Consider the following 72,089-nt stretch of genomic DNA (forward strand, 5'->3'; position numbering starts at 1 on the left):
TGCTGTAAGTCTCTTTGCTTCATTTTATTAGGAAGTAGGCTTATTGCTTCAGGCATCACTCTTTCTGGAATCTGGATAAGAAGAAGAATCTAACCTGGGAAAGGTACTTCTCATGATTAATTACAGGAGACAAGAGGCCATAAAAACAAACAAACGAACAAACAAACAAAAAACCTTTGCTTGAATGCGGTTAGTGTAGTGATTGGTAGAGCCCCAAATTAATGGTATGAAGATATATACTTTATCTATAGTGAAGTCATGTCAAGGGAGGGAATGGAAGAAAGGCCTGTGACCTTGGTAAGCAGAACGTTTTTCCACAACAAATGAAGAACCCAATTTTATGGACCATAATTTGGAAAACAATGATAGTATAAAAATATAATTCTCAGCTTTGGCAACATATTAAAACTACATCAGGTATTTTTGAAATATATGAATTCCTAGGCTCAACATAGAGAAAAGACAAAAACAAAACAATCTTTAGGGTAGGATCCAGGTATAGTACTCAAAATTTTCTTTATTTGAACCATGCGTGTATAAAAAAAGGTTGTGAACTATTGCTGTAGAGAAATAAAATATGTCCGAATATTTTTCCATAGTCATTATTTGAACATTTCTAACTAGACTTTAATATTTATTTTTAGATCCTTCAACTTAAGTCTAGTTTTTTCAACCATACTGAATTTTAGTTTTCTAGTTACAGAATCAGTAGTTATTTTTTTGTTGTTTTATTTTCTTAAAATAATTTTTAAATTTATTTTTTAATTTTTTTGTGTTGACATGGTTTCAAGTGTACAATTCAATATAGTACCATGTATGCACTATATCATGCCCCATGCAAAGTAGTTATTTTTGAAGTTTAGGTGGCTTTAGTCTAGTCTTGTGATCTTAACAAGATTCCAAATTTTATTTTCCATGTTAGTTTATAAAGAGCAGATTACAAATATTTTTGTATAATGATTACTGCCTTATATTAATTTATTAATTAACTATTATGTTTTCCTGGAGAAATATAAAACACAATATGGTCTCAGTGTTCTATATTTTTTATTTATTTTTTAAATATTTTTATTTTTATTTTTTATTTATTAATTTTAGAGAGGAGAGAGAAAGGGAGAGAGAGAGACAGAAAGAGAGAGGAGAGAGAGACAGAGAGAGAAGGTGAGGAGGAGCTGGAAGCATCAACTCCCATATGTGCCTTGACCAGGCAAGTCCAGGGTTTCAAACTGGCAACCTCAGTATTTCCAGGTCGACGCTTTATCCACTGCGTCACCACAGGTCAGGTGTTTTCTATATTTTTAAAATAAAAATGCATAGCTAATGAATTGCAACATTATTTTCGAAATGTCACAGGATATTAAATCTTTCTGGCCTCAAGTTTTTTGTCACCCTACAGGACAGTGAATTTAAAACTTTTTTATTTCATAGTACACATAAACTAATTACTAAAATTCTGCAATATACCAAAAGATATATTTTTTGCTGACCTGCCAAAAATAAACAGGTATAATTTGAACCATTTACATTGGAGAGCTATTGTGTTAACAGTGGACGATTTTTTTTTATTTGACAATCTAGGAGAAAAAAGGTCAGTGCCCTAATGATATAGTCAGGTATTGCATGTTTTAAAATTTTTTGTGGCACACAGGTTGAAAATAGCTGCTATAAGAGACTTATTTTTTGCCATAAAATGAACTGCTATTTGGCTTTAATTTCTATTTCTTGCTTTTTAAATTAGTTTTCAAATACTTTGAATGTAAAACACTATTTAATAACTATATTTAATGAGTTACAACTATTCCACTTATATTTTTATTTTATTCATGTTTATGATTTGAAATTTTTGAATACTAATATGTAACATAGCAATTCAGAGTATGGAATAAGAAAGAAATGAAGAAGTCTAAATCATATAAAAGCATATTAGCAATAAAAAGGCAGGAATCAATACAAGAGCAAAACCTAGTACATAAAACAGGATAAAGTAATCAATAGCAGCGGATTATAGTATTCAATTGCTGATGATTATAGCAAAATCCACTTGAGTTATACAGTGACACTAAAAAAGTTCAACAAATATTCATTGCAGAATTGCTTTAAACAAAAAATAAAGGAAATTCCAAACAATAATGATAAAGATTATAAAAAGATTTTGGATAAAAAAAAAAATAACACCAAAGCCATAAAACTTTTTGAAGCATTTTAGAGAATAATTCTTGGAAATTGTTTTCAGGTCAACAACAACAAAAAGGTATCTGGGCCCTAAAACACATATTCACAGGGCTAAATTAGATATTATCATTACTAATTAGGTATTACTTATTTTATAAGGAATTAGTTTGGACTGTGTCAGTTGTTTATTTCTACGTTAAAATGTTATGACAAAATTTATGGATTAAAAGAACAATAATTGTTTTACTCTTGTTTCTCATGGTCATGGGGGCTGATTGATCTGAATTGGGTGGTTCTCACTCAGAGAATTGCTTGTGGGTCTATTCAGATGGAGGCTGGGTCTGAAAGGACCTCAAAGGACTCAACTCCTCTTCTTCTCTATATGATTTGGGCTTCCTCACATCATGGTGGCAGACTTCTGGGAAATACCATCTCAACAAGACCAGGCAGAAGGTACATTATATATCATTTAGCTTTGGAAGTCACATGATATCACTTCCATTATAGTCCAGATATTCAAGAGGAGGTCATGTGTAGCCTATATTTCAAGGAGAATTATCAATGTTACACTGTAAGATCACCTAGAATAGAAGATTTGTTTGCTGTCATCTTAGAAGAACATTTTGCTGCATGGATCTTACAATTTCCTTTTAAATTTTACCTTTTTTTGCACACTGAAATATCTAGCACAGACAAAGCTTCAGGAAAGAGCTCATGGAGAAGTAAGTGAATCACTGAATGGTTAAGATTCATTTATGAATGCTTTTGTCAAATTCTGAGGCCACACAGAAAACAATTCTTCTACATGTTAGACTATGCTTAAAAATTTTGAAAATAGCTTTCTATCTCTCTTATATTTTCACTTTAAAGCTGTGTGGTGCTTTTAAATATTTTTTTTTTTTTTTTTTTTTTTTTTTTTTTTTTTTTTTTTTTTTTTTTTTTTTTTTTCATTTTTCTGAAGCTGGAAACAGGGAGAGACAGTCAGACAGACTCCCGCATGCGCCCGACCGGGATCCACCCGGCACGCCCACCAGGGGCGACGCTCTGCCCACCAGGGGGCGATGCTCTGCCCATCCTGGGCGTCGCCATGTTGCGACCAGAGCCACTCTAGCGCCTGAGGCAGAGGCCACAGAGCCATCCCCAGCGCCCGGGCCATCTTTGCTCCAATGGAGCCTTGGCTGCGGGAGGGGAAGAGAGAGACAGAGAGGAAAGCGCGGCGGAGGGGTGGAGAAGCAAATGGGCGCTTCTCCTGTGTGCCCTGGCCGGGAATCGAACCCGGGTCCTCCGCACGCTAGGCCGACGCTCTACCGCTGAGCCAACCGGCCAGGGCTAAATATTTTTAATACGACAAGTTTCTAATTCTCTTGTCATCTTTGACACATTTTTCTGGAAGTTTTCAGTTTTCAAATGACCTTTTGAAAGTGTGTGCTCCCAGTAGAACATAATACTTTAGGCAATGTCTCAGTAGCTGAGGATATAAGAGGACAGAACTTCCCTTGTTAGCATTCTATATTTTTATTAATGCATAAAAGTTAATTTGATGTTCTGAGGAAACATTTTACAAAATATCAAATGTATATTTCCATTTTTAATTGTATAATTTTTAACCAAAGTGAAAATCAGAGGCTCTTATTTTGTCACATGAAAAGTATAAAAAATTTTAGGGTCTTTAAAACTGACAGGAACCAAGATAACAAAAAGTTCTTCTAAATAGGTTACAATTCTAAAATCAATCTAGATCATTGACACAAGATAAGATTATACTGTTTTCACATCCAATATCAAAAGAAGCTTCCAAATAATTCATAAGATTTAATGCTATATGGATGGCATCTTTGAAATAACCAATTAAACTTTTTACCTAAAAATGGTAAATTTCTTAAAAAACAAATGAAAATAATAAAACTGGTAGCATTAGTAAAATTGTTAGAAATTAGTTCAGTTTGTAATAATTATTTGGCTCATAAGGTTGGGTCAGGTTTCTCTTTTCTCAGAGCCCTTTCCATCCATATTTAGATTCTAAACTATAATTTCTAAAAATTTGTTAAAAGTATCAGTACAGTAGTCAGACTTTTAAGATTTAAATCATAGGTTAATGTTGGGCAGATAAAATATATTATTCTCACTTTGTTAAAGATGGTGCTGCCCACATGGAAACCCGTTGCCCAGGTGATGGTATTAGTTGCCCTTCTTGCTTGGGATGGGCGTGATTATATTAATGTTTGTTGGGGGCAGGCTGTGGGCAGGCAGGATCCTTGTAGCCTAAGGCTTCGTTTTAAGACTAAGCCTTTCCCACCATTTTTGATGTGGGGTGGTGCACTCTCATGAGGAATCCCATTATGCCTCAGATAAGTGACTGTATCAGAGACTTTTTTATTTGTATATTGGATTAAAGGTTTTGGTTTCTACACTATAAAGTGGGGCAGACCAGGAACTTTCTCTCTCTTGGTTTCTGAGAGTAGCATTAGAGGACAGAGCAGAGAGGAGAGCAGAGAAGGCCACGTGGAGGAGGACAGGAGAAGCAGCCAAGATGGTGGAGTGCTGAGGGAGAAGCCAGTTTGTGCAGAGAGAAGGAGATGGAGAACAGTGGTGAATAAGTCTGGTGAGCTAGAAACTTTTGATTCTAGGAAACTCGGATAAATCAGTAGCTTTGTGAGCACTGAATGAGTGGGTTTTGGAGCCCAGTGTGTGTTTTTACTTGCCTGCCAGGTGCAAGCTAGGATTAAAGATTATGGCCCATCAGTTCTTGGCTCCATTGCTTCATTACTGTCTGTCCGAATCTAATGCGAACCTGTATGTGAATGGCCACGATGGCGGTTCCTGGCTTTACAGTTAACCACTTTTTACCTTACTAATATTGAGGCAAATTACTTAGCATCTTTCAGGCTTAGGTTCTTCATTTGTAGAATAAGGACATTAATAGAATCAAAACAGAAATAGATATAAAGTACTGAAAGCACAGTGCATATGACTCAGCAAAGCAAGTGTTCGGTAAAAGTGGATTAATAATAATCATGTTCATTATAAGAAATAAAACATTTTAGATTTATTAGAAATATTGAAACATAATCTTTCCTTCAATGTTGTCTTTATTGGCTAAAAAAAGAATAAATTCAGCAATAAAATACTGGATTTCTGTAGCTCTAGTGAAAAGCATCTGCAACACTATTCCACCCTTATCACAACCACTGCTAGTGAGCCTTAAATCCCTGATTTCTCTAATAAACCATCACTATTTTAGCTCCTGTCCACACACTACCACCATGAGTGTCACCTGAAATTAGTAGGGGTAAAGCCAGTAGCCGTGGCCACCATCACAGCTGCTTGGCCCGTGCAGGTTCACATTGGATTTGGACCGATGGTAATGAAACAAGGGAGCCAAATCTGTTGGGCCATTAGCTTTAATCCTAGCTTGCACCCAGTGGGCAAGAAATACACACAATGGGAAAACACTTCCCTTTCCATTCATGGCTCCCAAAGCCACTGACTTATCTGAGTATTCCTAGAATCAAAGGTTTCTACCTCACCAGCCTTATTCATCTCTGTTCCCCCTCTCCTTTTCTCTGCACAAACTCTACACAAACTGCTTCTTCTTCAGTACTCAGCCATTTTGGCTGCTTCTCCTCTCCTCCACACGGCCTTCTCTGCTCTCCTCCATCATGGGCTCCTCTGCACCATTTTATAGTGCAAAAATCAAAACCTTTAATCCAATATAATACAAACAAGAAAGTCTCTGATACAAAGCCCCTTATCTGAGGCATAAATGGGATTCCTCATAAGAGTGCACCACCCCACATCATGCAACAGTCAAGAGTGTGGGAAAAAGCTTAGTTTTTAAAAGATCTTAGTATTAAAAAGGTGGTAAAGGCTTAGTCTTAAAACTAAACCTTAGGCTATAATGACCCTGCCTGCTTAAAGCCTGTCCCCCACACCCAATGCAAACTATAAGCGAGCAAACATATATATCATATTTACAAATATTTGACCAACAATAGGAAATTCAGAACTCTACCCCTCTTAGATCTACTAATTCAGAATCTCTATTTTAATAATACCCCTAGTTTATTCATATGCTTATCAAAATAAAAGAAAGTATAATACATTTATTCAGTTATTGTACCCCTCAGTGAAAATCTCATCAAAAGATCAGGAAGTACAAAATAAGACCTTTGGAGTCCACTAGTAAATCTACATGTGGTGCTGGTTTGCAGTCAAAAGCAAGTGGTATGCTCTGGGATTTAAAGTTTCTCATCTATTTTATTTGTACATGTTTGGATATTACATAAAAGAATACAAGAGGAATTAATGGGCAAGTGTTTGGAGCTAGAAGCTGAATACATCAATTGACTTCTAGCTCCAGATATGAGAAAAAGACTTGAATTGCAACCAGTTAGATGGTAAGTAGAAGAAAAGAACATTAAATAGTACTTTTAGTAATTTAAAAATGTTTGAATACTTTTGTCACAACAAATGAACCATTTTTTAAAAATTAATAACTGGAAGAGAGCCTGGAACACAGGAGACACTAAACAAATATATACTGAAATCAAGTAAAAAGTGAAAATAGAGAATGTTACAAAAACAGCCCTTCCAGAATTTAAGAAGTTTTATTTGGTAGCAAAAACAGACATTTATAACATGTGCCGTTAGTGCGTGCAGGAATAGGAGTTTCCGCAGGGCATATGAAAATTCTTATGGGTACCTCACATAACTTGTGTTCATATGGGTGTGAGAGATCTTTGTAAATGACAGCATTTCACCTGAGTTTGAAAGGCACAATTGTGGCATCAGGGGATAGAAATGAAGGTAATGACATTCCAGGAAAGGCAATGTGGACTTTCCTGTAAGTCATGTATGATCACTGAGCAGCCTTGATGTATTAAGAGAGGTCTTTGGAGAAATATTAGAATCCACAGCACAGAGGATCTTGTGTAACATCCTGAAGGGCTTTTATATAAAAAGAGGGGAGTGGGAGTAGTTTTAGAGGAAGCTTTTATGTATAATAATGTTAAAATCAGATTATATATATATGACAATATAATACTTAATGATATTCTGAACTGGTAATGTATTAAGCATGAAATGTGTGTTTGTGTGGTTGACCCTTGAACAATGGAAGTTAGAGAGACAGACACATTGTGCAGAGGAAAATTGGCATATAACTTTAGACTCCCCCAAACAACTACAGGTTTCCCTTGGTATCCATGGGAGGATTCGTTTCAAATCCCTAGGAATATCAGATTTTATGGATGCTCAAACCTCTTATATAAAATGAGATATATTAATGCATTTAGTTTGCCCTCCACATCTGCAGACTCCCAATTGCAGACTGAAAGCACTGTTTTTAATCCGTGGTTGGTTGAATCTATGAAATCCCTTGGGTTATGAGGGCTGACTGTGTGTATTTATTGAAAAAAATCATGTGTAAGTGGGGCCCACTCCATTTCAAACCTGTGTTGTTCAAGGGTCAACTGTAGTCTCATTTCATCTCAAAAAAACAAAATCCTATGCATTATGAGCTGCAATTATTCTCATTTCAGAGATGAAAATATATGAGCTTAGAAAAGTTAATTTTTGCAAAATTAAGCGCAATAGAAACTTTCATATGGTAAGGTGGTGTAGTTTCTGTTAAAAATAAAAGGTTTTATCATAGTCAAAACATTGGACAGTTTTGACTATACATTTGAATCATTTTTTTAATGTCCTTTTATGAATGAAAGCTGATAGCCAATGGAAATAAATTTCCTTGTGTTTTTCACTGTGGCCTACCTTCGGTGGCTAGGGAACATAACTGGCGCCTGGGGCACGACACTTTATTGGCGCTCCCCCCCACCTTCTACTAAGCTCTTCTTGTTTGTCTTGGAGACCATTTGGCGCCCTGAGCATGACAGACTCCCTTACCACCCCCCTTCACTAGGCTACTGCTTACCTTCAGCTCTCAGGAGAAGGAAGAGGCAACCACTCTGGGGGATAAATAAATGACCTCAAGGGGTCTAGCCACAGTGGAAAGGAAAAGGACCTTATTAATGCAGAGTCAACACAATCAAGGTGGGAAAAAGAATATGGGCTGATTCACCTGAATATTTGGTCCTCAGGATAAAAATATGATAGAGCACTGCAGATCTAACACAGTCTTCATATTATCTGTCTTTTGGGTCACACTTGTCTATCATTAACTTGTGTTCTCAATTCATCATCCCTCTGTGTTGTCTTTCATTAATTTGTGTTCTCAGTTCATCATCTTTCTGTGAATTTCACCCACTTTTCTGTTACTCTTGATTTATTCTCTTTCTTATGTTTCTTTATCTTTCATATTTTATTCTTCTACTTGAAGGGCATACTATCAAATAACTTATTTAAAATTGCTCCTTGGGAGAAAAATTTACTGAGCTCTTAAATGTCTGTAAATATTCTTGTTCTACTCCTATACCTAATAATCTGAGTATGAAAATTTTTCTTGAAAATCACTTTCCATCCTAGTATGTTAGATATTGCTCCTTGCCTCCTAGGGGTTTCCAGGATCACTACTGAGAAATCTCAAGTCATTCTGATCAAGTCTATGTGACCTTTAATCTTTTTTCTCCAGAAGCTTCTTAAAGCTTATCATTGTGTGTAGCACTCTGACATTCAACAATCACATGTGTTTGTAACAGAGTTTGTCAGTTTATTTTCATCAATTGTAGTAATGAGTTTGTGATAACTTTTAATCTGACAATGCAAATCTTTTCGTTTGAAAAAAATTATGATTTTCTCCATTCTGTTTTCTATGTATTCTTTTTTTGGAATTGCTAAACATTGTAGATAAGATCTTCTCATCTGATCCTCTAAAATAATGAATTTTAATCTCATATTTCTCATCTCTTTTTGCTCAATTTTATTTAACATTTAAATTATATTAATGCTTTAATTGGTTTTTATTCTATTACCATGTTTTAAATCCACAGTTCATTTTAACTTTTAAAATATTCCTTATATTATGACATCAGCATTTCATTATTATAAAAATTCTAAGTCATTAAAAACCACTTTTAATCTTTGCATAATTTCTATTTCTACCAACTGACTTCTTCTCCGTATATTTTGTTCTCTTTCTGCTGCATTAGAGTTTTTCCTTAGATGTCTGATCATTTATGATGGTTAGCTTATATTTAAAAGTAGAAATATTTTTTAAAAACTGACATAAAATTCAGAACACTTAGTGAAAGATGAGAAACACAGAATTCACTATAGGCTGATCTATGTGGGATGGTTAGTGGGTAATTTCTTGTTCCAGCATATTTAGGTTTTTCTCCTTGACTGATCTATTTTTGAATAGAAATTTATTCCCTACTCCTGTTCAGAGAGTAAGTATAGCTTCCAGTTTTCTGAAAGAACAGAGAGGTAGAAGTGCCGTTTCAGCATTCAGCATACATTTTTCTTCCACCTTATAATGGGACCTTACACATTCAGTTATTCCAGGAATCTTTAAAAATCAAAATAATTTTTACTCTTTCAAATAGCATTGAGTAAGGTAATATAGTTAGACTTCTAAATGTTTTCACAGTATTTTCCCATCACTTTCTCCATGTTGGTTAGCAGTATCCCTTTACTGTCAGTGAGGTTAGGACGTACTGCATCCTTCGCTAGAACTAGACTTCCCAATACTAAATCCACACTATAAATGGTGATAGATAATAGGTTCTCATAAGGTTGACATTTAATAGAAAAATTGTGTTTGGTTAACTGAAATATATTTATAAGCATGCATATGTATTTAAGTTTGTAACAATATCACAGTAATGATACATATTTTTTTATATTTTACTTTGAGCAATCATAAATCTGAACATATAGAGAGAAAATGAATATTCAAAAGACTATCTATTTGTAAAGCTATGGAAGCAGTAATATCAATTTAGAGACATGCTGATTTTCTTGTGAATTAATGTAATCAGTCATATAAAATACATTAAAACAAAAGAACATAAATAATATTGACTAAGGTGCAAAAAATATATGTTTGTTAATATCAATGCCTTCTCAGTTGTCAATGTGGATAATCATGAGGTGACTTCTGTATGTTTTCATTTAAAGTGCAAACATAATAGTCAATATTGCAACAATTGTGTAAATTATAGAACATTTGTGTTTTATAGAGTTTTAAATTTATAAAGCGGAATATCAATAAAATTGTATAAAGGAAAAAATTTGAGGACATACAGAAAATACTGTTTTACAGAGTTTTAAGTGACACAGAATGCTGCTAAACAGAAGATACAGAGAGTAGTCATTAGAGGTGGCAGAAAATGTCCTCGTATAAGCAATAGTTGTAACATGGTGCAAAGAGGCAGATGAATAGGGATTGAAAGGAAATGAGATTGCAGTTCTCTCTCTAAGTTTCAGAGAGATAGGCATTTTAAACTGGATCATGAAATGGATTGGAAACTAAAGAGAATCTGAGATAAATGAGAAAGCAAGCCTGAGATTTAATGCAATACAAATTTGTACAAAAAGCTAAGGCACAATTTAGAAAATGGGAAGATGAGATCTGTTCATATTACTTCAGAGCAAACAAAATGTGAATACAAAAGTGTCAAAGTTGAGGGGAAAAGCATACCTTTTAGAGTACTGGAAAAGTGTGCTCACAAATGTGTTTATAGATGTAAAATGAGTAGAGCTGAGCTGAGTTTTCTAAATGAAAATGATGAGGAAAAGATGATGGATGATCAAAAGAATATAGATGAGAGAAACCTCATCTTGAAAATATTCCAGATCAGGAAGAAATTTTGATTTTGAAGTATCTAAACAGTGTATGAAATTATTTTAATGAGCTTTTTGGGTCAGCCTAAACTTTACAGGGAATATAGAATCAATTAGACATGATTTATCACAATCCATTTATACTTTCAGAAAAATAAACTTTCTAGACACATTATGACTGATCATCATAGCTACTGTGAAAAAACAATAACAAGAAAGCCATAAAACTTTTCTACTCTCTACAAAGTTAGTCAGAGATTTATTGGATTTAATTTTCAGAAACCCAGATTCAATTGTGTGAGTATAAAATGTTAGTTCATGTATTGATCTACGTAAGTGATTTGTAAAGAGGTGGAATTAGAGCATAACAAATATCCACCCAGTCATTAAGAAGATGTTAGAGATCTGTATTCGCCTTGCTCTCTTTCAGGCCCCCAGCTTGCTCTTATTTTGTGGTGTCTATTTTCTGAAAGGTTATTTCCATATAGTGGTGGTATACATTTGTCTTCAGAATTAAATATCATATTATGGTTCATTAACAAGTGAAATATATTCAAAGAAACCCAAAACACTAACTTTAAAGAATATATGTACCTCTATGTTCACTGCAGCATTATTTACGATAGCCAAGATTTGGAAGCAGCCCAAGTACCCATCAGTAGATGAGTGAATAAAAAAAAGCTGTGATACACTGACAAATAGAATACTGCTCAGCTGTAAACAAAAGGAAATCTTACTTTTTGTGATGATACGGATGTTCTTGAAGAGTATTATTCTTAGTGAAATAAACCAGTCAGAGAGTGACAAATATCACATGAATTTATTTGTATGCGGTATCTAATGAACACAATAAACTAACAAGCAAAATAGAAACAAACTAATAGATACAGAGAGCACGCTGACAGCTGTCCAAGGCGAGGGATTTTGGGGGCTGAGCGAAAATGGTGAAGGGATTAAGCAAAGATAAAACTCATAAACACAGAGAACAAGATGGGGGTACAAGGGGGAAAGGTATATGGGGGAGATAGAAAAGGGGAGATGTGTGATGGAAGGAAATGACTTTGAGAGGTGAACAGACAAATACAGTATACAGATGATGTTTTATAGAATAGTACTCTTGAAATCTATATAATTTTATTAACCAGTGTCCGCCCTACACACTCAACCATTTTTTAAATGGATACTGAAAATAAAATTTTAAAAAAGTGACAAATTCTAGCATAAGAATTATTTAATCAAGATGGGATAATTTCTTATCCTATTTTCTTTAGCTCAGCCAGTTCTTTCCAATATTACTAAGCTGGAGAGGTGGGAGCAATTAGGAATAAAGAACTCTCCACAAGTGGGAGAAACTGCTACCCATTAGCAGTGCAAAGACTACATGTGGGTAATATTTAATAAACATCAGCAATGAGTCAGATATTCTGTTATAAGCCCATCAGTGATAAAACTGGGTGTTCTTTCTATTTCTGGTGTTTAATTTTGACATAGCTCATCTCCCACTTGTTCCTGACTTCAAAATTTAGAATTGGCTTTCATTCAAAAAAGTAATTCAATCATTGTTAATTTTTACTTCTTAACTCTTGAGTTAAACATTCACCTTTATTTCTATTCCCATCAACCTCATACCTAATTTGCTTCAATAATATTATTGCTGATAATTTTCTGGCTTCAAGATAATTTTTCATATACTGCTTTATAACAGTTACCTTCCTATCTACTGCATTCAGAATTCCTATGGCAACATTCTTTTCCCCTACAACATTAAATCTGAATACCTCTGGTTCTAAGATTTATACATAATTTGATATCAGTTTACTTCTCAAAATTTATTTTACAAATACACAGGATTTTTTGATTTGGTCAAAAGAAGGGAGCAGAAACTAATGTTTGTGAAATACCAACTACACACTGGTCACCTGAGACATTAAAGATCATTAGGAAGAGACTTTAAAAATAGTATTAGTACATGGTATAGTCACTTCAGTGAGAAGTTATTGGTGTAGTTGATATGGTGATAGGTTTTAGAGAAATGGGGAAAGCTATTCTGAAAAGGGAAATCAGATGGCAAATGCTAGCACAATAATTCATTTGTTCTGACTTTGGCAGTATGGAAGAATGAGATGGAGACATATGAGGAATACAGAAACATTTACCGCTGTTAAGCCTGTGGATCTTCACAGCTATAGACTGACACAATATTCACAAGCCTATATCCTGAGTCTGAGCTAGTGCTGAATATGAGGTAGGTCTAGAAGAAAACGTTTGGTCAATTCCAAGGTCAGTGCTTTCAATTAGGTTTAGAGAAGTTATTCAATGATCAAAATAAAAGCAACTACATCTCAAAGAGCTAGTAGATTTAATGAAAATGATAATCAGGTTTGTCATACTTTAAAAAAGAAAAATATCTCAGTCAGATTTGAAACATATATATCTGTGATGTACAGTATTTCTGTACACATTACTACCCAGTACTTGGCACAAGTTATTTAATATTTTTTAAGTTTATTTCTAATAAAATTTTGTAACAAGTGTGTGCATGTGTGTGTTGTATATGTGTGTTTCTGTGTGTGAGTTTGAAAGAAAATAAAAACAGGGACACAGAGGAGGGAAGTCATAATAATTTTCAAGAAGTCTGTTCTCCACAAAAATGTTTTGTGGATTGATTGAGGATAAAAATGGTATGTATCATAAATCTAAGAAAACATAATCAATGTCAGGGATGATGAAAACATTAACAAACTGAGAGAACAAAAGTCAAGAACCTGGGCCCAGATGTGAATAAGAAAAAGACAGATCATTTCTCCTGGATAATTAATAAATCTAGATAGACATGAGGTTTCCACCATAAGTGGTTTGGGATTTTAATCAGTTTCATTCGAATATGAGAGGACAAGCACCTTGTCCAGATAACATAACAGTTCTGTGTGGGTGCAGCCACTGCCTGCTGCCATTCTCATGGTAGGAGCAGCCACTAGCCATTGTAAAATGTGTTCCAGCACAATTCATTTTATATCGTGAGGAAACACCCTTTCTCGTCTTATTACCCTAAGATAAGAAGAGCACCAGTCCTGAAAGCTAGACCTCCAAATGAATTTCAGATTCTGTCATTTGAAGCAGCTAGGGACATTTAAAAGCGAACAGAAAGCAAGTAGACAAAACCAGATCAATTAAACCAGCATTTCTTAAGAAGAAGAACTAGTTTGTATTTTTCTATAAAGTTTTCTAGGTAATATGAATGTTAACTAAGGTTGAGAAACATTTTTTTAGATGGCATTGTGGACATTAACATATTCGAATAAAACCTTGTGCCTACAGTTTTCATAGTTTTCTCCTTTTTGGAGATAGATTGAAGGCACCTTAAGAGCAGAGGCTAGCATTTGGTTATTTATTAATTTATTATTTATTTATTTATGTCCGTTATGGCCTCAGTGCCCAGCACATTGTCTGGTGTATATTAGATTCTCAGAAATATTTATTTTATAAATATTCATGGTTGAATACAAGATAAGATATTTCCATGTTTTGCTATTTTGCCCCACTAGCATTAGCTTTAACATCTACTGGCAGGCTCCGTTTTCTCTTTGTCCCTGACTGGTTACTTATTATACACAGTCTGGCTAAGTTTCTATAGTAACATTAATAAGACAAATCTCCAGAGTTTCTCTTGTGAAGTTGCTGTTCAAAGCAATCTGTACCAGGTGTATTAGTTTCCCAGGGCTGCCATAACAAAGTATAGGAAGCTGGATGTTTAAAATAACAGAAATTTATGCTCTCTGTAGTCTGGAGGCTAAAAACCTGAAATCAAGGTATTAACTATACTTACTGTGAAGGTTCTAGTAAAGAAACTTTTCTTGCCTCTTCCAGGTTCTGGGGTGTTTTGTTGTTTTTTTGTTTGTTTTGTATTTTTCCGAAGTTAGAAGCGAGGAGGCAGTCAGACCGACTCCCGCATGCGACCAACCAGGATCTACCTGGCATGCACTCCAGGGGGCGATGCTCTGCCCCTCTGGGGCGCTGCTCTGTTGCAATTGGAGCCATTCTAACAACTGAGGCGGAGGCCATGGAGCCATCCTCAGTGCCTAGACCAACTTTGCTGCAGTGGAGCCTTGGCTGTGAGAGGGAAAGAGAGAGATAGAGAGAAAGTAGAGAAGGAAGGGTGGAGAAGCAGATGGGGGCCTCTCCTGTGTGCCCTGACTGAAAATCCACCCTGGGACTTCCACACCCCGGGCCGATGCTCTACTGCTGAGCCAACCTGCCAGGGCCTCTTTCAGGTTCTGTTGACCCCAGGCACTCCTTAATTTGTTATAGTACAATTCCAAATTCTACCTCCATTTTTATATAGCCATCTTTTCTCTTGGTATCTCTATGTTCTCTCTTTTTCATAAGAATACCAGTCATTGAATTTAGGGCTCCTCTTAAAATTATGATGATTTAATTTCAAGATTCTTAACTGACTTTATTTCTCAAAAAATGATCACAGTCTGAGGTTCTTTATGGACATAACTTTTTTGAGGGAAGAGATATACTATTCAACTCAGAACACTAGACTAGTTAAAAACTAATTAGAAATTTTGTTAAAGGGTTAATTTGGGTTAGTTGTACAACAGATATCCAGTAGGACAGTTTTGCAAAACAATGAAGAATTTTTCACTTGAAGTTATAATTCAATATACTGCATTTCAAGAGCCAATAAAAAAATTAAAGAGCAGACCAAATAGCCGTTGTCTTATTATTTTAGAAACTCTTTGTCTTGCTTCCAGAAGCAAATTAGAATTGTTTGTTAAAAATTATCACTAACCATCATTTATATAGATATAAATGTTGTTTCTGTATATAAGAACTTCATTAAGCAGATTCTATATTCATCTTTAATGACTTATAATACAACTTTAGTTGTAAAAAATTAATTTTACTATGGCAAGGAAATAATATTCTTGCATAAGAAAGTGTTTTAAAACAGATCTGGCACTCAGCATTCAGGAATTTTCAGATTAGTTTACTATATTTGTTGTGCTTGTAAAAGTACTATATGCTTTAACATTAAATGTTCTAGACCATGGTGAGATTTCTTCTTCAAGTGGAAAGTAAAACCATAAATAATATTATTCGAAGATTCACTGAGAATTAGTAATATCTGGGAATATAAGAAATTTATGCCAGACCAGGTGGTGGGAAAGTGGTAAACCATCAGACTGGGACATGGAGGACCCAGCTTAGAAACCCTGAGATTGCCAGCTTTAGCTTGTGCTCATCTGGTTTGAGCAAGGCTCAACAGCTTGAGCCCAAGGTTGCTGTCTTTAGCAAGGGGTCACTTGGTCTGCTGTAGCCCCCAGTCAAGGCACATAAAGAAAGCAATCAAAGAACAACTAAGGTGCTGCAATGAAGAACTGATGCTTCTCATCTCTCTCCCTTCCTGTCTATCTGTTCCTATCTATCCCTCTTTCTGTCTCTGACATAAAAAAAAAAAAAACTTATGCTTTGTGATTAATAGTACATAATTTATATCATAATACAAAATTTAGGACTTCTATGCTCATAAAATTTTTGTTCACTTATTTAATTTATTCTATAGTATTTGCAAGCAAAAACCATGAAGATGTTGACTCTGAAATATGTGTACTTCTTTATAATTGATCTTATAAAAATATTAGTAAAATAAAATTACTTTGATCATGTGTAAATATGGTGATTTGGTTATAAAATATGTAAACAGTTTTTGCATATATCTATTACCAATACTGAATTATGTATAATAATAGTAGTAAAGAATTAGTATTATAATGGGTTTATAAAAAACAATAGTATATTAAAATCAAACATATTTTATTATTTTATTATTCTTTATTTTTTATTTAATTCATAGGAGTACAGGTTTCAAGTTTGTAACTCAATAAAACATCATCTCCTCCCTGCACATCTGCCCTTTGCCCCAAGCAAAGCATCTTTCATTTTTAATTCCCCACCCCCCTTGCCCACCTCCATTTTTCTTTCCCTCTGGCTATTACCACAGTATTGTCTGTGTCTATGTGCTATGTATGCATGTTTTTTGTTTTTGTTTTTCCGCTTATTTCTTAGTCCCTTTTCCTTTTATCATCCAGTCCCCCAAGCTCCCTGTCCCAGTAGAGCCTGCGCCAATCAGGCTTCCCTGATTTGACTTCCCTGTGCAGTGGGACACTCCTGCTTATTAGCAGGGCTGGCAGCCTCTTCAAGACTACTGTTGAGGTGGCTATGAGGATGCTACTGTTAAGTGCCACCAGAGGAAAAACATGACCGACACACAAATTAGTTGCAATAATCACACAGGCAATTTATTACTCACAAATCCTTTTGGTGTGCCTGGGTACAGCTTAAGGGGACCCCGTCGGCGTGCTCCTCTCGGCTGTCTTTAGTCAAAGCTCAGAGTGGTGTGGAGACAGTCCACATCAATGCTGGAGTCTGCGCTATTACTGCAGCACAGGGCCCCTCAGCTTTAGTACCTTTTCACCTTTTCTGGCCAATGCCTTCTAACAGGTGTCAATTTACAGGATTATCACCTCAAACCACCTTTTGGGAGTTCCTCCCAGGGAATCCCCTCTATGTCAATCTACTGAAATATTTACATCAAACTACTTTTTAAGATGTTCTTATTTACATTAATTTACAAAGTTAATGTAAATAACACCAAGCCACTTCTTATCTATGTATAACTTCACACACATACTAACTGGGGTCTGCTTAAAAGTCAGAGTCTGTTTATCACATTACAGAGTTATGGCACTAAGCCACTATATTAATTCTTATCTAAATGGCATAACTTTATTTAATTTTAATAATTATTTTTAATATTTATTACTTTTATATATCTTCTATATTTTTATATTTCCATATATTTAATTATTATAACCTTATATTACTACAACACTCCTTCCACTCTGACAGCTCCATGAATCCATGTCCCTTTGTCTCTTCTGTTCGTCAAATTAATTTGTTCATTACATTCTACATATAAGTGAGATCATATGGTATTTGTCTTTGACTGCCTTATTTCACTTAGCATAATAATCTCCAGGTCCATCCATGCTATTGCAAAAAGTTAGCATAATATCAAGCATATTTAAAAAAAATTTTTTTTCTGAAGTTGGAAATGGGGAGGCAGTCAGACTCCTGCATGCACCCGACCGGGATCCACCTGGCATGCCCACCAGGAGGCGATGCTTTGCCCATCTGCAGTGTTGCTCTGTTGCAACCAGAGCCATTCTAGTGCCTGAGGCAGAGGCCATAGAGCCATCCTCAGCGCCCAGGCCAACCTTGCTCCAATGGAGCCATGGCTGTGGGAGGGGAAGAGAGAGACAGAGGAAGGAGAGGGAGAGGGGTGGAGAAGTAGATTGGTGCTTCTTCTGTGTGCCCTGTCTGGGAATCGAACTTGGGACTCCTGCACGCCAGGCCGACACTCTACCACTGAGCCAACTGGCCAGGGCCTCAAGCATATTTTAAATAGTTATATTTCTTATATGTGATATCATAATATAACATCTGTGTTCAAACTTCAACTTAAGTATATTACATCTATAGAGATATGTATTATAAAATTTAATATTAGGTTAATTAAATAAATTAAAATAGTAACTGAAATATAGATGACTTTAGGCTAAGTTTATTTCTTGCTATTTACTCTAACAAAAAAAATTATATAAATTATGGGTTATAAAGCGAAGGCAATATGCTTTAACATCTGCCTAAGAGCATTTGATTAGGAAGAACAAGGACTTTTGTTTCCAACTCTTACAGCCTACAGCTTGCTATAAATTCATAGACAACATTCCTTTAGGGAAACAAATAAAATTAAATGGTGACTTAGTGGGAAATTAAACACAGTATGAGAATTGTGTAGATTGCAATTTATAAGATAAAGTGGGACATATTTAACTTCTCCTGAATTCTAAAATAATCATTGACTCTTCTATAATATCTTTATTAATGACTAGATGGAAGAAATAAGTAGCACATGACACATGAGAATGCTATCATTTTTTAAAAATGTTTTAAAGACTTTATTCATTTTAAATAAGAGAGAGAGGAATCAGAGAGAGAAAAGAGAGAGGAACAAGAATAACAACTTCCATATGTGCCTTGATCAGGCAAGCCCAGATTTTGAACTGGTGACATCAATATTCCAGGTTGATGCTTTATCTACTGCACCACCACAGGTCAGGCAATGCTACCATTAAAAACAAGAAATACTAGGGATTCAGAGAATTTTATCAGAAAAAAAGAGGCACAAGTAAAGTTGAAAATTTAACTTGTAATTAAATATATAGAGTGAAAAAAACAAGATGTTTGTTCATTGACAGTTTTGAGTCAACATAAAAATTAAGCCTATAGTTAAATTTATTTAACATAATACAAGATACAATAATTGAATAAAGACAGTTTCTTTGTTCCTTCCTTTTTTAGCCAAACTTATTTTCTTATTACACAGGTTTATTTACTATTTTATTTTGTTTTTACTTCACCTGTGTACAAACAAATTTCAGTGTACCTTTAAGATATAACTTTTATTGTAGTTTCTTCTGTTTTTCTTAACTAAGCTAAATAATACAGTTGTCTTCCTTTTATATCCCCAATTTTAGATCTGTTCTTACAAAAATAATTCCCTGGTGAGATTATGAAGTAATGTAATAGAAAATAATATTCATTATTCTACTGAAAAAGTGCAGCAGAGTTTATATAAGTATATGCCACATAATAGGTAATCATCTAAAGCAGAGGTTCTCAACCTGTGGGTTGTGACCCCGGTGGAGTCGCCTAAAGCCATCAGAAAATACATAATACATATCAGGTATTTACATTCTGAATCATAACTGTAGTAAAATTACAGTTATGAAGTAGCCACCAAAATTATTTTTTGGTTTGAGGTCACTGCAACATGAGGAACTGTATTGCGGGGTCACGGCATTAGAAAGGTTGAGAACCACTGATCTAAAGTATATTATGTATTATTTAAAATTTGCACATAGTAAAGCTCTATCTATAGCTTCTATAGAATACCTATGTTCATTTCCCTTTTTATTCTTAAGGTCTGAAAGCCTAAAATATTAGAGTTCAGCTGACATTGCAGCCACTTTCATTCTGTAAGACTTTGCTATTTCTTAGCATGAACAAGTGTTAGAGAATGAGATCTTTGTATTAGTAGAAAACTATTGTTGGTGGAGAGAGGTTTTGGTGGGAACTTGGGCTCAAGCGTTCAAGGCTATTGCTAATCAGAGGTTTTATAGAGAAGGCACCTAACATCTAAGCCAAGTTCTACAATCAGACAGAGCTCTCTTGATATTGTGAGCAAATTATAGAATCAGGTATCAATCAGGGGAGGGCTCTCCTGGATGTTAGACTTGAAGTATGAAATCCCTGAGTTGTCAAGTACAAATCAACTGTTCATACCTTTCTTGGGTCTTCAATCCATGCTTACTGAGCATTGTCTCTATTGGGTTAAGATGATCAGACTACTCTTTACCTAAAAAAGACACTTAATTATGTTTCATGGAAGATAACATCACCTGGAGATTTTCTAAACCAAAGAATTATTAAAACAATATTACTAAGCACAGAAATGAAAAAAAAGTATGATTCACATATGAAAAATAGCTGACAAGGACTGTAAAGTAGCTTTGATAAATATATTAAGGGAAATAATAGAAAAAGCAGGAAATTTCACTAGAACACCGATGTCTATGAAAAAGAATCAATTAAAAATAAACAAGTAAGCTAACAAAAGAATACAATGGTACCTTGAGATACGAATTTAATTCGTTCTGTATCCAAGCTCGTAAGTCAGTCAACTCGTATATCAAATTGCTGATACTGGACCCGTGCGCCAACACGCCAACTAGCAGCAGCTTCCTGAATCATGACTCATATCTCAGAATTTCGCTCAGATCTCAAACAAAAATATGGACTGAGTCGCAGCTCGTATCTTAAAAAAATTCATATGTTGCTCTGTTCATATCTCATGGTACCACTGTAGACCAAAACCTTGAACAGGCATTTCATTAGATGGTTTTAAAATGATCAATAAAATATGAAAACCTGTCAAGTTCATTCTCATCAGGAAAATGCAAATCAAAACCTCAAGATATGCTACCACTACATACCCATCATTAATTAATACAAAGAAAAAGTCAGGAAATAGCAAGTATTGCTAACTTATGTATAAATTTGTGCATTCACTTTAAAGAACTATTTGGCAGTATCTTATAAAGCAGAAAATATGGATTCTCTTAGTCCCAGAAATTCCACTCTTTGTTATTATGTGTACAAGGTATTCAAAATAGCTTTCTTCATAATATTCAAAATTTGAAACAACACAAAATGGCCTACTTACTGTGGAATTATTATAGTGTATAATAAGAATATACTATCAAGCAATGAGAATAAGTAAAGTCTACACAAATCTACATGGGAGAATCTCTCAAAACTAATGTTAGCCAAGCAATCGAGATAATATAGAGTGTATACTTTAGATTCCATTCACATTAGGTTTAAATAAAGGGAAAATTGGCCAGGCCTAAGGTGGCACAGTGGATAAAAACATTGACCTGGATTGCTGAGGTCGCTGGTTCAAAACCCTGGGCTTACCTGGTCAAGACACATATGGAAGTTGATGCTTCCTGTTCCTCACCCCTTCTCTCTTTCTTTCTCTCTCCTCTCTCTCTAAAAATAAATAAATAAAATCTAAAAAAGATTTTGAAAAAATGGAAAATTGATCTAAAGTGTTTGAGTTTAGGATGGGACTTTTATGATTATAATAGAACATAAAGAATAATTTTGTGATGTTCATAATTTCTAATTATAACTTGAATATTAATTATGCAGTTGTAATAACTTTATGAAAATTTATTGAACAGTATACATAATGTACACCCATTTTCTTTGTTATATTTGAATAAAAGGTTTACTTTAACAATAACATAATAATTTTATTTTAAAGTCACATAAAATTGTAATAAACACAAGAAAATTTATATTACCCAAGTAATGTTGACATGTAAGGTAATCATACTCAGAATTTATCTGCATTTATTGCTACTGATGAAGCTAACACTATGTAATTTATTGTCTTTATGTTTTGGAATTGCTTTTGGATTACTTTGTACAATTTATTTTTGAAAATCAAAATTATTACAGTATTTGCATCTTTTTCACCAATATTCAATGCATTATAAATGAAGAGAAGTAGGCAATGGTGAGAAATTCTACATTAAATTACTATAACCAGTAATAAAAGAAAAAATATTCTAGAAAAATAGAAATTTAAAAATTGTTTAAAACACTGAGGTAGTGACAATGAAAGTTTGTTTTCCAGATAGCATTGTGATAGTTATGAATCTAAAACAAAAGCAACTCTGGTTATTTTGATAGCATTCCCAAGGAAAAGTGAGAATGGAATATGTGATTTTACTCAATGGGTTTGTCTAAGAACCTTGTTATGACAATCCAGTTGATGAAAATAAAATTTAATCAACAATACACTTTCTTCATAATAACTGGTACACTCAGATACAACCACACAGGTATTATAAATATGAATAAGTGAATATACCAGTTTTTAGCCAAACATAAGTACAAAATGCACAGGGAATAGGCTTAGTAATTATTGGTCTTATCTATTGAAAGTTATATTTGAAGAAGAGCATTGTTAAAAAAAAATTACCAGGCAAATTTGAAGATCTAATTTGCTTTATTGAGGCATTCTTAAGTGAGGCAGCATCCCATTTAGTAACTAGATGGAAGCTCAGAGGGGCTGTACAGAATGCAAGGTTTTTATAGGAAGAAAGGTGGGCAAGGGAGTTATTAACAAAAGAAAAGAAGAGATTTTTAGACCAGGGCATTTCTTTTAGGATGAAATGAACTTCAGCGTTTTTATCATGCAAATTGTCTCTTCTTACTGTGGGGTATGGAAAGGGTCCACCCATGAGAGATTACTTTATTTCTGTTGACTAGAGAATTTCATACTGGTTGATTAAAATTATATTTCTGGGAAAGCCTGAAATAGCAGTTTGGTAAGGTATTAAATATAGGTTTGTTATTAGGGACTTTAACACAAGTTATGCCATTTTGAACCATGGTTTTGTCTTTAACAGCACATAGAAAGTGACTGTGAAAGCATATGTCTTCTGTAGCATACTGAAGGATAGAACTCGGATATCTTTTTAAAGTTATGCATTCAAAATTTAAGAGAAAATATAAAGCTCTAAAACATCTGACGGTTTGGTCTACCTTGGAATTTCCATCACATGTATCATTTATTGTTTTAACTTCCTATTTATTTAACTTCGAGAAGAGACCTGAATTTTGCTAGAAGGCAGTTTCCGTGCCCATTTTGTTACCAGCAGTATTGGTTCTCAGTTCTAAAATCCGGCAAAGAAAGAATTCAGTGTCAAGAACTCTAGTGCAAGAGGAAGTTTAATTAGCAAGCAACATGAAAGTACACTTGAAATGAAGATTTGAGTGGGCTGCTTAGAAAGAGCTGCCTTGGCCTTCTAGAAAGAAAGTCACAGAGGCAGAAGTGAGCCAACTGGGTTGCATGGACTCAGAAAACAAGCAAGAGCGGGGCTCTTGCAGACAGGTTCAGGGGGTTAGCCCAACATGAGTTGCCACTGCCCACTGCTTTCCTGGTTGCAAGTCGTGGTGACCCTTAGATCTTAGGAGAAAGTAAGCAAAGAAACACACCTGATGAAAGAAGGTATGGGCATGCTTTAGAGAGAGAACATGCATTGGGTCCTTTGTCTTAAGTGTTTTTAATCTGTTTTATACAGGTGAAGATTTTAAAGGAGGTCTGGATCAGGGATCTCAATAGAATATTTACCAGCTTTCCAGGTGTGTCCTTTAATATGCTGATGCATCAAACTGAGACTATAGGTCATTCTCTTTTCATTTCACCTTCAAAGAATGCTACCAAGAGGGACAGAACTGAGGTGGATTTGCCCAGCACAGTCTGGAATGTGTAAGATAAGATGTGATTTATCTTTTGGTTCTAAATTGCTTGGCCAGTTTGTTCAGCTTTCTGTTTCCCTATTCCATATGCCAAGGAATTTTCTTAGCTTCTTACTATCCTGCCTCAATTTTATCATCATCCGTCAGGTTCTTTTAGAATTATACTCTTAGATATTAAGTTAGGCTGCAATAGATATACATTTCTTCTATTGTCCAGTGATTAGGAATCTGATGTTTTCCAGCAGAAAACTTCTTTTATATGCAGGTGTATGTGTTTCTTTTCTCTTTGCTTTTGGTAAAGCTTCTGTTCTGGGACCAATACTCCATTTGCATTGCCTCCTTGTATGAATCCCCTCATGGCTGAGTCTGATCTATATTTTGGTGTTGTTGACCAAGGTATATAAAAAGAAAAGTTTGCAGCTGTAATTCTGCTTTTCCTCCTAACTCTGCCAATCAAATATTTTTGATCCACAGTAGCAAATAGAATTTTGTGCTGTGTGTTTATACTTGGTCTCTTATATCCAACACTCATATCAACAACATTAGTGCGGGCACTAAGATAAGTTGTTCACTGTGTATACTCCCTGAAGCTGCTGTGATTTTCTCAAGAAAGGAAAACCATAGCTGGGTGACTCTTGTGTGCTTTCCTTCAATCTAGTAGGACTAGTGTTTTGTCATGTTATTGGTTATGCTGGCATCCTTCCCTGATTTTCCACCTAAAAAAGGTTCCATTTGTTATATTCAGTGGATTTAGGATCAGGGTACATTATTTAAGTATCTTGAGAACAATAAATTTAAAAGTTAAGTATTCAGTAGTATAATCCAAAATTAAATTGGATAAAATCACAGACTTTGAAACAGAGGTTCTTATTTTTTAAGTTCTGGGTCTGTCATTTACTAATTATGTAAAATTGTACAACATATGTTAGACTCTGGGCTTTGGTTTCTTTACTTATGAAGAAGAATTAAAATGAAATATCCATTTATTAGGTTTGTTGTGGAAATTAAATAATTTGATTAAAACTGTTAGGGCCCTACCCAGGTGACTTTCTGGATAGATTGTCATCTTAACACATGGAGGTCCACAGGTTCAATCCCCAGTCAGGGTACATAAGAGAAGCAACCAAGAAAAGCAAAACTAAATGAAACTAAGTGGAGCAACAAGTTGATGCTTCTCTCTCTCATTTTTTTTTCTCCTTCTCTCCTTTCTCTTGCCTCTCTACTTTTCTCTCTCTCTCTCTCTCTCTCTCTCTCTCTCTAATCAATGAAAAAAACTAAAACAATTAGAAGAGTACTTGAAAGGTATTATTCACTACAGTAAGGTTAGTTAATATTACAAATATTGTTTAACTATATCTTCTAATATATGACTTGCTCCTTCAGAATTTCAAAGGTAAATACCTAACTTTATTGATAATTGTTATGTTTCAATACTGGATAACATAATTGGTTTGTTTATAATAAAAATATAATGCAGGAAAAAGATGTATATACATTTGATTTTAGTAGCTAACAGTTCATTCCATCAATTATTCAACTGTTAAGTATCTTCTCCATTCCAGAAAAGGTACAAAAATGTAAAATATAATCTTGGCTTCAAGGCCATTAACATCTAGTAGTGTTTATATTTTAGTAAAGAAAGGGAGGAAGAGAGAAAAAATGAGAATACCTGAAGGCATTATATTTAGTCGGTTAAGAACTAATGCTATTAAATGCCATTTAATTATATTCATTTATGTGCAATATTTATTGAATGCTTTGATCATTCAGTTATTACTTTATGCATTTAAATGACATTACTTAATTTTCTGATAGAATTAAATTAAAATTCTATCAGATAAAATATATTTTTTTCAAAAAGTGAAATATGAATAGACTATATGCCATTAAAGATAGTATGATTTTTTTTTGCCTTAAGCCAAAAAAAAGTTAAATTTAAAAGGGGAGAGAATAATCCTAGCTGTCTTGAGTTATGAAAGGAAAGTTTATTGTCCCAACAGTCAGTTTCCTAAATATAATGTTTGCAGAGAATACTGTTCATTTATATTGTCAAAAATTTTAGTGACAGAGTTAAAAAGACAAGTAAGGCTTTATTCAAAACTGTTGTGCCTGACCAGGCAGTAGCACAATGGATAGAATGTCAGCCTGAGACACTGAGGACCCAGGTTTAAAACCTTGAGGTCACTGTCTTAAATTCAGGCTCACCAGCAAGTCAAAGGTTACTGGCTTGACCTGGAGACACACCCGTTCCAATCAAGGCGCGTATGAAAAAACAATCAATGAAAAGCTAAGGTGCCGCAACCATCTCTCTCCCTTCCAGTTCATCTGTCCTTCTCTCTGTGTCTCTCTAAAAAGAAAAATAAATAAAAAAATAAATAAAAAACTTGCAATAGAGGATGAGACTGTTGCAATATGAAAAAAATGAATGAATTTAACTCTATTGAAACAAGAAGAAGGAGAGTTTTTATATATTCCCTTATAAGAGCTTAAGAAAATTACCCTCCTATTTCCCAGAGAAACGGGTGCTATGTTTCTTGTTGGTTACATTAAAAAACATAGCTCTCAGCCCTGGCTGGTTGGCTCAGTGGTAGAGCGTCGGCCTGGTGTGCAGGAGTCCCGGGTTCGATTCCCAGCCAGGGCACACAGGGGAGGCACCCATCTGCTTCTCCACCCATCCCCCTCTCCTTCCTCTCTTTCTCTTCCCCTTCTCCAGCTGAGGCTCCATTGGAGCAAAGATGGCCCCGGCACTGAAGATGGCTCTGCGGCCTCTGCCCCAGGTGCTAGTATGGCTCTGCGGCCTCTGCCCCAGGTGCTAGGATGGCTCTGGATGCAACAGAGCAACGCCCCAGAGTGGCAGAGCATCGCCCCCTGGTGGGCATGACGTGTGGATCCGGGTCGGGCGCATGCGGAAGTCTGTCTGACTGCCTCCCCATTTCCAGCTTCGAAAAAATGAAATAAATAAATAAATAAATAAAAACATAGCTCTCAAAAAGACATTCTTGCGATATAAAATTGACAAAAGGCTGGAACACAGTTTATACCTCAAAGGGACTGAGAAATAATTAATAATTAGAACTTTTTAAAATTAAATGTTCTAAGAAAATTGATATCAGTAGCCTGTAGTCAATAAAAATCTGGCTAAAGTAAAGTCAAATTGAGGGGAAACACTAAGACTGTCTTTTTGTCAATATTTTTTTTCCAAAATACATATTTGCAGTTATTTTTAGACTAGAAAACAAAACAGGAAATGAAACCACAAAAGCTACTAATAACAACAACAATGAAAAGCTCTATAACAAATATTTACCGAAATATGTGAGAGGAAAGTTTCAATACGTCATCATGGTTCTAATTAGGTCTTGCTATTTAATGTCTAACAAGATTCACAAGTAATGAAAATACATAGTAAAAGACCAAGATATATAAGCATTTAACATTGACCAATGTCTCATAATTATAATGAAAATTGCACACAAACCACTCTTTTTTAGATCTTGAACTTGAACTTAAACCTATCTTTATGGTAATGCACAACATCATCATCAATCAAAGGCTGCCCCTATCTGCCAGATTACATTTCACTCAGTATGAACAGATGGCCTCTCATTTAGACAAACGGTACCTAAAATAAAAGTTTATTCCCCTGTTTTATAGAAGATACATATTCTGCCAACTATTTATCTAAGTATGGTAGCATATAAATAAGTGAAACAGTTGTAATTATGGTAAAATTATAATAGCAACTGGAGATTGCCTGTGTACCACATTTTCATATCTAGTTTTATAAGTTAGGATATATTTAAAATTCTAGTCCATGGATGAAACATATTTTAATGCCAGTGATATTGACATTTTAAATTTTAAATGATTATTGCTGAATTGCAGTCTTGCAATTAAATTATAAAATTAGCCTACAGAACTATATAAAAGCTGTACTCATTAACTTCCTAAATAGCTCTAAAATTTTTTTTAAATAAAATTCTCTTCAATTTTTGAACAATGGTGGTAATTATTTAGTGATGGTAAAGGATATGAAGGACAAGGTTCTCTCGAGGGAGAAAATGAGGGTTTGATTTAAATTATATGTTGTTTTCTAATTTAAACAAGAAAAACTGCCATTTCAATATGTGAACAATTACATAATCATAGTCATCACATTACCATCACCATCACCATCATTATAATCATCCTCACTATCAAATCACCATCATCATATATGAACCTAAGCAAGTAAAAAAAATTAAAACATTTACCTTAGATCCAAATTCTTCTCCAACTACTAAATTTTGCTGTTTGTTTTGATCAGACTCAGAAATTCCCACCTCTGCTTCTCCTCTGTACATCAACCTTTGCAAAAATCCTCCACAAAAATTGCACTTCTTAAAAGCATCAAATACATACATGTATTACCAAAACCAATGTTTGCTATTCTCCTCAACCATTTAACATCATCATTTTTTTTTCTTTCAGGGACAGAGAGAGAGTCAGAGAGAGGGATAGATAGGGACAGACAGGAATGGAGAGAGATGAGAAGCATCAATCATCAGGTTTTTGTTGCAACACCTTAGTTGTTCATTGATTGCTTTCTCATATGTGCCTTGATCGTGGGCCTTCAGCGGACTGAGTAACCCCTTGCTCAAGCTAGCGACCTTGGGTCTAAGCTGGTGAGCTTTTTGCTTAAGCCAGATGAGCCCACACTCAAGCTGGCGACCTTGGGGTCTCGAACCTGGGTCCTCCGTATCCCAGATGGATGCTCTATCCACTGTGCCACTGCCTGGTCAGGTAACATCATCATTTTTAACACCAGTTGTCCCAATTTTTGTAAACTGTACCAAATCCACCTATATATAAATAGTTGCCCAAACCAAAATATTGAGATTATACTTGGCTCTTTGTTTTACATTACACTCTATACAACCTCTATAGAGATACCATATATATATTTGTCATTGTGTCTACTTCCTTAAATACCCATTGCCATGACTTTTGTTTGAATCAGTCAATATTGTCTTAATTACTGCATTTTCCACTAACTTGTCAACCTTTTTCTTATGCTTTTCTGCAGTCTATTCTCTACATAATTTGTAGAATTACCTTTAAAAAATAGTATATCACTCCACTTAAAATTTTACAATGATTTTCAGCCTATTTTGATTAAAATTTAAACTTATTTAAATGATCTTTTATGTTGGAGTTCCTACTTATCTACAAAACCTACAATTTTACCATTCTTCTGGCCCAGTTAGTTCTACAATATATGGCTTGGCCACTTTCTATTTTCTAAAGCATAACCAGTGACTTCCTGTCTTAAGGCCTTCATAATAAGGTTATTATTAACTGGAAAGTTCTTTTCCTAGATTTTTCTATCATTGTTTTCTATCCTTGTGTTTGTATATGTCCAATCGTCTAAAATTATATACAGTAATAATGTGCAATTTATTGTATATCAATCATACATCAATATACTGTAGTTAGCTGTTAAGATAAAAGATTCAATTTTAAGTACCGCCTTAGAAATAATTTAGATTAGCCCTGGCCGGTTGGCTCAGCGGTAGAGCGTCGGCCTAGCGTGCGGAGGACCGGGGTTCGATTCCCGGCCAGGGCACATAGGAGAAGCGCCCATTTGCTTGTGCCTTCCTCTCTGTCTCTCTCTTCCCCTCCCGCAGCCAAGGCTCCATTGGAGCAAAGATGGCCCGGGCGCTGGGGATGGCTCTGTGGCCTCTGCCCCAGGCGCTAGAGTGGCTCTGGTCGCAACATGGCGACACCCAGGAGGGTCGCAACATGGCGATGCCCAGGATGGGCAGAGCATCGCCCCCTGGTGGGCAGAGCGTCGCCCCCTGGTGGGCGTGCCGGGTGGATCCCAGTCGGGCGCATGCGGGAATCTGTCTGTCTCTCCCTGTTTCCAGCTTCAGAAAAATGCAAAAAAAAAAAAAAAAAAAAAAGAAATAATTTAGATTATCTTTCAGTTTTATTTTTACTTCTGCATTATTTCTCCATCTTTTTCTCCTCTTACATTTGCTCATATCCTCATATCTTAAGATTGCAGTTACATATTTGCTTGCTTACTTTTTTGTTGCAATCATGGTGAAGTTGACTATCAGCTCTGGCAAGTGTCTATAGATTACATTTTTAAAATTTAGAATTGTAAGTCAAAATATGTTTTAAAAGTTGTATTCCAAAAATGAGATAGTTTTTACATTGTACTTATTTATTATTTATTTATTTATTTATTTATTTAATTTAGAGAGGAGAGACAGAGAAAGGGGGAGGAGCAGGAAGCATCAACTCCCATATGTGCCTTGAACCAGGAAAGCCCAGGGTTTTGAACCAGCAACCTCAGTGTTCTAGGTCGACGCTTTATGCCTCTACCACCACAGATCAGGCTAGAGCTTTAAGTTGTATATGAATACAGGGTGGCACAAAGTAGGATTACAACTGTAAGTATGTAAAACAGAGTTTATTCTTGTATTATTTATTATATTATTTTTCATTAGAAAAACTGTAAACTTACTTTTGTTTTATCCTGTATATTTTGAGTCAATCAATTAATGAAGAAGGAAGTAAGGTGAAGTCTCCTATTTCTTCACTAAAAAAAACAACTTTGTAATTTCCCACCACTTTATGTTATTTAAAAATTTTTATTTTAATATTTTCTTAATTGATTTTTAAAGAGTGTATAGAAAGGAGAGAGAGAAATGGTGAGGAGAGGGAAGCATCAATTCATAGTTGCTTCTTATATGTGTGTTGACTGGGCAAGCAGTGGTTTTGAACCAGGGACCTCACCATTTCAAGCCAATGCTTTGCCCACTGCACCATTGTAATTTGGGCCCACACTTTACTAACAATAATCTAGGAGATTTTTTGTTCACAGAGATGTGTTTGTCAAAAGAATAATATCATCAAATAGTGTCACTATTTTGACGAACATATTTCTTGGTAAAATAAGTTGTTAGATTAAACTACTAAGAACAATATTTAAATTTTATAAATAAAACAAAAAGCCTCCATAGATTATATATTAGACTACTGCCTTTTCTCATAGATGCTAATTGTCATACACAGTTATACACATGGTATAACTGAAGCCTACTGATGAAAGTTTCTGAATATCATCAGTTAGAGGTTATTGAGATAAAAATACTTTATATGAACCACATATTTCTTCCTTTTATTTGTGAAGAATAATAATAAATGAATAAAAGAACTTTAAAAGAGTTCTCATCTGAAAGAAGAGGAACATATACCACAATCTACTTTAGCACAGCTGGAAGCTTTAATGAATAAGAACATTGAGTTCTCCTCCAAGCAAGGTTAATTTAGAGCTTCTCTGCCTTCAGAATCATCCATAAATTAATTTCTACAGCCTATAACATTTTTATTAGCTCTTTCAGGAGAACATTTGAATGTTATGTGCATAAAAATCCTATAATGTCACATTTTCTGCTTAAGAATGAGGTGAGATACCAAATAGAAGTGTTTGGGCTGTATTTTATACTTGTCAATTAGCAGTGTTATCACAATACATGAGTTTTAGAAATGAATAAAGAACTAAATTGTGTACTAATTAGAAATTTTCTCTGCTTTGATAACTTTAAATGTATTTCCTAGTGCTTATTTTTACTATAAGATTGCTTTCTTGCCTTCTGATTTTGCTATATAATCAATTATGACTTACTTGTTGAGACCTGCTTTTTTACTCCTTGTCATCTTGTGCCTGATTATATGAACATTATCACTTATTTAAACACTTTTCCTAAATTAGTCAGGTTTTCTAAGCAACAAAATGGTTTTTGAACTAGAAATAATTACTGACAGATCATTTATAATGAATGGCCTAAGTTATTATTAAATCATGTATAGCTATCCTTTTCTAATCTTATCAAACTATACAATGGTATTTAGCCAATAAAGCATTCCATAGTCATTAGTTTATAATATACCAATATTGTAAATATTGTATACTTATATGTTTTAATGAATAAGTAAGTGAATTTTTTTGTGAATAAATGAGTAAATGAGTATATAAATACTTAAATAAAGCATTAAAAGTTTTGGGGTTTTTTTGTTTTTTTTTGTGACAGAGACAGAGAGGACTGATAGGGACAGACAGGAGGGAGAGAAATGAGAAGCATCAACTCTTCATTGTGACACCTTAGTTGTTCATTTATTGCTTTCTCCTATTTGCCTTGAGTGGGGAGCTACAGCAGACCGCGTGATCCCTTGCTCAAACCTTGGGCTAAAGCTGGTGAGCCTTGCTCAAATCAGATGAGCCTGCACTCAAGATGGCGACCTCAGGCTTTTGAACCTGGGTCTTCTGTGTCCCAGTTCGATCCTCTATATACTGCGGCACTGCCTGGTCAGGCTAAAAGTATTTTTAAAATCATAAATTATAGCTATTATTATACTTATATTTTTATATTGCTTGACTAATGACAGTATGGAATCCTGGAATTTGTAAATTGTAATAAAATGTGAAACAACTATACAATTAAGTGCCAATAATAGATAATCCAATATTATATACTTTTAGTGTTATAAAATTTGTTAAGAGGATAGATTTTATGTTTATTGTTCATAGCTTGTATCATTTCTCACCCTATCAGGCCTTGCTACCGTGTGTAACTACAAGCATTACCATGCTTAATCACCAACTCTAATCACCAACTAGGATATTTTACTCTGTGCATTTGTTTTTCATAGTATCTCCAGAATAAGAGGACGGAGTTAAACTGTCACAGAACTCCATGGTAAGTGTTCAAAAAACAAAGTAAAAACAGCAAGGCCCCAAACTGCCTTGTTCTACTTCAGTACAGAGTTATTGCATTAGGAATATATATACCAGAATATAGCAGATAAGATAATGTATTCAATAGAGTTAAGTAGTATTTAATGAATAAATAAATGTTTTTAGTTAATGTATGAGTAAATAATTAAATGGGTAATAAATGATTGAATAAAGCATTAAAAGTATTTTAAAAATCATAAATTGTATCTATAAAGCAGAATGAAATTTGTGGATTTCCATGAGGATAATTTAAATTACATTTGATTTAATGATTTCACTTAGGATTTCCACAAATAGATTTCTTATAGATTGATATATTCTTAACATACTTATTTAATTTTGGCTTTTCTGTTAGGGAATAGATAATTTTTTTAAAGGAAATCTAAGTCTTAAAAGAAAACATGAACCTAAGAAGCATAGGAAAGTTATTCAGATAAATATCAAAGAACATTTAAATAAAACTTATAGTGAAAAGAAGAAAAAAATAGGAAAAAATTCTTAAAGATGAGCTCCAGTAGGAAAAATGTCCTGTTTGAAGAGAATTTTAGTTGAAAAGTAATAAAATATAGACTTAGAATGGGTACAAGATTTGGAAGGTATGAGAGCATGAGGCATAATGCAATTTATTTTCAAGTTATGAAATAGAGAAGTTAACACGAACAAAGAGAGGGTACAATTAAAAGCAGTATGCAGGGTTGACTCAACTGGAAGAAGTGTTGCATAAACTGAGAAAAACTTAGATACCTGTGCACAAGATATTGACGGTATGTTATAATGTCAGAAGAATAGAAAAGTGGTTGATAAACATTTTTGAGTTAATGATTCTAATTGTATTTAAAAGTTCCCATATATTCAAGAATGTTATCAGTTTGGAGTGTGGTAAAATTAGATTTTTTTTTCCTTTTGTCTTTTCTTTATTATTTTTGTTCTTCTCCTTCTCTAAATTCTACCCACTGGGAGAAGAGTAATGTATGCTGAGATGTCTGCTTAATGTGATTTGAAGTTCAAAATGAGATTTTAGAAGCTCAAAAATAAAATTAGCAAGTAAAATAAGTACATTTCTAATGGAACTCTGAATACCTAATAGTCCATAATGGATTATGATGGTAATTGTTTTTCTTGAATATTTTTATGTTTTTATTCTTTTTGAGTGTCCTATTGGACTCACACAATTTTATTTTAATGTTATCAGGACATTTATGCTCAATAGTATAGCAATATGAATATAGTCCATCATTTTATTAGTTTGATCAAAAAGTAGAATTAGACCATTTTATAGAATGTTGTAAATTGTTTTCATTACCTTATCTGTATGTAATTCTACTACTTATTTTTTCAAAAATAATATAAATTTTTAATTGTTATTAGTTCATGTTTAAGCAACTTAATATAAAATACTTGTGTAAATTTGCAGATTTTATGTATCATGCTTCATTTAGTTTCAGTGCTGTAAAGGTAAAAATAATACTGATGATGTTTGTTAAAAAAGCCCTGTCTAAAAATTTTCCACATCATCCTGCATTTGACAATGGAATTCAGAATAATTTTGTACCTGACCACATCAACATTTAATCTTTACATTTAAAGTAAAACTGGACAACTCAGTTTTTACATACTTAAAAGATTTGAAATACAAATGTAATAAAATTCAGAAACTTAGAGGTACTTTTTTTTGTTTTTAGCATTCTTAGTGCTTTATGTATAATAACTTGTTTAATAAAAATAATTTTATGGAGTCAAAATATAATTATTTCCATTTCACAGAGGGAAGAAACTGGGTGTCAGAAAAGCTGTGCAAAATTCTTCCTTTTTTTTAAAATTTTATTTATTCATTTTAGAGAGGAGAGAGAAAAGGAGAGAGAGACAGAGAGAGAAGGTAGGGAGGAGCTGGAAGCATCAACTCCCATATGTGCCTTGACCAGGCAAGCCCAGGGTTTCGAACCAGCGACCTTAGCATTTCCAGGTCGACGCTTTATCCTCTGTGCCACCACAGGTCAAGTAACATAATTATTTTTCAAGTTCACATGTAGTGCTATTCATAGCCTCTATTTAACCCATAAGTGTATAGCTATAGAATTGTTCTATACTTACAATTCCATAATATGCTCTCAGGATATATTTTTAAATTAAAAAACAATGATATAATTCCAGATATGTACAATTAAAAATATTATACCTTTTTAAAATACACTTATCAGGTTTTTTATTACTAGCAGTTTATCCTAAATTAAGTTTCTAAAATAACTTTTTTCTCAGAAATATTTACTATGTACTGGAATATAAAAAACAGACAGTGTTTTCCCCCACCACCACTTCCTTTTAAAAGTATTGTTTCAAATAATAAATCTTTAACAAATGACTTGGAAATTTTTAAATAAGTATGTTTTATTCCTCACTCAATAGAAATATATTTCTTGATAGAGAATTTGAAAATGACAGTTGAATTTTCATTGCAGTCATTTTATTCCTAAATGTAATTTGTAAAATATTTCTTAAAAGGATTTTTAAAGTAATTTTAACATGTATTACATTCTAATTGTAATATCAAATATAAAATATAATTAAATAACAAATTATTAAGGATGAATTTATAAAGAAGTTAAGATATTCTCAGTTTATTGTTTCATTATTTACAACTTGATTTTGTGCCAAAATAATGTTTTTCTATTAATATCTTTTACATAGGTTGTTGATTATGAAAATAGAAATTTAACTGAAAAATGTACAGAACTATATACTGTGTGTTTCAAAGATATGAATCTCCAATCCTTTTTTAAGTTTATAAATTGAGAAAAACAATTTATTGTCCCATAGATGCCATATTATAACAGTGTGTAGGTTTTCGGGAGAGACAAAGGAGAACTGCTTCCATGCATTAATTAATTAATTAAACTATCCTTTATTGAGAGGTCACTGGGTGCTAGGTCCTGCTCCAAAAGCTGTCAAAACAATGGAAAATTAAGCAAAGAAAGTGTGTATCATCTCTGTGTTTCTTTTTATTGGATGGGACAGAAAAAAATTAATTAGTGTATACATAGATTAAATGTCTTGAAAATAATAATAGATACAAGGGCAATTAAAATGAAAAAAGGTGGGCCCTGGCCAGTTGGCTCAGTGGTAGAGCGTCGGCCTGGCGTGCAGGAGTCCTGGGTTCGATTTCCGGCCAGGGCACACAGGAGAAGTGCCCATCTGCTTCTCCATCCCTCCCCCTCTCCTTCCTCTCTGTTTCTCTCTTCCCCTCCCGCAGCTGATGCTCCATTGGAGTGAAGATGGCCCAGGCGCTGGGGATGGCTCCTTGGCCTCTGCCCCAGTCGCTGGAGTGGCTCTGGTCGCAACAGAGCTACGCCCCGGAGAGGCAGAGCATCGCCCCCTGGTGGGCAGAGCATCGGCCCTGGTGGGCGTGCTGGGTGGTTCCCGGTTGGGCGCATGCAGGAGTCTTTCTGACTGTCTCTCCCCGTTTCCAGTTTCAGAAAAATTAAAAAAAAGAAAAAAAAAAGAAAATGTGATTAAAGTAAGAATGGGAAGTAAATTCTTCAATGAAGTGATATTTGGTCTGAAATCTGAATAGTGAAAAAGGGCCATACTTGCACCCTATTTACTTTGGAGGGAGAGCACTCTAGATCAGTGGTTCCCAACCTTTTTTGGGCCATGGACCAGTTTAATGTCAGAAAATATTTTCACGAACCAACTTTTAGGGTGGGACGTATAAATGTATCATGTGACCGAGACAAGCAACAAGAATGAGTCTTAGATGGATGTAACAGAGGGAATCTGGTCATTTAAAAAAAATAAAACATCGTTCAGACTTAAATATAAATAAAATGGAAAGAATGTAAGTTATTTATTCTTTCTCTGTGGACTGGTACCTAATGGCCCACGGACCAGTACCTGTCTGCGGCCCGGGGGTTGGGAACCACTGCTCTAGATAGAAACAGATATGAAGTTCAGGACAGAGGATGACATATTCAAGGGAAAGAAATCCCTAAAAATAATCACTGGTGTCCTTATAAGCGGAATGCACAAGAAGATTTGACTACAGATGGTGAGACACCATTATGATGATAGAAACAGAGATTCAAGTGATGCATTTTGAAGGAGGAAGGGATACAGACAAGAAGTTCAAGTAGCCAAGAGATGCTGAAAAAGGATTATGCTCTCACAGCCTCCACAAGGAAAAAGTCAAGCCTACAACTTGATTTTAGGCTAGTGAAACATTTCAGATTTCTAACCTTCAGATTTCTAAGAGATTACAGTGTTGTTGTTTTGATTGGGAGAGAGAGAGAGAGAGCAAGAGAGAGAGAGAGAGAGAGAGAGAGAAGAAAGGAAATAAGGTAAGAAATAAAATTTCAGTGCTGTTATGATAAAGTGATGGAGAGTGTCAAAAAACTTTTCTTGCAAATCATGAGTAGAAATTTGGATTGTATTCTCACTATAATGGTAGACTTCGGAGAATTTTTAAGTAGATCATGGACATAATAAGAATTATATTAAATGGGGAGAGGGGGCAAGAAACATATCAACCAAAATGCAATGAGGCTTGTTATTCAAGTGCAGTTTGTACACCTCATTTCTTTCGAAGAAGCCAATTAAGTAATTAAACTAAATCTTATAAGACTATCAGAATTTTTAACACTGAGTATTTGATATTAAAAGAAAGAATTTTTAAAATATGTGATAGTGATATTGCAGTTACATTTTCAATAAGAGCCCTTATCTTTCAGATATGCATATTAAAATAAAAATGTGCAGTTCTTGCTATTTTTATATTATCGGGAGAAGCTAAGTGAAAAATAAACTAAAGAATTATTCATGAATTTATACCTCTTCAAGTTGTTTAATGAGTGCTTGGAGATTCAGCTTAAATAAGAAGGGTTAATCCCTCTGTATAGTGTTAGTTTATGTCTTCTTTGCTTCAACAGTTCTCCCATATCCTCAGAACTAGGATGTACACAATTTATGTGTTTTTGTTTTGGTACAATGAGATTGATGGTATGATTTTACCTAGTATATTCTTCTTGAGTGTCAACATATCCTATTTAAAATTTTTAATTTTGTTTCTTTTTAATGTATAATTTCTAAGGATGCCAGAAGAATCTAGATGACTTCAGATACACATTGATTTATTTGTAAAGGTTTATAATTCCAGGAAGTTTAAGGATCAGTGTGCTATATTTGCTGCTGAGACACTGAATGAAATGGTAATTTTTAATGAGAAGGTCGTATGAAGTAGGCCCTCAAAATAGAATGCAGGACTGAGGTTGTTCATAGATTTAAGGAATACAGATTTATAGATTCAAGATTTTGTTGATTCACCAAATTACCTGATCCACTTTCCTCAAGTAATTAGAAGCCATCACCACTGTTGCCCTAAGAACTAAGTGCCACAGACATTTGTTTTTCTAATGCCTTCTGTGACATCTTATGCAAAAACAGTGATAATTTTTCCAACTGTGATGCCACCAAATGCCATGGATTACTCATTTCCCATTTCCTCTGTCAAGGAAGTTCTTCCACAGATCCTTAACAGGTTAACAATACAGTCCTAGATTCCCACTATGGATATGGTTTCTAAAATTTTCCAACTACATATTATTACAAAAGTCAATGGCCATTCAGGGAATAGGTCATACTCTCAAATTTAGATAATTCCAATTTGAAAGGCAATTCTTCAAGAAGGAAATTAGAGAAATCAATATCACAAATTTACATTTATCCCTTTTTTCCTTTTCCTGCTCAGTTTCTCTTTGGAAGTCAAAGGCAAGAACATTCATTGAGTTAGTGAATACTTTTCAGGCTCTCAGGATAGAAAGCAGGAAAATGATCATAGATCTTCAGTGTTAATAAAAGATATTTGAAAAATTAAAAAAGTTTTATTAATTTAGGAAATACTGAGTCATTTTTAAATACTGATGAAAATGTCAGAGTTAAGAAAGAAAATTTGCTGAGGGAAAGGTAGACAGGAGCAAAAATGAAGGGATTTTTCTATGACAAGGGAAGAGATTATCTATTTTTTTAATCATCAAGACAATTTTTATGCTTCTGAAATGTAACTATTGATGTCTGACACACTTGTCTCTTGTTAATGAAAAAAATTGAAGAAAAACTTAATACCATTAGTATTTAAGAGAGAAGGAAGAGAAGAAAAAATATAGAAAAATTTGAAAGAGCAGAGAGGAGAGGAGACAGGAGAAATTGTCCAGGTACAAAATACAAGAAATAAATATCAGGAAGAAAATGTTAAAGATGATATTTTTGTACTTAAAAGAAAACTGTTGATAGTTGTAATTAACCACCATGTGTGAATTGAAGCATATCTAAAAAACAAGAGATATTAGCAGTCTAGTTATCTGCAAAGAATAGACTATTTTGTTTTTGGAAATCAATCAACAGAAATAAAGGTTAGTTACAGAAAGAGGTTACTTAAATATGTACTGTTTAAAATAATTGAAATACAAAAATAATCTAAAAAATGAATGTATGAATCCTGACCAGGTGGCTGCGCAGTGGATTCTCCTGGGACTCTGAGGACTCGGGCTCGAAACCCTGAGGTTGCTGGCTTGAGCATGGGCTCATTCAACTTGAGCATTGGGTTGCTAGCTTGAGCATGGAATCATAGACATGACCCCAGGGTAACTGGCTTGAACCCAAAAATCACTGGCTTGAAGCCCAAGGTCACTGGCTCAATTGGAGTACCCCCCCCTTTAAAGCACAAATGAGTAAGAATCAGTGAACAACTAAAGTGTTTCAACAATGAGTTGATGCTTCTCATATCTCTCCCTTCCTATTTATCTCTATCTGTTTGTCTCTTTCACTTGCTTGCTTAAAAAAATGAATGTATTAAGTAAAGACAGGCAATTTGCTTGGAGTCAGTACATATGAGATAAATATACTTACTATTATAATATTATATAGGATTCATTATAACTGAAATGTATGAATATTTATTCATTAAATAAGAATATGTATTTTATTTAAGAGTGAACATAACACTCACACTCTGGAACTACAATGTTTGGGTTCCAGACATCACTCCTTTGATCTATGATCTCAAGCAAGTTGTGTAAGCTATCTATACATCAGTATCCTTATTGGTAAAATAGGGTAATAACTGGAAATTTTTCATAAGATTGATACGAGGGTAAAATAAGTTATGCAATGTTCTGAGAGCAGTGCTTTACATGCAGTAACTGTCATGTCATCGTTATAGGTGTGTTCATCAGGCTTTTCCAAAGCCTTGAACTTATCAAATTGATTTTTTTTTTTTTTGTATTTTTCTGAAGCTGGAAATGGGGAGAGACAGTCAGACAGACTCCCGCATGCGCCCCACCAGGATCCACCCGGCACGCCCACCAGGGGCGACGCTCTGCCCACCTGGGGGCGATGCTCTGCCCCTCCGGGGCATCGCTCTGCCATGACCAGAGCCACTCTAGCGCCTGGGGCAGAGGCCAAGGAGCCATCCCCAGCGCCCGGGCCATCTTTGCTCCAATGGAGCCTTGGCTGCGGGAGGGGAAGAGAGAGACAGAGAGGAAGAAGGGGGTGGGTGGAGAAGCAAATGGGAGCTTCTCCTATGTGCCCTGGCCGGGAATCGAACCCAGGTCCCCCACAAGCCAGGCCGACGCTCTACCGCTGAGCCAACCTGCCAGGGCCTCAAGTTGATTTTTAAAGAAACATTTGTTGAAGTATAACATAAAATCCAAAAGTGCTCAACTTATAAGTGGATATATCCAGTGATGGAATTCAAATAATTTAGGTTCTTTACCCTAATCATTGCTTTAAGTATAAAAAATGATATACCAAAAGGTAGAATATTATTTCATGTATTTAATATAATACTTAAATAAGAACAATGAAAAGGGTACAGAAAACTAGATTATGTTAGCCTGAGCAAACAGTGGCGCAGTGGATAGAGTGTTGGACTGGGACATGGAGGACCCAGGTTAGAAACCCCAAGGTCACCTACTTGAGGGAGGGCTCATCTGGCTTGAGCACAGGCTTACCAGCTTGAGAGTGGGGTTGCTGGTTTGAGCATGGGGACACAGATATGACCCCGTGATTGCTAACATGAGTCCAAAGGTTGCTGGCTTGAAGCCCAATGTTGTTGGCTTGAGAGAAAGGTCACTCATTCTGCTGTAGCAACCCAGTCAAGGCACATATGAAAAATCAATCAATGAACAACTAAGGTGTCACAACGAAGAATTGATGCTTCTCATCTCTCTCCCTTCCTGTCTGTCCTTATGTGTCCCACTCTCTGACTTTCTCTCTGTCTCTGTCAAAAACAAAACAAAACAACAACAACAAAAAAACTAGGTCATGTTATAAGAAAGAGTTTTAAAATATTAATGAAAAAATATTAAATAATACCTGACAAAAAAGCAATACAAGTTGTCACCCCCTGGTTGTTTGGCACTTTTTCTCTTTATGTTGTATGTTTGTTTACTGAAATAACAAACACAAGGGAATTAAAATGTAGTATTTCATCAAAGGTGTAATGGGTTTTATGTAATAAATAAATAAATATTACAAGCATAGTTCCCTATGGATGGAATGAACATTACTCTGGGCGCTTAGAATATGCTGTTGTGGAGATGAATGTTAAAAAAGAGTAAGTAAGAAATGTACACTTGTGATTCCTGCATCAGGTGGCTGCCCAGGCACACACCTTAGAGAGAAGCTGATTACAAGTGCTATTTTAATAACTGGTTTGCCAAACTCAACAAAAAATTAGGTATCTGTTCTGCCAAACCAGTACGAACCGGCTGAATCCTACCATTGGACATATCCATTGATTTTTCTCAAAGTGGATACATCTATAGAAACACACAGATTGAGAAAGAAGTTTCATTGCTCAAAAGATTCCTTTAATAGTGTCATAATCACTATGTTCCCAAAGGTTATCAAATTAATTGTTTTTTTAATGTTTGTGGTTCTATAATTTGAGGTATGTTATCTCTTAATAACAAGTACTATTTTTCTGCTTAGCATAAAGTAAAAACATTGACATTTAGATTCATAAGCCAGTCATTAGTGATTATATTATTATGTGTTAACATTAAAAAAGTAATTACCTAAATCAAATGTAAGTTTTGATAATGAGAAGTAGAAATCTTAATCTCTGATAGTAGTCATATCACTGAGAAACATATCTACCTATCTATCTACCTACCTATATATCTATCAGTATATTTACCCATCTCCCCTGGAATATCTCCCTTCCTTTTAAAAAACCTGTATAGGTTTTTTGTTGTTCTTTGTTAGGTTTTTTTTGTTGTTGTTGCTGTTAGCTTTTTTTCTACATCTTTAACAATGATCAGATGAACATTAGTGTATTATGAACATTAGTGTATTATGAAACAGTGAACAAATTATTTTAATTTACTCCTAATATTAAATATAGAAAGCAGGTTCATCTGGTAAAAATCAAATAGAATAAACCCAAACATAATCAACAACAAAAATAACTCAAGGTATAAAACAAAAATAAGTGCAGTTTATTATTTATTGTTTTGTGCATGTCTTCAGCTAGCAATGAGATAATCTTTCACATAGCTATAAATAATGGAAGAAATTATTACACCTCTTACCCATTCCTTTCTTCCACGTACTGGTCTTTGAAATGAGTTTCAGTTCAAGAGTATGAATGTTAAGTTGAAATATTAATATATTCTATATAAAACATATTTCTAAGAAGAACTTTAAAAAATTATATTATTTAATTTGGAGAACTTGTGTAGTTCAGATGTGAAATCAGAATTGTAAGAGTTGGTTTTGTCCATATAAATTTAAATATTGATTAAGATAATCAGTACATGAATACTATATCTCATTGCAAACTGTAATAAATCACAATAGGAATAAATACACATTTACAGAATATTTGGATGACTTGAATGTTTTGGATGCATGAAAACATCAATGAAATGCTTCTAAAGTCTGCATGATTTTTGACAATATAATTTCCTCATATAACAGATGTTTGAGAAATATACAAATAAAATAATTGTTCAGCTACAATCTTTTGCACCCAATTTCTTGTTCTTCCTTGGTGAATTCGGTTACATGAGATCTTAATTTCATAAAAGAAAATTATGTCTCTTCTCTTTACTCCTGATTCTGTTGAATCAGTTGAATAACAATTTAGGTTATGCCTCTTTTGCACTGCCAATCTCACTAGTATAGTGATCAATTTCTATCTTGTCACTTTGCAGCCAGTTTTTATCCAAAAATGTATCATTCTTTTTATCACAGGATATTTTTTTCCAATGCACAGTTCTGATAAATTTGTTTGTTTTTGAAAAAACTTAGATATTTTACCCATGTTAATAAAACAATATTATTTAGCATGGATCTTTTGGCCCTGTCTAGCTGTATAACAGTATTTAATTTTTCTTATGTGAATTTTAACTTCAACTATACTGAAATGTAAAGTTAGCCACTATTTTTTATTTCCTCTACATTTGAGTTTTCATACTTTACACTAATTAGAAGCTATAAAATTTCTCCTCAGACATAAGGCTCAAGTTCCTCATCAATCCCAATTGAAGGAAGAAGTTCCAAATCAGTGCAACCACTGGATGTGTCAGATTTCAGTATATCAAGAAGATAGATTATGGCCCTGACTGGTTGGTTCAGTGGATAGAGTGTTGGCCCAGCATATGGCTGCTCGTCAGGGCACACAAGAGAAGCCACCAACTGCTTCTCTCCCTCTCCCCTTTCTTCCTTTTCCCTTCCTGCAGCTAGTGCATCGATTGGTTTGAGCAGTGTGGGTGATTCAAGAATTGAGCCCAGATGGGGGTTGCTGGGTAGATCCCGGTCAGAACACATTTGGGAGTCTGTCTCACTATCTCGCCTCCTCTCACTTAAAAATATAGATTATTTATATGATATATTTTAATATACTTTACATATATGATCTAAATGCAGTCAGTCAGCACAAAACTTAGATGAGATGTAAATAAGAATATATAGTTGATGGATTATTTTGCATGAAGTCAATTAGGGCATACTTGTATAAAAAATAAAACAAATCATTTCTATTTAGATAAAAAGTTGTTGCAGATGAAAGTCATCAAATTATTTAATATTTTCAAAAATGAACATTGTAAGCCAATTCTAAAAATAATGGTATTGCCTGACCTGTGGTGGTGCAGTCAATAAAGTGTCAACCTGGAATGCTGAGGTTGCTGGTTCAAAACCCTAGGCTTGGCCCTGACCAATTGGCTCAGTAGTAGAGCGTCCGCCTGGCGTGAGGGGGACCTGGGTTCGATTCCCTGCCAGGGCACATAGGAGAAGCGCCCATTTGCTTCTCCACCCCCTCGTCCTTCCTCTCTGTCTCTCTCTTCCCCTCCCGCAAAGATGGCCCGGGCGCTGGAGATGGCTCCTTGGCCCCTGCCCCAGGCGCTAGAGTGGCTCTGGTCGCGGCAGAGCGACGCCCCGAAGGAGCAGAGCATCGCCCCCTGGTGGGCAGAGCCTCGCCCCTGGTGGGTGTGCCGGGTGGATTACGGTTGGGCGCATGCGGGAGTCTGTCTCTCCCCGTTTCCAGCTTCAGAAAAAAAAAAAAAAAAAAAAAACCAAAAACCTAGGCTTGCCTGGTCATAGCATATGTAAGAATCAATTACTATGAATTGATGCTTCTTGCCTTTCCTCCCCCCACTTTTTTCTCTATAAAATGAATAAATAAAATTTTTAAAAAGCTCCAGAATAAAAATAATGGTACTGCAGTCTCCTTCTGTTACAATACTATGTTAAGTAGTAGGATCCATACTTTTGTTTGTTTGTTTGTTTGTTTAGTCAGACACAGAGCGAGGGACAGACAGGGAGGGAGATGAGTAGCATAATTTTGTTGTGGCATCTTAGTTGTTCATTGGTGGCTTTCTCATATGTGCCTTGATGAGGGGGGGACTACAGCCATTCCAGTAATACCTTGCTTAAGCCAGTGACCTTGGGCTTCAAGCCGGTGACCTTTGGGCTCAAGCCAGAGACATGGCTCTCAAGCCGGTGACCTCGTGGTTTTGAACCTGGGTCCTCTGCGCCCGAGGCTGATGCTCTATACACTGCACCATTGCCTTGTCAGGTGGATCGTATTTCTATATTATAAATGAGCTACATTAAGTGTATATTCTAATTTATCTTTACTGTGCTTCATAATCATAAACTATCATTGTTCATATAATTATAATTATGCTATAACTTTTTTATGTGATATCAACAAAACATTCTTTTGAATGATGACTAAATTAATGCATTAAAATAACCATAATACAGTTTCCATTATAGTATATTCTTTAAGAAAAATGTTATTCTTCTCAGAATGACTCTGTTTATTACTAACTAAAGATAGCAGAACTTAACAAAATAAACATTTAATATAAAGTTTAATCTAGTCATTACCCTAGCTTTACCATTAAATATATTATACTTTATGGAAGTAAAAAAATATTTTTTAGATTAAATCAACTTTTACACACTAATATTATATAACATTACATCAAACCCAGGTGGTTTATACTAGGAACATTTAGTGGGTTTTTTTGCCTATTTTGTTCAGTTCCCTTGGACAAGCTGTCTGTGCTTCAAGTTGCAATTTAGCTGGCTTTGGCTAGGTTTGGAAGGACTTGACTCCAGTTATCTGACCTTGATATATATGGAATCAAGTTTTTTTCAAATGTTTTCAGGCTTAAGGGTCAATGCTACATGGAATACACTCTTTTGATGGTAGACCAGTGGAGCACAATACAGCAAACCAAAGTGCAAACTTTAATATTTCTGCTCAAGTAACATCTGTACATACTGCACTGGACAAATAAAATTACCTGGTTAAATGGAAAATACTTTCTGGAAAAACAAATATTTCCTGAAGAAGGAAGGAAGTGGATATTTACAAAGTATAATTTATTCTAGTGCATTTTAACTTCTTGTTCATAAATATTCAAGATCCATTTGAATGTAAAAATATACACATCTTTTCCAGGACATATTAACCATCTCATCTATTTGAAGCAGTAAACTGGAATTACAGGATCTGGTGACCATCTTAAGGGTGAATTTGTCTCTTCTCAGTCAGAAGAGGTACTAAATATAATGGCAGCACAAAGAGGGATGAAATAAATGGTGGTGTTGCAACATTTGAAAGTGGAAAGATTTTGAGATTCATAGAATTCATTTGTTGGGCATATATTTCCAGTTTTCTTTTTGCTGTGTTTTGATAATGTACTAGTTTATGCTTCCTTTTCCATGTTTAGATTTGGATTTCAAGATTATCCAGTATTGGGCTCTATACTCTAGGAAGCGTTTCCTTTTCCAAGCTCAGTTTTGGCCACACTGAGAAAGGAATTAAAGGATTAACTAATTAAGGAAGTGGGAATAATGAATTGAGATACTTGTTAAAGTAGTGACTGTCTTTTCATCTATAATAACTCTAATTAAATTATTGAACTATCATATTCTTGCTCTTCCTCTTATTCAAAGGAGAGTACATTTTCTTGATGTCTTTTATATTTGATTAAATTATTTCTTGAATTGCTAATTAAAAACTGCTAATTAGATGAAGTAATGCATGATACTGTATTTAATTTAAATGGTTGGTTGATTGAACAAAAATATTTGAATATATTTTTTGTCAAATTACTGGATATTCATGAAGGAATATTAAAAATATATGAAGTATTTCATAGTCCCCTAATTACAAAATAATTTTTAAGTATACTTCTTTAGTACTAACAGAATTTGTAATATTACTGTTTTGATTTATAATTTTTAAAATATAATCATATAAATGTATACAGACATATATATGTGATATTCCATAATAAATTACATCTTGTAAGTTTTTTTAATTAATTAATTAATTTTTTGTGACAGAGACAGAGGAACAAAGAGAGACAGACAGGAAGAGACAGAGATGCAATGCATCAAGTCTTCCTTGAGGCATCTTAGTTATTCATTGATTGCTTTCTTTATGTGCCTTGACAGGGGGAATACAGTAGAGCCAGTGAACCCTTGCTTGAGCCAGTGACCCTGGGCTCAAGCCAGTAAGCTTAGATTTCAAATCAGTGACGTTTTGGCTCAAGCCAGTGAACCCATGCTCAAGCTGGTGAGCCTGCTCTCAAGCCAGATGAACCTGTGCTCAAGCTAGTGACCATGGGGTTCCGAACCTGGGTCTTCTGCATCCCAGTCTGATGCTCTATTCACTGCGCCACCACCTGATCAGGCTGTTGTAAGAGATTTTTAAAAATCTTTCATTAGGCCCTGGCCGGTTGGCTCAGCGGTAGAGCGTCGGCCTGGCGTGCGGGGGAACCGGGTTCGATTCCCGGCCAGGGCACACAGGAGAAGCGCCCATTTGCTTCTCCACCCCCCCCTTCTTCCTCTCTGTCTCTCTCTTCCCCTCCCGCAGCCAAGGCTCCATTGGAGCAAAGATGGCCCGGGCGCTGGGGATGGCTCCTTGGCCTCTGCCCCAGGCACTAGAGTGGCTCTGGTCGCAGCAGAGCCACGCCACGGAGGGGAGAGCATCGCCCCCCTGGTGGGCAGAGCGTGGCTCCTGGTGGGCGTGCGGGGTGGATCCCGGTGGAGCGCATGCGGGAGTCTGTCTGACTGTCTCTCCCCGTTTCCAGGTTCAGTAAAATACAAAATAAATAAATAAATAAATAAATAAATAAATAAATAAATATCTTTCATCAAATTGAAAAAACCATTATATTAACCAATATCCTTTTTTATTTAATTGAAAAATATGAATATTTGCCAGATATGAGTTTGCTTTATCAAGTTCTCCTTAACCATCTGTTACATATCCACAGTAGAAATTCAAAATAATTTTACCACATATTGTCCATATGATTAATGAGTCATGTGATTATAGTTATGCAAATAGAAATACCTTATAATTAGAAATACTACCAAAATGGAATAAGGCTCTTTTCTATATCATATGCATTTTTATATTTTTTATTTTTTTTAATTAATTTTACTAGGGTGACATCAATAAATCAGGGTACACATATGTTCAAAGAAAACATGTCCAGGTTATCTTGTCAATCAATTATGTTGCATACCCATCACCCAAAGTCAGATTGTCCTCCGTCACCTTCTATCTAGTTTTCTTTGTGCCCCTCCCCATCACCCTTTTGTTCTCCTCCCCCCCCATAACCACCACACTCTTATCAATGTCTCTTAGTCTCATTTTTACGTCCCACCTACGTATGGAATAATACAGTTCTTGTTTTTTTCTGATTTACTTATTTCACTTTTTATAATGTTATCAAGATCCCACCATTATGTTGTAAATGATCTGATGTCATCACTTCTTATGGCTGAGTAGTATTCCATAGTAAATATGTGCCACATCTTCTTTATCCAGTCATCTATTGAAGGGCTTTTGGGTTGTTTCCATGTCCTGGCCACTGTGAACAATGCTGCAATGAACATGGGGCTGCATGTGTCTTTACGTATCAATGTTTCTGAGTTTTGGGGGTATATACCCAGTAGAGGGATTGCTGGGTCATAAGGTAGTTCTATTTTCAGTTTTTTGAGGAACCACCATACTTTCTTCCATAATGGTTGTACTACTTTATATACTCACCAACAGTGAATGAGGGTTCCTTTTTCTCCACAGCCTCTCCAACATTTGCTATTACCTGTCTTGTTAATAATAGCTAATCTAACAGGGGTGAGGTGGTATCTCATTGCAGTTTTGATTTGCATTTCCCTAATAACTAATGAAGATGAACATCTTTTCATATATCTGTTGGCCATTTGTATTTCTTCCTGAGAGAAGTGTCTGCTCATGTCATCTTCACATTTTTTTATTGGATTGTTTGTTTGTTTGTTATTGAGTTTTATGAGTTCTTTGTATATTTTGGATATTAGGCCCTTATCTGAGCTGTTGTTTGAAAATATCATTTCCCATTTAGTTGGCTGTCTGTTTATTTTGTTGTCAGTTTCTCTTGCTGAGCAAAAACTTCTTAATCTGATGTAGTCCCATTCATTCATTTTTGCCTTCACTTCCCTTGCCTTTGGAGTCAAATTCATAAAATGCTTTTTAAAACCAAGATCCATGAGTTTAGAACCTATGTCTTCTTCTATGTACTTTACTGTTTCAGGTCTTATATTTAGGTCTTTGGTCCATTTTGAATTAATTTTAGTACAGGGGGACAAACTGTAGTTGATTTTCATTCCTTTGCCTGTGGCTTTCCAGTTTTCCCAGCTCCATTTGTTGAAGAGGCTTTCTTTTCTCCATTGTGCGTTGTTGGCCCCTTTATCAAAAATTTTTGATCATATATATATGGTTTTATTTCTGGACATTCTATTCTGTTCCATTGGTCTAAGTGTCTATTTTTCTGCCAATACCATGCTGTTTTGATTGTCATGGCTCTATAATATAGTTTGAAGTCAGGTATTGTAATGCCCCCAGCTTCATTCTTTTTCTTTAGGATTGCTTTGGCTATTCGGGGTTTTTTATAGTTCCATATAAATCTGATAATATTTTGTTCCATTTCTTTAAAAAATGTCATTGGAATTTTGTTGGGAATTGCATTAAATTTGTATATTGCTTTGGGTAATATGGCCATCTTGATTATATTTATTCTTCCTAGCCAAGAACAAGGAATATTCTTCTATCTCATTGATTCTTTTTTGATTTCCCTTAACAATGGTTTATAGTTTTCATTATATAAGTCCTTTACATTCTTTGTTATGTTTATTCCTAGGTATTTAATTTTTTGGTTGCAATCGTGAAGGGGATTATTTTTTTTGAGTTCATTCTCAAATGTTTCATTGTTGGCATATAGAAAGGCTATGGACTTTTGTATGTTAATTTTATATCCTGCGACCTTACTGTATTGGCTTATTGTTTCTAATAGTCTTTTTGTAGATTCTTTGGGGTTTTCGATGCATAGGATCATATATGCTTTTTAGTTATTGCTATTAAATAGTGTATATGTTTTAAAATTTAGTTTATTTTCTATGAACTCATAATAGTTTCAATATATTATTTTTTGGAATACAGACAACCTAACTGGATTACCTAGTTATAAGTCACTAATGAGTTGTTAGTCAAAATAGTAGTATTTTTAGTTCAAATCTGTAGCCATGATTTATCAATTATTAAAAATTGACTTAAAATTGTGCAGAAGCATGATTTGTCAATTTTTACAATATAGTTTAGCAATCACAAGAGGGGTTTTGTTTTGGTATGTATCAAATTATACCTACACACATATGCACACACACACCCATTACTAATATGTTTAATAGTCCAATGTAATGCCATAGAATTTTATTACTGGTATTCATATTGACTCAGTTGAAATCCCTTAGAATTTTCATTTTCACAAATAAAGATATGTTTTAACATTGCTTAATAATAAATCATGAAGTAAATGTGAAGGTAGTTGACAACATTAAAAAAGGATTAGAGTTTTTACTTTATCAATTCTTATTTAAGTATGTTTAAAATGAAAAAAATATATCACAGTTGTATAATTTTGATATACTGGAAGAAGAAGAGTGCAATATACATATATGCACTTTAAGTTATGCCTACGACATTTAATACCTAAGAATATAGCAGAGCAAACAAGCTGTCTATGATTTGTGTAGTGTCTGCTTTAAATACAGAGAGATAAGCCCTGGCCAGTTGGCTCAGCAATAGAGCATCAGCCTAGCATGCAGAGGTCCTGAGTTTGATTCCTGGTCAGAGTACACAGGAGAAGTGATCATCTGCTTTTCCACCACCCCATCTCTCTCTCTTTCTCTCTCTTTCCATCCTACAGCCATGGCTCAAATGATTTGAGCAATTGGCCATGGGTTCTGAAGATGGCTCCATGGAGCCTCTGATTCAGGTGATAATTGTGGAGCAATTGTGGAGCTCTAGATGATCAGAGATTCACCTGGCAGGGGACTTGCCTAGTGGATCTTGATTGGAGTGCATACAGGAGTTTGTCTCTGCCACCCCGCCTCTCACTTAAATAATAATAAAAATTTTAAAATACAGGGATACCAGGTATCTCCACTAGTAATCCCAGTTATTGTTCAACCATTTGCAAAGGGAACTGTATAGTTAAGTCACCTATTAAATATATTTTAAATTAAAACATCAAAAATTTATTAAAAACATCTTTATATTGAGGAATTAACTTTTCATTAATTCACTTATTTTGATTGTATTAATTATATTTTAGTATTATGTTATTTTTTATGTACTAGAATCATCAAAATATAGTCATAAAAAGGATACAGTATTTTAAACTTTCTCTTTCTTCTTCTCTATTATTTTACTTTTCTGGTTACCATTCTCTGTTGAAGATATGTTTATGTTTAACTCTAAACATAAATATAAACTATCATAGTCAGATGATGGACTCTGCAGATTAGTTAAGATCAATAGTCTAAATACCTTCAATTTATCTCATTCATACTAATTTTTTAGAAACCAAGCCTTAAGAAATAATTAAGTTTAATATTTTCTTATTTCATTAATTTTAAAAATACTTTCACTTATTTATAAACTAATTACTTATACATGTACATAAAATTCTTTCCAGTGATATGCTATTTATTTATTTTTTTTACAGGGACAGACAGAGAGAGTCAGAGAGAGGGATAGACAGGGACGGGAGAGATGAGACAGGAACGGAGAGAGATGAGAAGCATCAATCATCAATTTCTCATTGTGACACCTTAGTTGTTCATTGATTGCTTTCTCATATGTGCCTTGACCACGGGCCTTCAGCAGACCAAGTGGCCCCTTGCTCGAGCCAGTGACCTTGGCTCCAAGCTGGTGAGCTTTTTGCTCAAGCTCCATGAGCCCGAGCTCAAGCTGGCGACCTCGGGGTTTTGAACCTGGATCCTCCGCATCCCAGTCTGATGCTCTATCCACTGCACCACCGCCTGGTCAGGCCAGTGCTATACTATTTTGACTCCACACTAACAAAATAAATGCTTTTAAAGTAATACCAAATACTGACCTTTCCTTCTTTCCTATGTGCAAAAGAGTAAAAGAACACCATGGATGACATGTTAATTACTGTAATAAACTCATTAAGCCAAGTGCTTGCACATTACAAAAGTTATCTGCCATTCTCTCTCCTTTTTGTGTTCATCTGTGTTTCCTTATCTGTGTTCTTTTTTACTCTCACCATTTGGTGGAATGTTCATTTTCAATTACTTTACCTTGGCATCACTAACAAACCTTACTCTTTTTTTCTCCCACATCCAGTCTGTTCATTCAAAACATTTCAAAATTCTGGGGTTTTTTTTCATGTTCCTGTTTTTAAGAGCTGTCACTTCCTTTCTGTTCATGAAGCCAAAAAATCTCATCCAAACATCTTTATCTATAGCAACATGTTCTTTTCTGCTGCTCAAAATTTATTCTGTGGTTAGAACACATAAGTTAGCAAATAAAGTTCCAGTTTCTATTCAAGGTGATTACAATTTTTGCATTAAGCTGCTTAAAAATTACTTTGGACATAAACAAAGTTGAATTCTTTCAGACATAGCCTGAGACTTCTCATTTATATTGTGCAAATAGAATCTCTTTCCACCCACTTTGTTCTCCATATACTTTTCCACATCAGATACAATTTATTTGTAATTTGGTCATATTTCTAGGACAAAAAAAGTACCAAGCTTTATACCTCTGCATCAATCAACATCAATGAGGATATGTTGTTAGTAAACAACCCTTGAATCTCAGTGGCCTATACAACAAAGGACAACTTTTTCTAAGTACCAATCTCACTCGGATTGACTTCCTGAATAGTAGTTGCATGTTGCCTTCACTTTAGTTCCAAGGTTTTACAGAATAGTTTCTGGTTAGAACACTGCAACTTTGTGGAAAAGGGACAGAGGAACCAAGTTTTGGCTAACAAAGGCCACATCTGTTCACACATCCTTAAAATTAAGTTACATATTGGTGCATGATTTTAATGGCGCGAGAATATATATTTCATGCTGTTTCATTGAGGAAAAGTCACCGACCTATTTGGCCATAGCAATACAATTTACTACACCCTAAAAAATCACTACCAGCACAACCAAAACTTCTGTTTGCATTTTGATAAAGAAAATTCAGTTGATCTGGAAATATGAAAAGTATGATCTATCATCATCTCTCTGAAATTAGGTTGTCAATTTGAAACAAGGCTCTGTCAGATTGTAAGTCAAAGTGACAGAGGCAGGACAAAATATATCCTGGAAATATGAGCTCCAGAGGACAGATAAGAATGATGACAGGAGGTTACTGCAGCTTCTAAAATAAAGTTGCATACACAAGCACTATTGTCAATTATTTTCTATTTAAATGTAAGGGGCATTAATATAGTGTGTGAATGTCACCAGCTTAAAAGAGTAAATAGATTAAAAGAACCAATTAGCAAACACATTAGGCAGGGTGTCCTTGTGGGTGAAAATACTGACTGAGTTCAGGATCCTTGTCTGAATTGTAAGAGAGAGAACTGACATGAGACTTGAAGATTTGTGATTTGCTACTGAATTTGAACACTAGCAAGGTGAAATTTCTTATTTTTACTAAACATGTAATTACACTTCGATTTACTAATTAATTTTCACAGCTGTGAAACATTTTCAACTCTAGTTATTTAAATGAATTATTAAAATATTTTTAAATACAGTGTATAGTTTATAAAATATTCAGTTCATTGATTATGCCAGTTTATTGTAAAAGGTTTAGTGAATTACAATAATTGCCTTTTCTTGTTTGGCATTAGATAAGGGTATCAACAAAATATAAAATTTTAATGAATTAGATTCATCTTTGAAATGACTTAATCCAGACTTGCAACCAATCCTGGAAAATTTCTTAGGCATTAATTGATAACTATTTTTTCTCAGCTTTAAGTCTGTTAGAGAGGCTGATATACATCATTTGTCAATGTATTATATTATAAATGCTTCCGCTCTTTAGAAAAGTCGTCCTTCATGTTTACCTAAAGTTTTGTTTTCTGAAACATCTAGTCCCTTATCATAGTTCTGTTCAACAGAAGAGACTACAAGCTCATTTCACCTTTTACATGAAATAACTTCAAACATCTGAAAACTGAAATGAATTCATTTTTACCTTTTCCTTAATTTTAAAAGATAAATTAATCAATTTCTCTAAGGATTCCTGATATGGCAAAAATTACAGATCTTTTAAAAATCTGAGCAAATTCTCAAAACTATTTTATTCATTGAAGAAATATTGTTTGTGTACTGTGCATTTTTAGAAATTGTGCTGCTACCATGTTGATACTCAAATGCAGTTCTTACTCTTATGAAGCTCACAGTCTAATTGGTAGGCCACGATAAATAATCACATAGGTCCATATATTGTCCTGTATATTATGAATGGAAATTATATGGACAAGTCCTTCCAGGGTGAGGACAGCAGAGACGCAAAGACCTGACTCCAGGGACCAGATTCAGTAACGCAGATCCACTTTATTCAGGAAGTAATCTAGCTTATATACACAGGTTCAGCCTATAGGGTGTTACAGCATGTTCCTTAAAGCCAATGGCTGAAAAAAATCAGGGAGTTGCATGGTTGGTGCTAAATCACTTCCTTATTGCAGGCGAGCTCCCTTCCTGGGTATGCCCTGGAGGCTTCTGGGAGCTGGAATATTCTCACAGCATTGCATCAGTCACAGCTGCTAGGAATGCACTCTACACTCCACCCACATCTTCCCCTTCTCTTTTAATTAAGGCCATTTGGACTTGATGAATGACAGCTTGCTGTTGTTATAGCTTCTCAATGCTATGCATTATGCAATGGAAGCGTAGTAGAACTAAAACAACTATAATACCTATTAAACTATATGCTAATAGATTAGCTGGATTAAACACTAAGGCAAGCTTCTGTAATGTTTGACTAGTTAGGAAATAGAATGGGGGTCTTAAACAGGGGATTCCTCATAGGGGTCAGGATGTCATTTCCTTCCCATTGTGTTACAGAGACCTTCAGGTGCCGTTAAACACAGTTCCATTTTGATTGTAAAAAATGGACGTAGGTACATCTATGCCCCCTTCCCACAAAGGCCCCAGTGTCCAAACACAGAATGGATAGCTTGCCCTGGGCTGCGTACTGCATATGGTTACAAGGCACATTACACAAATTACAACAACATGACAAATCATACAATTTCAACAATTACAAGATACATTTCACCAGTCTCTGAGCACTTTGCCAAAAGTACAAAATGTCCTCAGCCTTCTATCTAGCCATGGGAAAAGCTTCCCGGGGCAGGGGAAGGGCCTCCAGCAAAGCTGCCCCCCACCTACATCAGGGTATTTCACATTGTCCAAAATCTGTTAGTCCATCCAACAAAGGAGTCATTGCCCATTCTGGCTGTAGTCTAGGAAATCAGTCCACGCACATGAGGCCTCAGCCACCCGCCTCATTCCTGCTGTCCTGGTAGGTCTTACACTGTCCCAAAGAGGAGCATGTGGCAATGGTAGTCAGCATTTCTATCTCTGCTCTGGAGAGCATGATGGTGTCCACCCCTATTTCTCAAAATGTCAGCAACCCACCAGCGGCTTAGCAGGCATTCCCTGCTGTTCCAGCAGCCACTTGGTGATGCAAGCCTGGCTTCCATTCATCCTCCTGCTACAGCTGCTGCCATTTACCTTCTGGAGTCTGTGAATCACAACTCCAACCCAATTCTCCTCATCCTCCAAAAATGAACTGAAATCACAAGCTCGTGCTGCCAGGCTTTGGGAGTCAGCGGTTACGATAGCACACATAAGCAAGAACAGAGCACCAGAGTCTGGGGGCCCATCAGGGGCAATTCTCTATGCCCACCCCACCAAAGCCTCTGCATCCCCCCAGGTGATGGGGCACACACTGGCCACAAGGTCTTCTTCTGGAGCGCTGAGGACCTCCTCCCCTCAGGTATAGTTGGTGTGGAGAAGTCAGGGCTGTGGATTTGGATGGGTGAAGACTGAACCATTCACTGGGTGCCCAAGAAACCCTGTCAAGCAGGTTGGGGGGGGCATTCCTGGGATTCAAACTGACTGAAAAACACAAGCATAACCTCTCCCTTGTGTTAGAAGAGGGTATGATCCCTGCCACTGTACTGTGGCTGGGTCCTTCCAGCATTTTAGAGAGAGGGGCAGGGGAGAGAGAGAGTGAGAGATACAGAAAAATAGACAAGACAGACAGACATAAAGAAAAAAGATACATGGGGGCATATAGGCTGGCCCATGGGTCTGCAGCAGGAACACATGTTCGAGAAAATGGCATTTGAGAGGCTGGGGTGGGGCATTGAGCCCCGGCAGGGAATGTGGAAGTAGCAACTTCTGCTTTTTACGGTGGCAGAGCTGATGGCGCGGTTAGCAATTTGGTTGCTTTCGTTTCTGCATTCTCAGCCACGATTTTGTCAAACTCGGAGGCTAAACTACTTTTCTCCTCAGTGGAGGGGGGCATCCAGGGAGGTAGAGGCTCCCCAGAGAGAGGGGTAGCCTGCAATATTTTTGGCACTGGCGGAGGGTCCCCAGCAGGAGCACTGGTCAGGCAGGCATGTATCTCGAGCAGGGCAGGAGTGAGGCCGAAAGGGAAGGTTTGTCCCCCATGTACTTCGGCCAAACGGACACTCTGGAAAGCTCAGGCCCAAGTATCAGGGTCCCAAAAAGGCACATCCCAGAGCCAAGGATTGAAACCAGAGAGGATCTCTCAGTAAGTACAAAGATCCTTTTCACTAACTTTAACTCACCTACTCTGCAATAGGGCATGCGGGGCTCGAGTTTGCGGGGCTCAAGAGTTGGGGAGAAGGTTTCCCATTGCAGAGGGTCACTCACCCATCCCTTGGATGCCAGTTAGGTCCCTACCCCACATTGGGTGCCAGTTGTGGACAAGTCCTTATGGGGGTGAGGATGGCGGAGATGCAAAGACCCAACTCCAGGGGCCAGGTTCAGTGACGCAGATCCACTTTATTCAGAAAGTAAACTAGCTTATATACATGGGTTCAGGCTATACGGTGTTACAGCGTGTCCTTCATAGCCAATGGCTGAAAAGATCAGGGAGCTGCATGGTTGGTGCTAAGTCACTTCCTTATAGCTGGCGAGCTCTCTTCCTGGGTATGCCCCGGAGGCTTCTGGGAGCTGGAGTATTCTCACAGCATTGCATCAGCCACAGCTGCTAGGAATGCACTCTGCGCTCCACCCACAAAATTATAGCATCCTTTCTTAATATGTTACATGGGACAAACTTCTTTGTATTAAATGTACTTTTATACTAGCATGTCTAATCAATTTGGTTTGTATATTATATTTTATCTATCATATCTTATATTTTATTAATTTTATCTGTAGCATCATTGAAATAGTGAAAGTTTATTGGTCAATAATATATTATTTGAGTCCTCTAATATTCTTTTATATAAAGGATTATCAATGAACTTTTAAATGTTACCTTTCATTTTATATTTTCCAATATTATGACCTACTAAAAGACCCTAAAGAAACAATCTATCGGTCCAAAATAAAAACAAATAAACAAGAGCTCTGCCAGGTTTGTCTAGGTCAGCAGTTCTCAAACTGTGGGTCACGACCCCGGCAGGATCGCCTAAAGCCATCAGAAAATACATAATGCATATCAGGTATTTACATTCTGAATCATAACTGTAGCAAAATTACAGTTATGAAGTAGCCACCAAAATTATTTTTTGGTTTGGGGTCACTGCAACATGAGGAACTGTATTGCGGGGTCACGGCATTAGAAAGGTTGAGAACCACTGGTCTAGGTTGACATGTATTAGGTTGGAATTATTTAGATCATATTTAAGTTCAATGTCAGGCTTTGTTATAATGAAATATGGAAAGGGAATTAGGTGCAGTGGAATTTGACCTTGGAAATTTTTGGCTGGATCACGTGAGACAGTTGTTGTTTGTACCTCTTGACTAAAAGTTGACCATAAGACTGAACGTGTTGGCTTATTGTTTCCATCCAGTCAAAGAGTAAAAGTTTCTTTTTATTTTTTTTACAACTTGGTAATCATTGAATGCTTAAGAAAAGCCTAAGGTAGAAAATGTATTGAACTAGGTAGATCTTAATAATTTAAAAGAAACTGCTGTTCCTGTCCTATAAAAATGAAAGAGACAATTGAACTTAAAACATTAAGAGGTAAGAGAAATTGAATTCTCAAGATTAATTTTTTAAAGAATGCATGGAGTAGTTCTGTTTTCTCTCTTTTTTTTAAAGAAAAGTTAGAGTTGTAACTTGCTAAAAGAAAATGAAATCTTTAAAGTCTATTATGTAAGGGGGATAAAAACAGTATCTGATCTAGACAACCTATACAAAGACAAGGTTCATTACAGAGAGTTTTTGTTACTGATGAATACAGTAAAGAAAATGTTTTCCAGATTAGAATAATTTCCAAATAAGAATCTTGTGAATACAATTCAAAGACATATTTTATGAAATAAATGCTTTGAATTTAATGTTTATTAATAGAATGATAGTTTAATTTGATCAAGTTTTAAAAATCTAAAGTTCTTTATTTAAAATATTAAAATAAAATATATAAATTGTTAAATGGAAAGTAAATACATTTCTTTATGTACACTAAATATTAGGACAATAAAAGTGTGATGACAAATGTAGAGGCCCTGAATAGGAACTTAAAATAGGGACAGAATTCAGTGTCCTGAGGCAAAGGCCACAGTGACTTTACTGAGAAAAGTACTGAACTCTGTACTATGCTGATTGCAACACAACATGGAAAGAATTAGCAATTCTGATTAATCAATAGGTAGGGACATTTGAGCTAGTTTGCTTGCCCTTTAATTTGCTCCGTAGAAGTTCCCCTTCCTGACTTCCTCATTCTCTTCTCTGCCTTCTGACTTTCTCATTCTGTCTCTGCTTCTATTTTGTGTGTATCAATAAATACTTGGAAGGACTGGGGATCAGGACCGTCTCATGAAGCCTGTATAAGGGGTTGTGAGGAGGTCTCCCCTAGGTCCCTCCGTGCATGCCATGTGGTCTCTGAGTAGTCATTGTCCATGCAACAAGAGGTGGTTCATGTGAGGGTTGGGAACCAAATGGTGAAATGACCTACCAAAACCGGGCAATGGGAATGAACATCCAACACATCCAGTTAAGTGGGACCCAGATGACGGGCGAATAGTTTCTGAACATTTGCAGCGAGGTCAAATAGGTTACAGACCAAGGGACTCCCCATTTTCCCCCTTACTTTTCATATATCTTTTACTTGACCACCATGAGGAATTCCCTGACCCTGGAGCAGTGCAACCATAAGTTCCAACTTTATGGCCTTCTCCGTAGTATCGGGTGTAAGGTCACTGATAAACAACTCACAAAGCAGCTTATTGTAGTGCATCAACAGTATCTTTGGTATCTGTAAGAAAGGAGCATAGACATTGAAGATTGGGAGAAAATGGGGCACTGACTGCACAGCTTATTAGGGTAAGTGACTGTATAACATCTAACAACAAGGAATCATTGTTGATTATCACTATACCTAATTCAGGGCATAAATCATCAGATTCCCCCTCCTGATGAGCCTCAACTTCACTGGCCACCTCCCCAAACTCCAGAGGCGGATTTAATGGTGGGTACACTGGAAGGACGCCTTGGGCCCCAACTTCTGAAGGGCCATACAATACCCCAACTTTACACTTTTTTCTAATGACACCAAATTTGGTTTTTTTTAAACATTTTTATTTATTTGTTTATTCATTTTAAAGAAGAGAGAGAGAGAGAGAAAGAGAGCGAGAGAAGGGGGGAGGAGCAGGAAGCATCAACTCCCATATGTGCCTTGACCGGGCAAACCAGGGTTTTGAATCGGCGACCTCAACATTCCAGGTCGACGCTTTATCCAGTGCGCCACTACAGGTTAGGCCCAAATTTGGTTTTATATGTGCAATTTTAACATTAATAGTACATAATATTTTTTATTTATTTAAAAATATGGTTAACATGTATTTTTATTTTTCTTGTCTCTCTCTCTCTCTCTCTTTTTTTTTTTAAAGAGACGGTGGTTTTTTTTTGTTTTGTTTTGTTTTAATTATTTATTTATTCATTTTAGAGAGGAGAGGGGGGAGAGAGAGAGAGAGAGAGAGAGAGAGAGAGAGAGAGGAGAGACAGAGAGAGAAGGGGGGGAGGAGCTAGAAGCATCAACTCCCATATGTGCCTTGACCAGGCAAGCCCAGGGTTTTGAACCGGCGACCTCAGCATTTCCAGGTCGACGCTTTATCCACTGCGCCACCACAGGTCAGGCTCTCTCTCTTTTTAAAGAGGCTTAATATTTTTTCTGCACTCAGGGCCTCAACCAACTTTAATCTGCCTCTGACAACCCCCCAAAACTCCCTATGAGCTATAATTACCATCACCACCTCCGCTGCAAACTGAAAGTGTGATCAAACGTTGATTGCACCAGGGTTTGGATCATGGTGAAGATTGTTTTCAGGCATTCCGAGTAATCCAGATGCCTGTATAGCCTGTTAGACAGGAGAGTTTCCCTTTCTAGGTCTTTAAAGAATTCAGGAAAAGTATTACTGCAAATGGAGTACAAAGCACATTTACCAAGATAAATTGGCACAAGGTATGAGATGACTGCTTGTGATTAGAAAGCTCTAGTAAAAACTGTTCTTACTACAGCTCAATATATTGTCTGGACACAAGAATATCAAGACAGTGCTCAAGAAACAGCTGTACAAAATCTTGGGGCAGGTATCCAATTAGAATTGAATTGTTACTTAGGACTGTTGGCTACAAAACTCCCTAGGCTCAATGGCAAGTGAGCAGAGATGCATTTCCTATGATTTACCAAACTGCTTATAAGACATGGGGTAAAATTCTGGACACCAGAGTCTGCATGGGTTCTTTGCTATCATCAGACAAGGGTCGAATTAATCTTATATAGATTTTGTTGATCACCTACAAAATGCCATCTCCAGACAAATAGACAATACTCAAGTGACTGATTTCCTCAGACACCAAATGGCATATTAAAATGCCAATACAGATTATCAGAAAGTCTTATCCTCTTTAGGAGGACAAAACCCTTACATACCCCAGATGATTGCTGCTTGTCAAAATGTTGGTACCATATTACACCAAGCCCAAGTACTTGCTGCCACATGGTGGCCACAAACTTGTTATAGCTGTGGGAAGGAAGGACATTTTCCAAAAGATTGCAGGGAGCCTAATGGCAACTATGTAACTTGGCTTTTATGTGTGCCCTGAGGGGCTAATTAAAACTCAGTCTGAAAATTCTTTATAAAGTTCCAGCAAAGCAGATTGTAAAAAGTCAGTATGATCAATTGTTATTCTTGTTGTGTTTATGCAAATTACCAAAACAAGTTAAAACTGGACTTAATAATGTAACTAGGTTTATCTTAATTTAGCTCTTAAAAAATGGTCATTTTAGGGACAAGAATTGTATTTCAATAATGTTTGTTAACACACAGTTATGTATGTCAGAAACTAGACTGGATCCTGATTTTTTTCTAATTTTTTTGAATGTTCTGGGTACACACCGCTGAACTATCATTTTGTTTCTTCCCTGTTCTTTGTCTTGAAATTATTCCCAGATTAGGAAACCCTAGAGCAGGGGTCCTCAAACTACGGCCCGCGGGCCACATGCGGCCCCCTGAAGCCATTTATCCAGCCCCTGCTGCACCTCCCATAGGGGCACCTCTTTCATTGGTGGTCAGTGAGAGGAGCACAGGATCCATCCTCATTCTGTGCTCCGGGAGTACTGTATGTGGCGGCACCACAAAGCGCAGCATGGCTCATGTACAGTACTACTTCTGGTGACGTGGGATGCACGCATCACAGCTCTGGAAGCGCGTCATATCACCTGTTATGGCTAGCAGTGACAAATATGGAACCGGACATTGACTATCTCATTAGCCAAAAGCAGGCCCATAGTTCCCATTGAAATACTGGTCAGTTTGTTGATTTAAATTTACTTGTTCTTTATTTTAAATATTGTATTTGTTCCCATTTTTTTTTTATTTTAAAATAAGATATGTGCAGTGTGTGTAGGGATTTGTTCATAGTTTTTTTTTATAGTCCAGCCCTCCAAAGGTCTGAGGGACAGTGAACTGGCCCCCTGTGTAAAAAGTTTGGGGACCCCTGCCCTAGAGGATCTGACTACAGTACTTCCCAAGCAGCTCTGAGTGTGTATTAACTTGGGGAAGTTCTTCTGATTTTATCCTCCAGTGCCCCCTGTCATGAAACACCCTGACTGAGATCAGGCAGGCATCTTTTCCATCTGATTGCATTGAAATCCCAGGTTGTGATATTGTGTAACAGGTTAAAGATTCCCCTCTGGTTTGTTTGATTCTGGTTTCTGTTTCAGTTTTTGTCTGATATTGTAAGAATGGGTAACACACTGATTTTTTCTAAGAATAGCTCCCCTAGGGTGAATTCTGGCTAACTGATTGACCTATGCTTATAAATCTATGAAATGATATCAATTTAGGGTAGCCAAGATGTGGCTTTTTGAGGCTTTAATTAAGTTCTTGAATGCAAAAATTGGAAATGGCAGCTGTAATATTGAACTAAGTAAAATAGTTTCATTCTTGTATGTAAATGCTCTGGGAATTTTTGCTTTAAAATTAAAATATGTAAGGAGCGCTCAATTAAACTTAAATAGAATAGAATTTTGGATCCAAAAACTTATTTCTTTGCTTTGTACTCTGTAAGGTCTTGCCATACTAACGGTTGTGCTTGGTGTTCATGGTCTTCAGAGTGAAGGGTCAAGTAGCAACTCTGCTATTAGGTTTAATTAGATTTTATTTGTGTCATGCTCATGTCTCTGTACTGTAAATATCCTGTTTGTAAGTCAAATTGTACTCAGGTCTATGAAATAGAAGGAGTCAGTTTCAGTTTGAAAGCTCTTATCTGTGTCATCTATCTGTCAGTGTGTCTGAAGTTTTTATTATTCTATGTGTACTAGAAATCCTCTGCTTTCAGCATTTGGGCTTTCTCCTATCTAGACCTTGTAAAGGTCATTTACAGTACTGGTTAATGTGAAATAAGGTTTAAAGACTAGTGTCACAGTACCTCCTTCTAGAGAATTTGGTTAATAAATACCTTTTGTTTGAACTTTGTCTTTAGTTAGAATTTGATTATTATATTATGCACCAGCTTTCATGTTGTTCATATTAATGATTCTACTGAAAAAATTAATTAATAATTTAAAGTTTGAAAAAGATCTCACTTCCTTTTACAGACAGTAAAGGTCTAGAAAAGCATATGATATTACTACTAAATTTAATTAATGTCTTTTAAAGTTCTTAACAGAAAATATGTTTTGTCTGTGTTTACAAAAGATTTTTGTTAACTCTGTTATATCTTTTGAAAATATGTTTGTTTACCAATGAAAGAACCTGTTTCTAAAGGTCATAAAATATCTTAATAAAAGTATCAATCTAAAATTTCTAATTACTAACTTACTCCTCACTGAAAGTTCAGGTTTTTGGAAATTGAGAATTCTGATTAATTGGAAAGAAATTATATGGTTTTAATAATAAAAGGTATAAGATATGGAGGTACTTTTTGAAGGGAAAATAGAAAGGAACCTTGGGACATTCTTGGGGGCCTTGGGAGCATGAGCGATTCACCTAAACTTACAGGTATTGCAGAAAGAGCCAATGGCCTTCTTTAGCCCTAACTGCACAAACAAAAAATGGGGAGTCAAGAGAAGAGACTCACTCCACAAGAACAATTGTATAAGGCTATTCTTTCCACTTCAGTTTTTGAACATTTTTCTCATTTGAATTTACTGGAGCTAAGAGGCATTTTACACTAGTCAAGCTGATTGTATTCTGCTGAGATGTATTAGCTGGCCTTGAGTGGCAGAGTCCAGTCAAAATGCTAACCTGGGGGCAAGATATGTTGCAATTTTGTCATGAACAGTTCCTCTTTGGATACCAGTGAGGAACGTGAAGGCTTGTCATGAGTTTGCTTCAGCCCCTAGGGAGTGACCCAGTTCCAGAAATCCAGAAGCTGATAGTGAGTCCATTTTTGGGAATGAACCTGAAAAAGAGGAGGAGACGTAAATCACTGCCAAACACTCAAAGAACTCCTGACATCAGCTGGCGTGCTTTGAAGCATCTAACCAGGCATGAAGAAGTTTTGCAAAATATAGAAACACCTGTTGTAGGGCCAGTGGCCACTGCCATGTCCATGCAGGTACCCATTGGATTTGGGCAGACTGTAAAAAAACTGTGGAGCCAGAAAATGATGGGTCATTCTGTTTATTAGAGTCTTGAAATGTCAGACAAGCAAGCAGGCAGGGAAGACCGCTTCACTCTCTCTCACCACCCACCAGTCTCAGCACTCCCCAGCCAATCAGGCCAGGTGGAAATCAGGGCTCCCAACACCTGAATTGGTCTCTCGTTCCACAACTGAGATTCATTCTCCAGACTCACCCTCTGGACTTTTTCGCTCTTCCTCTGCACTCTCCCTAGCAACACAGGCTAGGCAGAAAAAAAAAACAAACCTTCTCCAGTAAACAATAGCAAACAATCACCCCTCCCAAGCGAGAAGGCAATCTGCAATTTATAATCAGCCACCCTGAGGTCAAGCACAGTAACCTTCCACAGACCACACACAGTTGGCACTGTCCCATGCCAATGCAAAATATAAGTGAGCAAACTTAATACACATATTACACACTTGAAACACATTAGTTTTCCCAACATTCCACTCCTTCAGGATTGCTTGCTTCACAATCTACACCACAGGTTTCCCTGTGTTTATTCGTTTTTTAATTGCCTTCATTATTGCTGCCAGTCCTAGCTGATGTGGCTGCTATGGCTGTTGCTGCCCTCTCTCTGTCCATTCAGAGCACACAACATGTTAATTCCCATCTCCAGAATGTTACATCTGAACTTTAGTCTTAGTCTCTAACTCAAATTGATCAAGAAATTCTCCAATGCCTAGACGCACTGGAAGTTGCTGTCCTCTGCTTTGGCAAGTGACAGCAGGCTATGCGGGATCATCAGCAGCTTACATGTGACACAGAATTTCAGACAATGTGTGTCACTTCCATTCCCTGTCATTCTACTGAATCTTGGGAGATATTCAGCATCAGTTTCATAGCACCTTTCAATCCCCATTAGGCCAAGATAATCATGACTTATGGAAAAAGTTGTAGAACCATATGGATCAACTCAAGCGTGAGGCTAAGAATATAAAATTGAATCACGTCAGTGACCTAGCTCAGTGGCTTAATCTTTTTTTTTTTTTTTTTTTTTGTATTTTTCCGAAGCTGGAAATGGGGAGAGACAGTCAGACAGACTCCCGCATGCGCCCGACCGGGATCCACCCGGCACGCCCACCAGGGGCGATGCTCTGCCCACCAGGGGGTGATGCTCTGCCCCTCTGGGGCGTTGCTCTGCCGCGACCAGCGCCACTCTAGCGCCTGGGGCAGAGGCCAAGGAGCCATCCCCAGCGCCTGGGCCATCTTTGCTCCAATGGAGCCTTGGCTGCGGGAGGGGAAGAGAGAGACAGAGAGGAAGGAGGGGGGGTGGAGAAGCAAATGGGCACTTCTCCTATGTGCCCTGGCCGGGAATCGAACCCGGGTCCCCCGCACGCCAGGCTGACGCTCTACTGCTGAGCCAACCGGCCAGGGTCAGTGGCTTAATCTTAAGAATTGGTTCCTAGATCTCAATAAATGAGTTTGGATATTGGCAGTTCTTGCTATTATTTTGTTGTTTTGTTTTTTGTAGTCCTCAGTGGTCTCTGTCATCTGTTCTGGAGGACCCTCTACACAGAAACTATACTTGCCCTTCACCTTCCCCTGCAACTACCACCACCTGTAGAAAAATGTCCTTCTGAATCTATTGAAGATTTGAACCCCTAATAGACAGCTCAAATAAAAAAAAGGGGAGATGTAGAGGCCCTGAATAGGAACATAGAACAGGGACAGAGTTCAGTGCTCTGAGACAAAGGCCACAATGGCTTTACTGACAAAAGTACTGAACACAGTACTGTCCCGAACACAGCACAATAGGGATAGAATTAGTAATTCTGATTAAGCAATAGGTGTGGATATTTGAGCTAGTTTGTTTGCCCTTTATTCTGCTCTAAAGAAGTTTTCCTTCCTGACATCCTCATTCTCTTCTCTGCTTCCTGACTTCCTCATCCTTGTCCCTGCTCTATTTTGTGTGTATCAATAAATAACCATAAAGACTGGGGGTCAAAATAGTCTCATAAACCTCTATAGGGGATTGTGAGGCGGTCTCCCGTGGGTCCCTCAGTGCACACCATATGGTCACCAAGTAGTCATTGTCTCTGTAACAGAGGGGAAAGGGTGATCAGGAAAAACAATGACTATCTGACAAAGTCACCTTTTCATTCCTGCCCCAGCTTTAGGTTGAAGGCAAGTGAACTGAAGTAAAATACTTTTCCCTGAGTGTCTCTGTGTTTCTCAAGTATGTACAGAGGTAACAATGCATTATCGACTTCAGTTTCTGCACTGCTGAGGGGCCCACAGTTTGCTTACAAGTTAATTTTTAAAATATTTGCAGCTTTGCCTTCTTTAACAGTCCTTCTGATCAGAATGTTTTATGCTTTATGGGCCTATCTTGTAATTGATTCTGGACTTGAAACTGACAGTTGTGAACTAGCAGACAAATAATGTAGCAAGGGATGACATGCCTAAAGAAAATTCAAAGTAAGTTTCATTAGGGTAGATTGTAATTCATGACTCATTCATAGGCAAAGAACACCAATTTTTATCTTTTGAGTTTCTTTGGATAACAGATTTTGAAGTGCAATACACAGTTTATGTATATATTTTATAATAATATAACAATAACATATTTTATTGTTTATAAATTTTATTTGTTTTATTATTTACTTAGAGTATATTTATTTTGTATATATATATATATATATATATATATATATATATATGATGCAAAAAATACCAAATACAATGTAGCACTCTGAATAGATTGTGAGGCAGGACCCCATCACCAAATAACCAAAAGCTAGCTATATGAGTTGCAGTAAGAGAGACAAATCATAATTATAAAGAACATTATGCCAGTTCATTGTCTGTTTGCAAATAAGCCAAATATTTTAAAAATCCTGGATTTTTAGACTTTTTAATTATTATGGATATATTACAAGCCTGTATTCACAGAATATTTACTTTGAAACTAATATGCTCCAAGCAGCCTGGAAAAAAATATTAGGGAGCAAATAAGTAAATCCAGCTTTTTGGTGTCACACAAATTTTAAGGAAATTGAAGTTCTGATTTTTTTAAACAGGAAGAGTTGTCTTTGGATCTCTCCATTCAAGGAGGTTGTGATCCCATCAGGGACAGGTGCCTTCCCTTCCACTGCCTCCCATGGCTCTTTAGTAGTGCTGATTGGCAGTTACTTAACAACTATTTATAATTGGCAGTTAAAAATATTTTTATTTATGTTTTTTTTTTTTTTGAGAGAGAGAGAGAGAGAGAGAGAGACAGGAACATTGAGCTGCTTGTGCCCTGACTGGAGAATTGAACCATCAATCTCCATGTTTTTTGTTGTTTTGTTTGTTTAGAGACAGAGAAAGAAAGGAAGCCTTCATCTGTTTTTCCACTAGTCATGTACTCATTGGTTGCTTCCTGTGTGTGCCCTGACTGGGGATCAAACCCATAATTGGACTATGCTCTGAACCAACTGAGCTAACTGGCCAGGGTTATTTATGCTCTCTTTTTTACTAAATTATAAAACCCTTGAAAGCAAAACCATAATCTTATTTATATGTATAGTCCTTGCACTCAGCCTGTTGCCTGGAATGTGAAAAGTGTTAGGGCAAAACGTATACTCAGGGCTCAGAACTGCCCCCTCCCAGGCCTTCCTCCGTCAGTATGTGATGAACTGTACCTAACCTTTAAGTTGACCAAGCTGGAGCCCTTTACCACAGGAGCCTGTTACCAATGGAGGCAGGAACTGAAACAAAAGAATACTACAAGCCCAGGATGGAGGCCTGGTAACCAGCATCAACAGAAATTGCCAGAAGGAAGCAACAGAGTACAAAACTAATCCTCTCACCCTTGCTCAGGGCTGACTCTTAGGAGACTCAGCCCACCTGCACTCAGGTGTCTGCAATAAACCTTCTTTGCTACATTTTGACCTTTGCGTGGTTGCACTATTTACATATCTAATAAGTAAATACAATAAAATGGTTTTTGACTAAATTGGTGGAAATAACAAAACACGAAATGATTCTAAATGTTATGTGCCAGATTATATTAAAGTTACTCTTCAGCTCATCAGAGAATGTTTATTAAGAACATAGAAATCATTATATGCAGTTGTAGAAAGAAAATACAAATTCTGATCCTGGTTTTCAGTAGTTGATGTTTCTAGTTGGGAATATTATGATTGCATGTGAAAAAACTAAAAGTAAGAGACATAATACTCTCATCACATAGACATTTATCAACAAAATATTGGAATTTAACTTCAATAAATATTTGCTGAAGAAATGGCATTTATTATTCCTGGCTTCTACTTTTCTTATAAGTTAAAAACAAAATAATGACAATCCATATACCATCACACAGTAAAATAATTTGAAAACAAAATTGTTTACATCAATATTATTTAATACAAGAGCTCAGCAAAGTAGATAAAAATATGGGTTGGGAAACATAAAGAAAAAAGATGCTTTGGTATATGTTGAGAGATTGGGAAGATCATAAGAAGAAGGTAAGAAGCCTTATTAAAGATGTAAATTGTATAGAAAACGTAAAGTGAGATTAAATATACATAGATAGGTTGGAAGGCGATACTATGAAAGGTCTTGAAAAGATGAAAGCCCAGAGCTAATGCATAGACATGATTATCAAGGGAGTAGTAAAAAGTTAAAAACTATATCTATTATTTGCAATGTATTCTTATTTGATGAATAAAATATAATAAGCAGGCCATTTTTTTATCTAGTAAAATGTGTTTTTAAGGCTAATATTCATAATGTATTGAGAATGTACCAGGTTTTAATGGAAAATTATGATACTGATATGAACCACTACATATTTGCAAATTTTTGAAGAATAACAATTATTTTCTAGAGTTTCAGCAAAATAATCTAGACAAGACCAAGGGCTAAAATATTCAGTGACATAAAGAAACAAATGAGAGTGCCAGGGCTACCATGAGCATAGAAGTTTAGCGTCAGAAGGAAAGGGGGCAGGAAATGGGGGTGAAAAGGGACTTTGCTTGCAGTGATGTGCACATGATGAAGTATGCAAATGACTTTTGTATTGATGAGTTGTATACTTGAAACCTGTATGGTTTTATGAACAAATGTTATACCATAAAATTCAATAAAATAAAAAAAAATACGGGCATTGTAATGCTGGTGGTCGAGGCCAGGCAGGTTTACCTTTGATTCTGGCAGAAGGTAGAGAAACTGTAAAGCTGGGAAGGGTTGGGCCATTTTGTATAATAAAGTCTCACAATAGGGGACAAGCACACAGGCAAAGTACACTGCCTCTCAGGCAAACAAATAGCAAAATGGCCCCTTACCAGTGGTGGGCAGGTAACCTGCGCATCCACAATCCCCTCTCTCTCAAGAGCAAGCACCCATAACCCTTATATAGGCTATCCACACATACCTCCACCACATGCTCACGCACTAATCAAGCAAAGTGCTTGCAGCTGGTACACTGGCAATAACTAACACAGCTGCCCCATATCCCACCCCTTTAGGGTTGCTTGCCTCACAATAGGTACATTATATACATTCCAAAAATGACAATTACAAAGCTACCCTTAACAATGTCTCCCTGAGGACTCTGCCCAGGGAGTTAAATGGAGGCTCACTTCTAACTCTCTACCCCAAGGTGCAAACAAGGCCACCCATTGTAAGTGGGGGGCCTATATAGATCAGGGCCATGTCCATTGAAACCAAAAATGTCCTTTGTGTGCCTCTCCAACTGGATGAAAAGCTTCCCAGTGCAGGAGGGCATACACTGGAGCTGCCCCTCCCCCCATCAGGGTCTCTCATACTATCCAAAGGCAGTGTTTCTATTCAACGAAAGAGCCAGTGCCCCTCTCTGGTTCAGTCCAAGGGATAGTCCACAGTAGACAGTCCAGCTGTCTGTACAAATCACAAAGGTAAAGGTTCATTACAGGCAACTAGGTTCACATAGGGCCTCAGGCCACCCCCCTCATCCCAGCCATCATGGCAGCTCTAAAGACACTACTCCAAGGAAGATTACATGGCAACAGTGGACAACTTCTCCAACTCTGCTTCTGAGCCATCCACCCCTATGTCCACTATCACAGCAAGCCTACCAGAGGTTGAGTAGGTACTCTTTACTGCTGGATTTTTACCTTCTGGATGAACACTGGCTAAGCTCTGAGTGTGGACAACAGCTTTAGGCTGAGGCTCCTCATCCTCAGAAGAGGAGCTAGAAATACCTGCTCCTGCCAACTCAGAGCCACTCCGCCAGCACAGCTCCATCTTTGTCTCCTCTGGCTGCCAGCTCTTGGCCTAAAGCTGAATGCACAGTTGTTCCTCCAATAATTGCCACTGCCAATGTTCAACCTCCAGGGCAAACTGCAACTCACTAACCCATTCAGCCTCCTTCTCCAGCACTCATTCCAGTTTGGTGGTTGCTGCCACTCAATCCACTGCTCACCCTGGAGCTTTAATCTTGGGCCGTCTCTCACATAGAGCTCTCAGTTTTCTCTCATAGAGCTATAAATAACACCCACTCTTCAGCCCCCAAAAGGACAGCCACGGGAACCATACACTGGAGAACAGTGACCACTCCTCTATTCCACCCCTCAAAGGTGTTGGTGGCTCCTTCCTAATCTGTTCTGAATCCTGCCAACTACGCCAGGTGTATTGCTGTTGGCCGAGGCCAGGCAGGTTCACATTGGATTCGGACAGATGGTAGAGAAACTGTGGAGCTGGGAAGGGTTGGGCCATACCATTTAATAAAGTCTCATAATAGCAGGCAAGCACAAAGGCAGGGAAAACTGCCTCTCAGGCAAACAAACAGCAAAATGGCCCCTCACGCATTCACAATCGCACATCTCTCTCAAGAGCAAGCACCCATAACCTTATATAGGCTAGGCATACATGCCTCTGCCACATACTCACGCACTAATCAAGTGAAGTGCTTGCAGCTAGTACACCATCGAGCCAGCCTATCACAGCTGCCCCCCAGATGGCTAGGCTAGCAAAATAATGAGAAAAAACCTCTTAGGACCAGATAGAGAACAATAGCACATTTTTTTTTGCCAGGGGTTCTCAAGAAATATTAGAGAGAATCTGGGACTACCTTTTTTTATGTTACTAACCAAAGGAGAGGCAGATAAGCCATTCTTGGAACTCCTCACTACCACCTTTACTCCTCCAGGGAACCAAACCCTTAATTTGTGAAGGTAATAAAAGCAAACACTCTCCCTTCAGAGCACTAGTGGAGAACCATTGCAGTCGGCAACCATTGCAGTCGGCAGAAAAGAACTACTCCTGAGAAAGAGGCAGATATGCCTAATTGTGTGTGGAGAGATTGCCTATCTAATTGTGTGTGGAGAGATTATTGATCTGTTGCAATGGATATTGTGCAAGTGGTGAATCCAATATTATAATTGAGGTAGTATATTGTGCTCTTAGGGGCAACATGTTACCTAATCATACAAAATTATAGAAAATAAAAATTATAAGTAGATCTTTGGTATTACCATAATCAGACATCATTAAAACTAATATAAGACAGAGTAATATACATGTGACCTCTTTTGCTTAGAGTGAAGAGTGTAGAAAACATGTTTTTTATATTTGGAAGAAGTCTGACATTTATAACAAGACATCAAAGGGCATTAAGGAGAAAGAAGAGACTCTTTTTCCACAGAATCTTGAAAGAATGCATAAACCTGAGAAACTAGTGTTTCAGAGATCTCATGTTTATGACATTAGTTTAAAGACTAATTTAGAGGATTTTTAAAATTTTATTTTTAGTTACAGTTTACATTCTTTATTATGTTATATTACTTTCAAGTGTACAGCATAGTGGTTAGACATTCAAATACATTTTATTGTTATTTATATGTAATAATGGTGGCCAAGACCAGGCAGGTTCACAATGGATTTGAGCAGATGGTAGAGAAATTGCAGAGCCAGAAAGCATTGGGTCATTCCCGCTTAACAGTCTTGCAATGGTGGACAAGCAACAGGCAGGGGAAACCTTTTCTCATGGCAGTAAACAGCAAAAAAAGGCCCCCTCACAGTGGTGGGCAGGCAATCTGCAAACTGCCATCCATCCTGAGGGCAAGTATCCATAACCTTACATAGACTACACACACATGTTGCTGCCACAGGCTCACACACTAATCTTGCAAAGTACAAGCAAAGAAGACTAACAGAGCTGTTTTCCCAACACCAGATCTTTATACTAGTTTGATGTGGTCAGGAAAAATATAGTTACAAATCAATGTATAATTTATTTA

Source organism: Saccopteryx bilineata, chromosome 6 (assembly GCF_036850765.1).
Source record: "Saccopteryx bilineata isolate mSacBil1 chromosome 6, mSacBil1_pri_phased_curated, whole genome shotgun sequence".
NCBI lineage: Eukaryota > Metazoa > Chordata > Mammalia > Chiroptera > Emballonuridae > Saccopteryx > Saccopteryx bilineata.